This window comes from Rhinatrema bivittatum, chromosome 10, assembly GCF_901001135.1.
Source record: "Rhinatrema bivittatum chromosome 10, aRhiBiv1.1, whole genome shotgun sequence".
Taxonomy (NCBI): domain Eukaryota; kingdom Metazoa; phylum Chordata; class Amphibia; order Gymnophiona; family Rhinatrematidae; genus Rhinatrema; species Rhinatrema bivittatum.
The window spans coordinates 80,712,236-80,784,324 of NC_042624.1; the positions used below are offsets into that span (position 1 = coordinate 80,712,236).

At 43.7% G+C, this 72,089-nt stretch overlaps 1 long non-coding RNA gene across 1 annotated transcript; it reads left to right on the forward strand.

Moving 5' to 3' along the window:
- The first annotated feature begins 10,640 nt into the window (after positions 1-10,640).
- LOC115099779 lies at positions 10,641-31,195 on the forward strand. Its single transcript, XR_003858883.1, has 3 exons — positions 10,641-11,127; positions 12,610-12,723; positions 30,953-31,195. It is a non-coding gene; the product is annotated as an uncharacterized LOC115099779 (long non-coding RNA).
- Positions 31,196-72,089: the final 40,894 nt, after the last annotated feature.

Sequence of the window (72,089 nt, forward strand, 5' to 3'; positions counted from 1 at the left end):
ATATCAATGATCCCTCCCTGTCCAGGGCATGGCCCAATAGGGTGATTCCCTTCTGAGCCCACATCCGAAAGCCAGCGGTTTGTGTAAATTGCAGATTACATTGCAGAGGCAGAAAGCATGCACAGATTGTGGGAATAGGTAAATATTTGCATATTCGTTTCCATGTTTGTCGCATGGGCTCCAAGAGTGGGTGCCTCCTCAGGGAATCAGGCAACTGTGAACTAGCACACTGAAGCACAAACCGTAGGTCTAAAGGCGCCACCAGGGTGTGATCCGCCGGGAGGTGAGTGTAGTGGGCGCTGTCCAACAGCCATTCCCGGATTGTACGCAAGTTACTCGCCAAATTATAATACATTAAATCTGGGATACCCATCCCTCCGCTTCCCCACTGCCCCTTCAGTGCTGTCAAAGCAATTCTGGGCTTCTTACCCTGCCAGTAAAATTTAGTCAGCATAGAGTCCAGAATTTTCACGTCTCGCCGCTTTAAAAGAATCGGTATGTTCTGAAGAATATATAGCCATTGGGGGAGAAGTACCATCTTACGATAAGGGTAAGTTACGCCAGTTAGTGAGTCTGTCCTTAGTGCATTGCAGAAGGCGGGGAATATTAAGAGAATATAGCTCACTGGGATCCATAGATAACCACACTCCCAAATAACGAAAGTGGCCTTCTGCCCAGCGCAGGGGAAAAGTCCCATCCCAACCCGAGTGAACCGTGTGTGGGTAGCCCAGAGCTTCAGACTTATCCCAGTTAATCTTGAGTCCAGAGATCTGGCCATACTGGGAAAAAAGTTGCAAAAGCGCCCTTAGGGAGTCGGCTGGTCGGGTCAGGAACAAAAGAATATCATCAGCGAAGGCGGCGTATTTAAACACCTGAGCTTGTAACTTAATCCCCCGTATTGCTGGGGTATCTTGTATAGCACGCAGCAGGGGTTCCAGTGTGAGGAGAAATAGTAAGGGGGAAAGAGGACAGCCTTGTCTAGTCCCCCTGGCCACAGTGAATGGCTGAGACTGACTATTACTGGCTATTATAGATGCAGTCGGGTCTTGATAGAGCAACTGTATGCTCTGCAGGAAAAACCCCGCAAAGCCCATGTATTGTAAAGTAGTAGCCAAGAAGGATCTTAATGGAAATGATCGTTCTCTGAAGCCCTTATTTGCTCCATGAAAAAGCCTCAGAAAGACAGTTCCCACATTCTACTTAGCAACAATTTCTATCAAACTGTAGGTTACAAGATACGCACTAGTCTTGTGGAAAATGAATAAGATGTTGGTGAATTCATCTAGGACCATAACAAGATTAAAAGCTTAGAGAGGACTGGAGCAAAACCACTACTACTAAGTATTAGAAAATAATGCAAAAATGTCATTAGAAAAGACCAAGACTTGCCAGAGTAGTAACTACAGGAAACAGATTGATAATAACCAGTATGCATAAGTTAAGAGACACAGGCAGTTTGGATGAAGACCTATTCGGTATCTGTGGCTTCTGTAAAATGTTTTACTAAGATAGGCTCCTGCTCCAAAGCTTAATTTAGTCTTTGAAATTTATTCTGCAGCATTCAATGCCCAAAGTATAGATCCATGGATTGTCTATTATGCTAAGTTTAATTGTTACTATCTGAGAAGTCAAGTTGAATATAAACAAATAAATTGGTTTTCATATTGAAAAGATAGAGGCAAAAGTTGTCATGCCTGTTTTACTCTGATTTATGCATGCTTTTATTGTACCCTACCATGACCTTTGGCACGGCAGGATATAAATCATGTCAATAAATAAATAATAAGTAAATATATTGGATGAGGGGTTACTTTGACTGATTAGTCAAAACTGCTTTCCTAAATCCATTCTGATAGAGAGAAAGGGTTTAATTTGAGCTGTGAGCTTGCAGCAGAAAGATAAATCAACTCTAGTTTTAAAAAAAAATCTCATTTTTGTATGTGTAATCTGTGAGACAAACTAGAGGGAGAACACCGCAGAAGCGAGTTTGTTACTTCTTAACAGGGTGAAATTCTGCAAGGACAAGCAGGGTAAGTGTTATTTTCCTCATGTAAGAATTGTATCTAAGTGCTTTTTTTTTTTTGTGTTTGAAATAGTGGTAGGATTTGCTCCAGGCTAGTGAATTGATTACTGAAGTTAAGCTTGATAGTTCAGAGAAAGAAAAAAGGTGTGTAAAAGGCTGAGCTGATTATAGGGCACTGGGCACTGGACAAAGGGATACATCAGAGTAGAATGACAGGGTTGTTACTGAAAAGTGAACTGTGGTAATACTATAACCTTCCTTTTCTTCTGCTATACTACAGAGATTGAACTTAGACATGGTTTGTCTTTAGACTTACAATTATTTTGGTAGCACAAATAAAAATGTATACTCAGAGTATCTCACGCTACATGTATTCTGTGCTTGGTTGCCACTTTTGTTAGTACGGAGCCAGAAAGAAGGTTGCATAAACACAGCCCCCAACAATGTTTGCGTTCTTAGCCATTGGTAACACTGAAATATACTGCACAGCTGTCAATAAAGTCCAAGACACCAGGCACACTTTGAGCCATTCCTGTTTCCTTAGCTCTCATTTTCTACTTTTTGGGAATTGTCCTGCAGTTTGTGATGGTAAAGTAGGAGAACATAATCCAGAATGGTATAGACAGGAGTTAAAAAAAAAATAAATCATTGAAGTGTTTTTGGTGGCTCAGGCAATAGCTGGCAGACCTGAAGAAACCAGATTCAGAAAAGAAAGGAAATTGATGGTTTTTCCTCTGGACATGCTAGCTTCAAAAATATTATTAATATTCATTTTACTTGAAATATTTCTTGCAGAAAAACACAACAAAATGATTTACATTATAAAAACATTCATAATCACTGAAATCATTAAAATGATAATACACAGCTTAATGAATAGACAAACAATAAAAACAAAACAAGATAATTCTTCATAACATAGTCTCATCCACTCCATCCTGAAAAGAGGCTTCAAGCACATATATGGGAGACCAACTTTACAGAGCATTAGATGTTGAAAGCCTAATTGAAAAGCCATGACTTTAGAGTCTTTTTTAAAACTTAAGATAGTTACACTCAGAATGGATGCCAATCAGTAGTGCATTCCAGAGATAGGGGGCTTGGTAGCTTAAATGTAGTTCCAGTTTGTTGCAATTGAATAACAGAAGAGTTGTGAAGAGTGTAAAGCTTTACTAGGAGTATGAGGAAAAAACAGATTTGACAGATAACTTGGAAGCCCCACTTCGCAAAACACAAAAAGGCAAGCAAAGAATCTTAGATGGCATGGAGGAGTAGCCTACTAGTTAGGGTAACAACAGGGTCCAAACTGGGGAAGCCAGGGTTAAAATCCCACTGATGCTCCTTGTGACCTTGGGCAAGTTCACTTTCCTCTCCATTGCCTTAGGTACAGACTTAAGGCTCTATTTACTAAGCATTTTACCCATAGACACAAAATGGGAGAAAACCCTTAGTAAATGACCACCTTAGATTGTAAGCCCTATGGGGACAGAAAAATATCTACAGTACCTGAATGCAATACACTTTGAAGGCAGAATATAAATTATATTCAGTTTTAATAAAAAAGTTTGATCCTCCATAAGATGGGAAGCCAATGCAATTTCTGAAGCACAGGCGAAAGATGGCCAAATTTCTTTAATCTGGAAACCAACTTTGCCATGGAATTCTGTAAATGTTGTAACTAAGCATTGGTACTGAGTAAGTAGAATGCCTTGATAAAGTGAGTTACTGCAGTCGAGCCGAGATGTAACAAGAGAGGGAACCAGAATGCTCAAATCTTCGCTTTCTAATGCTGCATAAATCTTAAAAAATGAAGGGGATTTGAACCAATGATGAAATTTGAGGAACTAATACACCCTTGGTTCAGATTTCTGAATAAGGCTTACTCAGAGTTTTCTCTGCTTGCCCAAAGTGCTTCCAATTTGGATGATTTCACCTTCAATTTATGATTGGTCAACCAGCGCGCAATGTGGTCCAGATATTGATTGAAGTTCAAAATGTCTTCAGGACATTCAAGGTTAAAGCAGGCAATGATCTGTATATCATCTCCATACAGAAGATAGCTGCAATGGGCATCTCGAATCATAATTCAAGATGCCTGAAGCTAAACCAAATCGAATAGCATAACCGAAGCTAAAACAAATCGAATAGCAGCAAGGCCAGAACTGATCCTTGGGGGACTCTCATAATGTAGTGGTTTTAGTTTTGAGCAATTCTTTCCACACTTTATCTGATACACTCTGTCTGTTCAATAAGATTTAAACTAGGGATGTGAATCGTTTTTTGACGATTTAAAATATCGTCCGATATATTTTAAATCGTCAAAAATCGTTAGGGCCACGATACAATACCAATTCCCCCGATTTATCGTCAAAAAATCGTAAATCGGGGGAAGGGGGAGGGCAGGAAAACCGGCACACTAAAACCCCCTAAAACCCACCCCCGACCCTTTAAATTAAATCCCCCACCCTCCCGAACCCCCCCAAATGCCTTAAATTACCTGGGGGTCCAGCGGCGGTCCGGAACGGCAGCGGTCCGGAACGGCCTCCTGCAATTGAATCGTGTTGTCTTCAGCCGGCGCCATTTTTCAAAATGGCGGCGCAAAATGGCGGCGGCCATAGACCAACACGATTCGACTGCAGGAGGTCGTTCCGGACCCCCGATGGACTTTTGGCAAGTCTTGTGGGGGTCAGGAGGCCCCCCCAAGCTGGCCAAAAGTCCCTGGGGGTCCAGCGGGGGTCCGGAAAACGATCTCCTGCCGCGAATCGTTTTCCGTACAGAAAATGGCGCCGGCAGATCGACTGCAGGAGGTCGTTCAGCGGGGGTTCCGGACCGCCGCTGAATGACCTCCTGCAGTCGATCTCCTGCCGGCGCCATTTTCCGTACGGAAAACGATTCGCGGCAGGAGATCGTTTTCCGGACCCCCGCTGGACCCCCAGGGACTTTTGGCCAGCTTGGGGGGGCCTCCTGACCCCCACAAGACTTGCCAAAAGTCCAGTGGGGGTCCGGAACGACCTCCTGCAGTCGAATCGTGTTGGTCTATGGCCGCCGCCATTTTGCGCCGCCATTTTGAAAAATGGCGCCAGCTGAAGACAACACGATTCAATTGCAGGAGGCCGTTCCGGACCGCTGCCGTTCCAGACCGCCGCTGGACCCCCAGGTAATTTAAGGCATTTGGGGGGGGGGGGTTCGGGAGGGTGGGGGATTTAATTTAAAGGGTCGGGGGTGGGTTTTAGGGGGTTTTAGTGTGCCGGCTCACGATTTTCACGATTTTCACGATACTTTAAACACCCAAACGGCAACAATACGATTCCCTCCCCCTCCCAGCCGAAATCGATCGATAAGACGACCGAGGACATGATTCACATCTCTAATTTAAACCAGTTTCACTAACTGGAGCATCAGTAACTTGTGACCAATGGTGTCAAAGGCCACGCTCATGTGAATGAAAACTATGAGTGCATCCTTCCCACCATATGCTCTGGTTCTGATCTCATTAATCAGTGCTAGTAAAGCTGACTCCATGCTGTGATCAACCCAGAAACCAGACTGACAGGGATGTAAAATATTAATTCTCTGAACAATCTTCCTTTATTAAATTGATTGACTCTGATAAGCTAAATTTGAGATGTCAGGAGGATTATTAATAAGAAGTATAGATAGCCTACAGTTCCCATCTAATTATAGCAGTTGAGGAGGAGGACCTAAGATCCATCTCCTTAAGGATGAGTGATTTAAAATAAATGACTGCCACTCCGCCTTCAATTTTGGACTTCCTGCATTTTGTAAGCAAAGGTGTAGCCTGACTCCTGAGCCAAACACATCATCTCACTTTTCTTAATCCATATTTCAGTGATAAAACATGACACAAAATCAAGTCCGTAATCAGGCATATTTAGAGATCATAGAAATTATAGATCTATCATTAAATATCACATTACTAAAAGGACTTTGAAAAGTTAGAATTAGAATGCATCATGTGGAGAGAAAGAGAAACGTTAACTAGTCAGTTTTGCCGGAATGGGGCCTGGCGCTAACTTATCATAGGCATCGTTTTGGGAATGCCCCCGGACACGCCCCCTCCCTCCCCTTTTCGAAAGCCCCGGGACTTACGCGCGTCCCGGGGCTTTACGTGCGCCGGCGGCCTATGCAAAATAGGTGCGCCGGCGCGGGCCTTTTAAAATCCGCCCCTTTGATTATTGCCCTAATGAAAAAAAGACCACCAGAGATTTACACCTGTGGGTAATTTTTCAGCATGTGAAACTTTTGTTCCATTCTCCACCCTCCCCGGAACACCTCTTCAGTCCGCGAGTAAAAATACCTGCGTTGTTGAAAAATAGGAGTATTTTTACCATCCTTCAGGGAGAGCTATAATCAATGAGCCCGTTTCTCTGCAATGTTTTATCCACATTGGGGTAAATGCCTTTGATTATTGCCCTCCATATTAGGAAATGGTCTCCCAGTCTTCACTGCTAAGTGGCCCAGACATAAATAGATCTTTTTAGGTACCATTATCAAACTCTCTGTTTGCATACCTCACACTTTAAAAAGAAGTGTCATTGAGCAAGACATTGCATGAATAAATGAACATCTTGTAGCTTTTTGAAGGATTATTTGCTTCAGAATAAGATCTTCCTCATTGCCGGCTCCCCACAGGTCTTGATTAAGAAGATAGGCTGAAAAGGGCTTAAGCAAACTAATTTTCCCTACATTCAGGCCAATTCATTAAAAAGTGCGGGAGAGCCGGCGCTCTGTGTTGAGCGCCCGCTCTCCCGACGTGCGCCCAGGCATCTGTCCTGGGTGCACAATTCTCTATTTAAATGAAGCTGCGCACTAATAAGGAGACACTAGGGATAATAGTGTGTCTCTAGGCCTCCTTATTAGTGTTAGGGATGGCAATCAGTGGATCTGACAACCAAAGCTCAACTTTACCGACGTCTGTTTTCGAACCCACTGACAGCCAAGGGTTCGGAAAATGGACGCCAGCAAAATTGAACATCCGTTTTCTAACCTGCCGACTGGCGGGCAGATTTTTTTTTAATTTTAATTTTTTAATTTTTGGTTCCTCTGACTTAATATCGCTAGGATATTAAATTGGAGGCTGTACAGGAAAGCAGAATTTTCTGCTTTTCTGTACAGCCTCCAATTTTCTGTACAGCCTCCAAAAGCAGAATTTTCTGCTTTTCTGTACACTTTTCAGGGTTGCTTAGAACTTAATGCCTGCCCTTGGGCAGGTGTTAATTTCTGAGAGTAAAACATGTGGCTTGGCCGCACATTTTACTTTCAATATTCTGGGCGACTAATAGGCTCATCAACATGCATTTGCATGCGATGAGCACTATTAGTTTCGGGAGGGGTTGGCTGCATGTTTTCTACATGCTATTAACCCTGGGCAATCTTGTAAAAGACCACCTCTGTATGTATTGGTTAGAGCAGTGGGCCATGAACCAGGAGACCAGGGTTCAAGTCCCACTGTCATTTCTCGTGACCTTGGACAAGTCACTTTACCCTCCATTGCCTCAGGTGCAAACTTACCACATCATTCATCAAAATGCATTATGGCATTAATGCACACGATAACATGTTAATGCGTGCAAAAAACACTGTAGTGCATGGTGTGAATGCAAATTTTTGAGGGGGCAGGAATTAGTTAAATTAGGGACAATATCACACAGTTTTAACTATACCTTTTTCCATATGGTGAGAGAGTGAGAGACTGATTATCTGTAAGGCCCTCATAGCAGTTAAGTATTTATATCTCTATAGGAGGGCCATCTAATAGGTTGAGTTCCGGTGTTAGTGGTGGGGTTTAGGTTTTAGGGGCCAGTTTCACATGTAGAGTGAGAAGTACGAACAGCACAGTACACCTTGGTGAAGATTTGACATCATTTGGAGTGAGGAAAGTCTCACAAAGATTACATTTTGTACTATGTTATCTCACCCTAGCTTGAGGGTAGTTACAAATGAAAACTCAAAGAACTGTAGCCCCTGATTGAATATGGTACGAAGGTATATAAAAACGTTAAATAAATAAATGTAGTTCTGAATGACCTGGAAACCCAGAGAAGCAGCAGGAAACTTGAGGATAATAATTAATATGGGCATATTAGGGCATTGTCCTGCTTATTGTTATCAGAATCATGATAGATGCTAAATATGATGTATAGCACTTATAGTGGAAATGATCCGTGGAAGGCATGAACATCATAATAAATACTCATCTTATATTCCAAAAACATAGCAAGTAATATTTATTAGGGACAATGAGAAAAGAGACTCAGGAATAAAACATAAAAAGGAAGCAGCAGAGCCAAGAAACAGGCAAGTTTGTATTTTGAGAACTCTACCTAGAACTCCTGCTTTAAAGTTATTACTTTGTTCTCTTCTGTTCGATTAACAGCATTTCTTTTGCTGGCCTAGGATGATTCTTTCCAGTGTTTGTATCTCCTCTACAAGTGTCAGATTCAGACGTGTTTGTCATGCAATTAATTTTAGGCAAAAGGAGATTCTGAATTCTTCCCACACCTGGCATGTATGCACATGCATAGACCTTAACAGTCCCCAGCAGTGATTCATTGAAGGACAGGGCTTACAAACTTAGCAACTCAAAGCAGCCCTGTTCTTATATTCAAGAATTTGTTTTGGAACAGAAACGGTCAAATATTACAAAAGAAGCTCCTTGCAGCTCTCCTGTTTGAGTTATCAGAATCCCAGACAATTGATGACATTACATCGGTCCTTCGGTTTAGATTCGACTAGCCCACAAAAATCAATAGGTTTCCATTATCAGGTCCGGCTGGGTCACTGGTCTGTCAATGAGCTGTTACAATTGCTGTACAAGGGTGAGCCTGACCAGTCAATTGCTGCTGACAAGAGGAAAACATGCTGACAGCCACTGGAACAAGTCAGAACACAGATTTGCACTTCGGTTTGCCATCCAAAGAGACTCTGAGCAAGGCCATTTTCAAGATGTAGGGCGCACACAGCAGGAGAGCAGCAATGGCCAGTCTTCCTCCGCCAGTGCTTGCATGCCTTATTCACTCAATTGCTTCTCAGACCAACCTCTCCCTCCCCCACACCGCTATTTCAGAGTACTTACTATATACAAACAAGAGATGGAGAAAAGAACCACTAGGATTAAGCACTAGCTTAAAAATGTGTTTTCCTGTTTTTTGGGGATTTTTTTTTGTTTAAAGAGAATATACATCACGAAAGAGTTATAATGTCTATTAGCTTTGACCAGTCATTGGAATATTGGCTTTTTTATGGGCTTGGTCCATCATTTCTTAGGCATACAATATAAACTGGATGCAGTTCAAATTTCAGGCTTCTCGGTTGAATAAAATAAATAAATAAATAAATAAATATCTGCCTGTTACAACAACCAATATCATGCCTTTTAATTGTCAGCCTTTTCATGTCTTCCATTATTTCTCTTCTATTAATTCTCCCCGTCTTCTCACAGATTCCTATGAAGTCAGGAACTTGTGATCTATTATCAAACAAAATTGGCAATCAATTACATTACGGGAAGCCAATTGAACGTTTCTTTAAAAAAATAAAATACACCACCTGAAAGGTGGCTCTCTTAAAAACAAAGTAAAGCAACTGTCTTTCAAGAGATAAAAGCAAATCCCTCCTCACGTATAATTAGATGCAGCCGTCTTATGACTCCAAGCACTTTTGGTAGCTCCAACTGCGTCAGTTTTCTTATTGCTTTAATTAAAAAGCATTTATTATTTTTTAATAAAATGCTTCTTATTTTAGCCTCGTTTATTGCTCCAGCACATGAGCTGAAGGGAGCTGGGGTTAATATGTTGACACACTTAACAATGCGGGGGTCAGGCTGCGGCGTCAGCGCGCGCCTCCCTGACAGGTCCTAATCAGGCGCTGCCCTAAAGGCAGAGGCAAGGCAGCGCTCTAATTACTGCGCTACCCACGAGCTTGCCAGCATTAAATTGAGACATAATTAGGACGCGGAACTCTAATAATTGTCCTGACTAATTGGGCACACAAGTACGTTGTGCAGCGTGGCGTGATTAGATAATTAGTATTTCCAAATGACAAAATTGTATTCTTGATTACAAATTATAAATGAAAAGGGGAGGGGGGAGCGTATCGTTACAAGTCTATTAAGAGTTTAGCAATGTTAGTAATTGAAAGTCCATTAGGAGACAGAGATCAGCCTCATGTCCTTGCTACGGAGCAAGGAGGCCTTCTGCTTCCCCACTCCCCCGAAGATGAGCACTGGCCCTTTTTTTTTTTGGTTGCTTCTTCCATCCTCTCTTGCCGTTTCCCTTTCTTCTTCCTCTTCTTGTGCCTCTCCCCTCTTTTCTCTAACAGGGAGGGAGGGCAGTAGGTGCTGCATGGAAGGAGTTTTTTTTTGGAAGTCTCTTGTCGAAGAGGGTGTTTTTAAGGCACTGATTTCTTTAGGGGTAAGGTTTTTGGGGGGAGAGTCCTGGGAGGGGGATTTGAAAGGCCCGGGGGGCCCCTGGGCACTTTAAAGCTGTTTGCTGGGTGCTTAAGAAGAGCGAGAGAGCGGCTCCCCCTCCTCGGCTCTCTGTGGCCCAGAGGAGGGGGAGCCGTGTTTATCTTCGCTCCCGGGTGGTGCCAACAAACCGTCTCCACGTTGGGGTCTGTTCCGTCCAAGTTCCCCGGCTGAAGGGCTGTTTAAAGTCAGCCAAATGCTAATCAGGCGCGGGGGTCCTGCCACGTGCCGGAGACTGGCGGTGCCAGGATTGCCTCCTAATTGCCCGCCTAAGGAGGCCCCAGGGAGAGCAAGCTGGGCGTGCACGGGAGCCGGTCAGCAAGCAGCTGGCTCTGAGCCAGGGGGCTCGACCCGGCCGGAGGGAGGCAGAGCCCGAAATCGTCCGCTGCAAACCATCAGGCCTGGGGGCTACTCGGCCTACCTGTAACCCAGCAGTATTTTTATACTGGCACAATACATAAAATTAGACGCCTCTTCGGGGTCTAACTTGGGCCTCGGGGGGAATAAATCACACCGTGTTTTATAAAAGTCGGTTTAGTGCTTCCCTAAATGGATAGACCGAGCAGAGCCAGTGATGATCCTTAAGTAAATAGATGGCAGATGCAAGTCTGCTAGCCAGGTAACTTTGCGGATGACTTTTATTCGCATAATCGGACGGCGCCTTTGTTTCTGAGCGAGCATCATGTGATAAACATGCAGACTGGGGTCTTAAAAAAAAAAAAAAAAGGGAGTCCGCCTTGTTTAGGGCTTAATCTAACCTCTGCGCCCGCAGGCTCCAGTTTGACGCTGCACTTTTGAGTCCCTCAGTGACCCTCCTGCAGATCTGTCAGAACCCGTCTATGGCTGATCGTGCCACGCCTCGGTGGCTCTGAGTGCAGATCCCACCCCCTCCGATAACCACCCTGCAACAGACAGTGTGACAATTTACTTCGCAGTGTGTTTCAGGCTGCTAATTGATCGTTTCAGTCCGGGGGACTGTATGGAATAAATTATAGCTATCCGCTCCTGTTTGAGGTGGGGGATAATTCTGCCTCGCCTCCGGCTCCTCCGCACTAACTCCCTCCCATGATGGGCGGCTTATTCGTGCCTCGCCGGTTTGTAGGCTCTCTTTCGGTTTTTTTTCTTTTTTTGAGAGATGCAAAGCTTGCACTGGTCGGCAGAGGCCACTGTCTTTGAATGCATCCAGCAGAAAGGGAGCAGAGCTCCGTCATGCCAGCGCCTGCCCTCAAAATGTGCTTTTAATTAAAGCCTCACAATTGTAGAGGGCCAGTTGGGGTTCCCCCGGAGTAAGCACTGAACTGAATATCCTTCATTGCTTTCCGGGATAGCAGGAAGGAAATTCGATTTGTGGTTTACTCGCTGCAGCTTTTGGAAACGATTAATGCAACATTTTTTTTTTTTTTTTTTTTTTTTGCCGTTTAGATTTCGATTTAGGGAGGATTAATATTCTTTCTTTGTTTTTTTTATGTGTCGTTCAAGTTAAGATCAGTGTCAAGATTATCTGAAAAAATGTTTTTTCTTTAGATTGATTTCATCCTTCCTATTCATTTGTTTATGTTCAATAGAAACTAAATACATTTCAGACATAATTCCCAAAGGACATATAGAGTCAAATCACAAATATTATAGTTAATAAATTCTTTGAACACATTACTTACTGTCTCTTTCGAAGTGGTTCTCTTTGTTTAGACGGCATTTGCTGTGGGAAAGTTGTTTGTTTTTTTTTTGTTTTTTTTCTCCCTAGTTTCCTGCGTGCGATTCTTAAACCTTCCAATAAGGTGTGAACCTGAAAACGGAACTATTATTTGAACTGCATTGGTGTTTGTATTTGAATGTGCTGGAGTTTAAAAGTCGCTTTCCATTTCATTCACTGAGTGTGTCACAAAGAAAGAAGAATGAATACAAACATTTCCCTAGAATATGATTGACTTTTTTTTCCCTAGTGACCACCACGCCGTGCAGAAAAGGTAAAAGTCTTATGAAAGGATTTCATAGTTCTGTAACACTGCAGAGAGAGGTGCTGTGTTTTATTTCATTCACCTGAAGCTTACTACTGTTTATAGCATTAGGGCCTTGTTCTCTGTGCTGTCTGTAATTTCAGTGGTTCCACTAAGAAAGAGAATTGAGGGCATCAGATGGCCTCAGTTGATGGTGCAAGTGAAGTAACACCCATGCTGGATGAAGGATTCACGTGGCGACCACGTTAGAAAAATAGGTATATTTTTCTTTACAATTCTCTTATCAGCATCATGATTACATTCGGACTATATTGAAATATATAGATAACGTTTTTGTTTTTTTTACGTGTGCAGACATTTGTTCTATTGTATTTTGAGCGTGTGGAGTGTATGTAAATGTGTTTACAAATTCAGAAAAGGATCTTTGAGACAAACAGGATTGGAAAGCAGAGACTTCAGCTGTTTTTATGCATTGTGCAATGTGGAGGGCTTGGGGGCCTGATTTATTCAGATCAGTGAGCTTCAGTGGAAAGGTTTTAGAATAAGTCTATCATGTTTTATTTAAAATTAATCTAATAAAATTGTTTATGGATTTTGGGGGGGGGGGGGGTGTTGAAAGAAGCATTTGGGCTTTGCCCCATGCTTGAGGGCACTCCTAAGTATCATGTCTATATATCATGTAACCAATCACATTTTGGGTTATTCCTTATGCATAAAGCAAGTTTGCTTACCATAGACAGCAAACACATGGGTGATGCCATCAGATAGTGTTGAATGGACCCATCTCTCTCTGAGCTCATTAAAGCTTTTGCTCTACTGATTATGCATGGGAATTCCCATGCATGTGCTGTCTCATGAGCTCTTCAGTTGAGTATAGAACTTAGCTTTAGCAAGGTAGTTGACTTTCCAGAAAGGCAGGTGCTATAAACATAGCTAATTAATCCTGCTGTCTATGGAGAGTCTCATTTATGGTAAGCAAGCTTGCTTTTTCTATTGACAAGTAGGACTGAATTAGCCATGAGAAGAGGGGAACTCAAACACATCCTATAAACAGACTGCACAAAATTGCTTTCCCAAAGTTACTGTCACTTCTGGAGAGATTGTCTAGGCAATAATGGGACATGAAGAATCAACTTTGCAGATGTTTTTGATTGTCATGGCTCTTAGGTGAGCCACTGAAGTAGCCATGGTTCTTTCTTGATGATCCTTGACAGACTGTGATCTGGAGGTCAGACAGGGCATAGAAATGAGTGATATAGTCTGCCAGCCATTTGAACAATATGTACTTGGTAACAGCTATTTCCAGTCTGTTAGGACTGTAAGAGATGAAGAGAGGACTCATGATATATTTGAGTTCTCTTTAGACAACACCAAGGCTCTTTTGCAGTTCAGTGAATAGAGAGAGCTTTTCCCCTTTATGTGCCTGTGGTCTTGATTCAGATGAAAGGCCCAAACTACTTTTGGCAGAAAGTTGGGGTGAGTGCAGAACACTATTCTGTCATGGAAAAACTACAAGCATGGAGACTAATAAACCAATGTTAGTAGTTCGCTGACTCTTGTAGCTAAAGTGATGGTGACTAGAAACACCACTTTCCAGGTCATAAATTTTAAGGACGCTCTCCCTAACAGTTCATGGGGCAACAGCATCCATTGTGCCAAGAAGACATTGAGATCCCATAGCACTAGTGGCTTGGCAGCTGGAAGTCTTGTATACCTCAAGCCTCTCATGAACTCTGAAACCAGAGGATGTATGAAGATGCAGCAATGGCACTGAGATGCAGCGTGCCCATTGACATACTAAGGCCTGATGAGGAGAGAGAAAATAATTACTGGATTATATCTTTTGGAGTGCAGGCAAAATGTTCAGGGAGCCTGCCTGTCACCAAGATGAAAACCACTTCCATTTAAAACTGTATGCTGTCCTGGTAGATGACTTCCATCCCCAAATCACATTATCCTCCTTGGATGGTGATGAGACTAAGTGCTCAGCATCCATGCTATTAAGCTGAGAAAGAGGAGGTTCAGATAACATAGATAACTCTCCTCTTGAGTCAGTAGAGTTGGATCAAATCCCAGAGGTATCTGTGGATAGACTGACAATCTGATAAGGTAAGAGAACCACACTTGCCTGGGCCATGCTGGAGCAATGAGGATAAAGCATGCCCAGTCTTTGAGTATCTTCTGCACCTTTCTCACTACCAGCAGAAGTAGAGGAAAGGCATACACCATGTCTGATTCCCTCTTGAACAGAAAAGTGACAGAGTGGATCTAAACATGCCTTGAAGAATGGAGCAACATTTTTTTACTTTCCTGTTGACCTCTCTGACACAAGTCAATTATGAGTGATCTCAGAGGTCAAATAACCTGCTGCTACCCTTTGGTCTAGAGACTACATGTGAGGGTGAAAACTTCTGCTGAGGTGATTCGCCAGTGTGTTGTGCGATCTGGTAAGTAGGTTGTTTGTAGAAAGGCTCTGTGGCTGTGAGCCCATTCCCAAATTCTTAGAGAACCTTAGCAGATGGTCCTTGATCCTGTGCCTCCTTGTTGGTTCACATTAAACCATCGCTAGTTGAATGTTGGTTTGAATCAGAATTCTCTTTCCCCGAAGGAGATGCAAAAAAATTCTCAACAAATGTTTGATGGCTCATAGCTCCAGGAGATTGATCTGAAATGAACATTTCATCCCTGACCAGATCCCCTGGATTTGGAAAGAACCCATGCATGCACCCCACTCTCTGGTGGATGTGTCCATTCCTAGCATTGCCTGATGGAGGTAGAAGTCGAAGGAAAGCACCTGTCTCCAGGACTTTTGGATTTAGGGGTAACTATCACAGGAAGCAACAAGTTCTGAAGCAATTTATTCCACTAAGTGTGGAGGGCTCATTGGAGACTTCTCATTTTGAGGTGGGTCCACATATACTGCTGCTGCTATATGTATTTATTTATTTAACTGATTCTTAGTCTGCACAATCCAAAGTACTTCTCAGATTACAATAAGCATACATAATCACAGCAAAATATGCAAGAGCAAAATAGAAGCATATATAATAAAACTAATGAACTAAGATTCATCTGTTTTTAAATTTCTTTAAATTAATAAATTAAAAACAGCAAAAATAAAACCCAAAAAAGAGCATTGCAGTAATCAGTTGTACATCTAAAAGCTGATTATTGTCATGGGCCCTGTTAGCAAATGACTGTTGGGAAACAGGTAAAAGATTTTATTTCAAACAGCAGAATAACATTAAATCATATGAAGTCATTGGACAAACTGTTCCAAAGTGTAGGTCCTGCTACATAAAATGTCCTTTTCCTGATTTCATCTAGGCAAACAAGCTGGAAGGATGGGACATCTAGTAAATTGCATCCTGCTGATCTTAATGCCTGTTGAGGTTTATAAACTTTAAAGGAATGCACTGATGCACAATGGTATATCATTACTAAGGGCTTGATGGACTAATGAGATCTTAAACTGTATATCCATCTCTACTGAATAGGGAGCCAGTGAAGTGAACATAGAATAGGGGTGATATGGTCAGATAGTCTGGCATCTGTAGTGAGTCTGGTGGCTGAATTCTGGACTGTTTGTAAATATTTTAACATATATGTGCTTGCAATCCTTCATATAGTGAGTTGCAGTAATCCTAATCCTAGGACTTCTCAGGCCAGGACCTGATCCTGTTGTGATGAGTTCTGGATCAAGACTCAAAGACAGAATGTCCGATCGGTTGGGAGGAATGTTTTTTTCTACAAAGAATCTATCCATGACCTGATGAACATGATCCTTTGGGTAGGAACAATGTTGAACCTATCAAAGTTGATTATGAATCATAGTCACTGAAGGAGATGGACCATCTTTTGCAGGGATTCCAATACCTCTGCTTGAGAAGGTCCCATCACTAGCCAATCTTCCAGGAAAGAAAATACCCACATTCCCTGGAAATGAAGGTGTACCATTGCTAATGCTAGGTATTGTATGAAGACCCTTTGGGCTGCTGAAAGCTCAAAAGGTAATGAGAGGAATCCCCCACAAATCTTAGGTATTTCCAGTGAGATTGATGGATGAGTATATGAACATATGCATCTTTCAAATCCATGATGCACATCCAGTCTCCTATTTGAATGAAGAGCATGATAGTGTGGAGGGAATTCATTTTGAACTTATCCTGTAGCAGGCTTTTTGTAAAACCAGGATGAGTCTCAATCCCCTTGACTACTTGGGGACAAGAAAATAATGGGAGAATATAACCCTTTGCCAAATTATTTTGGGAAGGACAGGTTCTATCACCTGCTAACTGAGAAGCAACTCTACCTCAAAATGGAGCTGGGTCAAGTGAGATGGATCTAGATTGAAGGTTAAACATTGGTGCAGCACTGGAGGACAGGATAATTGCAAATGTTAACCAGATTCCACAATTTTGAGGATCCAACAGTCCTTGGTGTCCCTCTGTCACTCTTCTAGATATAGCTGAATCCTCCCACCTACCAGAGGGATCATTGCCTGATGGTTGAGTCTCATCAAAACTAGTCCCAGTTTAATGCTGGGTCTGTTGTGGTGTCTTTGGCTGATGTCTGTGTGCAAGAAGCTACTATTTTGGTAGCATGATACTGCTGAAATTGGCAGAAGGAGCATTTAAAAGCAGAGTAAGAATGCCTAGATGATGATGATTGCTTGGCTTCTGTCGATAGGGACTGAATGGCAGCAAGTTGCTCCTCAATCTGGGTGACTATTTCTGTGATCTTGGCCCTAAAGAGATTGATCCCCAACAAGAGAGAGGGCCATCTTCCAACTTGTTGTGAACATCTTCACGCAAATTACTGGCTGTCAACTAGGCCATCCAGTGTGCTCCAATGGCTGCTGCAGAAGATCCTGCTGAGGTATCAAATATTTCATATACTGATCAGAGAAGATGGCGTTTATGCTCTTCTGCATCCAGAAGAGCCTGTTGATAGCTTTCCTGCTCTTTATCAAGTGATTTCTACCAGAGGCTTCAGCTTGTCTATGCAGCTATGCAAGTATTTTAACAATTATAATTAGTGGGCTGCAAATCGAGTGAGCATTGAGCTCTGGAAGACCTTCTTTGCAAAGTTGTCCAACAATCAAGGATTCTTACTGCGAGGAGTCAGAGAAATTCTAGTCTTTTTAGTCTGTTTTATTATTGATTATATCACTACTAACTATACCCCAAGCTCCAGAGCCTATTACACTCTTTTTTTTGGATCCAATTTTCTGGCTGTTGGGGGAGAGAAGGCTGAAATCTCCTACATTCCTGTTTGCAAATCCTACAGAATTGAATTAATTGGGATCAATGCAGGCTTGGAAGGCATTTTCAGGATCCAAAGTAGCCCGAAGACTTTGATTTTGGGAATCTTTGTCTTTTATGGATGTTGACTCCTATCATCTTGCCCAACTTGTCCAGAAATTTCGAGTATGAGAAGTCTTTTGCTGGAGAAGAATGCTCTGGGGGATCAGGTAGAGGTCTGAGAATATGCCCTGTAGACCCTTCCTCAGAAATGAAAGGCAAAGAGGCAGTAACCCATGTCTCCAATAATGTTGAAGGCAAGCAGGCAGAATCCTCAATTGTCTAGGAGGGGAATATTCCCAGGGCATGTGGCAGATGATGGTATCCAATTCTCCCTCCGCAGGGAGACTGGCTAGATTCTACCACAGAGAGGGATGGTTGAGGGCTAATCCCACTACTCAGACCACTATTCCCACTACTCTGATGAGAGTTCTTAAGGCATAGAAGTGAGAGGGACTCCCCCTTGAGAAAAAATGCGATATTCTGGATGGGAGAGGTTGACGAGTGCCCTCCTTGTTACTTGGTGCCAGTGAGACAAAGAATGCCTTCACCAGTTCAGTTATCTTTGGGTTGTTGTCATCTGGCCCAGAGCTGAGGAAGTAACTTATTTATTTATTAAAAAATATTTGTAATTCACCTATTCACAAAACTAGGTGGATAAGACACCCCCCCCATACAACTTAAATAACATAAACCTATTCAAACATATAGACATTACAATTTAATTATTTTTAATTTTCAACATACAATAACAATTAACGTATAAAAGTAATAAAATAAAAGGCAAACAAATGATAAAATCATACAAAACCAATGAACTGCTAAGAAGCATATAAAACCAATGCACAGACATCCTCCTTTGCCAGTATGGGGTCATCCTTCTGCGAAGCTGCTACTGGACTCTAGAAGGGGGCACTCTCCTCAGTTAACTGTACACTGGTGATCATACAGAAACTAAAGGCACAATGGAGCATATTGGATCTGGAGTCTCCAATGAAGTCTGCGATTAAGGAAATGGAACAGAGATAAGGATGAAAATATGGACGAGGGCAAGTGCAGTGATTCATCTCTAGGGCCCGATGGGGCTAGGAACTTGTGTGCCAGATGAGGAGTGTCAACTGTGCCGAGACTGGTTGCGTTGATGAAGCAGATGGCTGAGTCAATGGAATGGAGGCCCAATGCACTGATAGCAACAAAGGAGCTGAGGCTTGATGCATCGATGGCATCAGAGTCTGGCATGTCTACAGTGCTAGGTGCATTGATGGGGCCGAGGCCTAGTGCATCAATGGGGCCAAAGCCCAGAGTGATGCAAGCTTCAGGGCTTAATTTAAGCTTCGACAGTGCTGACTCCACTACTACTTTGATGCATCACACTTCTTATGCGCTGAGCCTCAAAAGACATGACTTGTGGGGCTCACAGACCCTCTGCTCTTGATGCTGTCACATCTTGCTCAGCCTTTGCACTGTAGTGAATCTGAGAACTGGCACCAATAATGAAGAGGCTTTGCTAGAGGAGCACCTGCTTGACTCAGAGTGGAGGGGAAACCCAAAGAGACCCCACTCTGAAAGGAGGAACAACTCTGGCATTTCTGAAAGTTCTTCCAGGTCCTGTTCTTCTGGGGCTATGGTGACATCTGGTCACAGTCATACCAATTGGCTGAATCATGTTCTGGCCCCGGGCATTTGTAATAAGTATTATGGCCATTGGTAATTGACATCTTGAAGCCACTGGAGGTGGCCACCTTGGAGGCAGATGTTGTTTTTTTTTTTTTTTCCAGTAGCACTGGAAAGTGCTGTTAAGGGGCTGCCAAGGCAGCAAAGCAAGTTTGAAAGGAAAGAAGTTGAGAAGAATTTAAAAAAACAAAACAAACAAACAAAAAAAACAACCAACAACAAACTGAGAGTGTACACATCTGTGTGGAAACTCAAACAAAAAAAAGACTGAGGTGCTGACGAGGCAGCATGTAGGAGGGAACTCCAAGGCATGCTCAGTAGAGTAAAATCTCTGATTTCAGGGAGATGGATCCATTTGGTGCCATTGAATGGCATCACCCACCTATCATGGCTAATTCAGCCCCCCTTGTCAATGGAAAATGTATATTTATCCAAACACTTATAAATCGGACCAACTTTTAATGCTTTTATTTCATCTAGAAATAGACTGATAAAGAAGTTGAGTTAGCACAAGTTTGAAACTTGTGAGCAGTAACACCAATTATCAAGGCTTCTCTTATTTACAGCTAAAAACTAGTTCACCTTTGAATACTTCCTCTTACCCCTTCCACTACTCGCTGCCCCCCCCCCAAGCATTTTAAATGAAACTGGGTAAATGATGGTCTTCCCCCACCCACCCCTCCTGAAAATAAAATAAATATCAAAACCTCTGATGGCTAAACAAAATACTTTTATGTGGGAATTGACAAAGCATAACTGATTCTCGCTGCTAACCAATGACCTCATCATACACTCATGTCTTCATTTCCTCTCTCTGATAAGATGATCAGATCATTTAACTTATGATTAAACAATATACTGTCAGTTGCCTCCTGATGACTTGCTCTTTTCTCTCTCTTTGTCTCAGACAGAATTAAAGGGAGACATGAACTGAAGGGGGGAAGGGTGTGTGAGAAATAACATAAAACAGGATTAGCTGCTGTAGAGCCTCTGGTATTGTCATGAAGCTCAAAGCTGAAGGCTGATTTCCTTAGCACCCAATTTTATGACTGCATTCCCTGATGTGTGAAATTAATTGAGACAATGATGATTATAAATGTCTTAAGTTAAACAGTTATTTCTGAACAAAATAGTTTTATTCTCTTCATAGGTTATCCAAAATAAACTGAGTTGAACAAGTCTACTACTAGCAAATGCATTCAGCAAAGTTAAATGCAATTACTTCATGGCATGAACTGATATAAACAAAACATTACAGTGCATGAAAAACTCACTTTAATCCCTTTCCTGTGAAACACGATTTACCAAAGGCTATGTGTAGCCCAATTTTGCAGTAATACATGTATAGTACCAGCAGCATTAACAAACACCCTGCCCAGGATGCAGAAAGGGGAGGCTAGCTCCAAGGGTGGCTCCCTCTTATCTCCCAGCTAATCCTCCCCTCACACCAGAACAGCTAAATAGTTTCCCTTTGCCCAAGATCAGTTGGAAGGTCCTTGAGCAGGTGCAATATCCAATTCCTTCTGCACCAGTGGTGCCAAAATGGTGCTAATTGGCCCAAGATTCTTTGCCCCTTAAGTGAGGGGCAAAGGGAAGACTCAGGCCATTTTGGCATTGGCAGGGGTAGAGTTGATTGGGCTTTGCTTCTACCAGGGAGTTTCTGCAGCTGCCTTCAGGTAAGGAGGGACAGGGGAACATCGGGAGGCTCATGGGAGGGAGTATTTTGGGTGTTCTGGTAGGGGTGGGGTTAAAGATGGAGCTGGGGCTTCATATTGGAGGGAGGGAAATGCTTGTGGAGAGATTGTTGCCAGGGGTGGGTGGGTTTGGATTCTGCTGGTATCACCTGGGCTATCAACCACTGTTAGGTTTCTGCCAGGGATGAGGGGCCTGAAAGCATTCGTGGGAACCTAAGCAATCTGCATTAAACCTTTTTAACATGTATTTATTTATATTAATGAGCTTCTTCGCGTTTGCATATATTTACATAGGACACGGCTCATAATGTTTTGCTGTATGTTCTGCCAGTTTTTCTTTTTTTTTTTTGAGCATTATTGATACTGTTCACTTTAGTAAATAGGCCCCATAGGGAGCTACAGCCCTGCTCGAAGACAAAAAAAAAAAAAAAAGGCACCAAGAAATCTACTTCTTGATGTTTCAGTACCATTGATTTCTGATTCTTTTATTAAGTAGAAATTAATTTCTCTGTTCTTGTTTGCCAAACATATATCACACGTTCTTAGAGTATGACTCTCTTCTTTTTTTTTTCCTGTTGTATAAATAATTTTGAGACAAATAATTCTCAATGAAATTAAAGACAAGGATAGTGCAGTCTAAAAATAACTGAATGGTGAAAATATCTAAAATTAGTGTGAAAAAAAAGATGCAGTAAGAGTTACTGGTTCCCCCTCTCCCACCTCTCAGGCAATTGACTTTTGAAATAGGGATGCCTTGATCTTTGAGCTTGGTGAAGAGAATCACAGGCAGGATCAGGAATAGATTGGAGAGAGTGGCCCTTGGTTGATGCTGAAGTCTAAACACAGTTTAGAAGGAATTTGACACAAGGGGCTCTACAGGACAGGGTTTTGTGAAGTCCACTCATGTGGTCATTCAGATAGATGGAACTGAACATGTTCATAGCGCTTATTATTTTATTCTTTTTTTTTTTTTTTTTCATTTTCTAGCTGACCAGTAACATCTGTCTCTGTAACCCAGTGTCCTAGATCAGACAGTTCTCATCCTTACCTGATTACACATTGTAAAGTAGGGGCCCTCCAAATCCAGTCCTTGAGGGCTGCAACCCAGTCATGTTTTCAGGATTTCCATAGTAAGTTTGCAGGGGGGATATCTGCATACAATGGGGGCAGTGCAGACAAATACATCTCGTGCCTATTCAGTGTGGAAATCTTGAAAAATGCATAAACCAAACCTGTGTTTTTGTGCACGTAAATGGCTTTGAAAACTACTTACTAGACAGAGGGGAGGTAACTTTCAAATGGGCGCACGGGCACACATATGTATGTGGGCGGCGCATACCCAGAGACGTAGCAATTTTATAACAAAACACACGTTATAAAATAGCCTTGGTTCATCTATCTATGGGCCTAATTAAAAGCTTGTGCATGCCCAGCAGCGTAAGTCGGCTTACGGATGCTCAACTGCCTATATTTTATAACAGACATGAGTCCAGCCAAGAACCAGTTCATCAGTTCATCCACCAGTTTGTCCAATGATCTGCTAGGTCCTCCCAACCCCCCTGCTTCTTTAGAATGCACTCCTCCCAGTCAGGGCCGGTGCGTCCATTAGGCGTGTTCTTCAGCGCCACCTACGGCTCGGCATCCTGAGACGCACACAGTCAGCGCCAAAACAGGTAGGGGGGGCGTGACCGGGGGGGGAGGGGGCGGCAGTGCAAGGGTCGCCTAGGGTGCCCAACACCCTTGCACCGGCCCTGCTCCCAGTTACCTCCATGCCCTTCCAACACTTTGCAGGTGCTTATAAATAATTGTCTTTAAACTTACACCTCCTTCATAGCAGAAGTAAAGGTTTGCAGCGCTGGAGCTGGGCAGGCACATGGATACTTGCACACACATCTCTCATGGAACTCCCATGCCCTGGCCACACTACACCCCTTTTTTTTTCTCTGGTGCAAGAGATTCGCTCATCGATACTTGTGTGCACATCTGGTTGCCTTTATAAAATCAGGTAGTCATGCACAGGATCCAGATGCGTGTCCATCTGAATTTGGTGCTCATCCAGCTCACCTTTTTAGGTTTCAGTTTTCTTCCTATGTAGTTGAACAAATAAAGCAAAAAAAAAAGTTTACAAAAAATATTCTTTGTCACCTACCACATAGTTTGACTGAAAAAGAGACCTATTTTCAGTCATAAGTCATAGCTTAACACCACTTGTGACAAAACATCTCATGATCACACAACTGAAAATGGAATGAGCTAATACCCTGTAAGAAGGCATTAATTAATGTAGAAAACAGGCAGCATGATAATATTACCACACTTTGTTTCCCTGTGCTTTGAGGATGAACTTATGATCCCAAGATTGAGTGCTACCTTTTGGTTTATAATGGAAAAAACTCACCCATCTGTAGGAGAGCAAAGTGACCTGCAGAAACAGTTTTTCCCTTTGCTTTCTGTCTGTCATGCTGTCATGCTTGAAGTCCATATTTCTTTCTTTCTTTTTTTATAAACTCTATTAACACTTTCCAAGTATAAACAATTGGGAAATTTCCAAGTACAACAGATTTCTCTTTTTTTTTCCTCACCAAACACCCGTCACTTCCACCCCCATAGTCAATACAAAGCTAAAACGAGGAAGTTCAATATCTATGTTGCCAACTACAGGAAGAAAGAAAGAGAAACCCACTCTCATTAGGTGTTTCAACTAAAAGAATAAACTTCTTCAGCACGTCTTTTGGTAATGACTGGGCACATACCCCCGCCCATTCGTTAGACTTAACAAAGGGATACTGGCAAATTCCGCTAGAAAAGAGATATCTAGGGAATAAAACAGCCTTAATGATGCCTCCTGGATTACATCAATTTAAAGTGCTCCCATTTTGGCCTTCATGGGGCTCCTCCAGTGTTTCAAAGCCTTATGAACATCGTCCTGAAGCCCACCGGGATTTGCACGAGGCGGGAGGAGCACTTGAAACAGTTGACCTCTGTGTTCAACTCCCTAAGGCAAGCCGGGTTAACAACCAATCTAAAGAAATGCACATTAGGCCAGCAAAAAAGTCCCAATGCTTGGGTTATGTGATGGGAAAATAGGGTTGTGAAGCCACTTATCCAAAAGGTAGAAGCTGTCCCAGAATGCCCTATACCAAGAACGAAAAAACAGGTCTGGACTAGCAGGCTTATTACCGCAAGTTCATTCCCCGCTTTGTGGATTTAATTGCTCCCTTAACTGATTTGCAACAGAAGGGATGGCCAAACCAGGTACAGTGGGAACCTCTGTGTGAAACCGCATTTAACCGCCTCCAGGAAACATTGTCAAGCAGCACCTGTATTGTATAGTATAGATGTAAAAAAAAAACCAACAAAAAAAAACCCCATTTCCTACCGCAAACAAATGCCTCAGAAATAGGACTAAGGGCAGTCTTGTCTCAGGTGGTGGAATACCAAGTGCTACATCTGTTGTAAACTTTTTAAAAATGAACGGGCATAGAGAGAGAATGTCTAGTTTATTAAACGGGCCTTTAAATCCTGAGGTATTATCTGCAAGGGAAGTCATTCACACTAGTTACAGACCATGACCCACTGAAGTGGTTAAATAGTATGAAGGATACAAATGCAAGGCAGATCTGATGGTATTTGGTCCTACAAATTTGACTTTAAAATGCAGCATATGGCTGGTAAGGACCATAAAAATGCTGATTACTTACCCAGGTGCTAAATGGGGCAGAAACATTTGAGTCAAAGACTCTTGTAAAAAAAAGAAAAAAAACAGGGGGGGGGGGGGGGAAGTATGTGATGGGCATTATATTCCCCTGGTGAATACAAGAAGGCAGGCTTTAAGGTAAACCTGGGAAGGAGATCCAGTATGTAAAATAAATCAGAATAGGAGGTGGACTCCAACTCCCAGAAGGCACAGGGGTTCTGGAAGGGGAGGAACTTCCCATGCTTTGCCCGAGAGAGCCCGGGTATGGTGGGAGAAGGTTGAGAGCTTGTTTGAAGGTGGGGCAGGAACAGGAAGGAGCTCTAGTAGAACCAGATGAACAGACAGAGGAGATGGAGGTGGACAAGCCAGGGCCAATGGACTTGGGAGGCAAGCGATGGAGACCCCCTGCAGAAGAGGACACATTCATGGAGACTGCAGATCAGTGAACACTGCCATGGGGTAGATGTAGTTGCAGCCATAGTGAAAGGGGAAGCACAAACTCCAACTGCAGACTACGGTGGGAGGTGACAATGGGCCCTAGTTTCCTAAGAACCAGGCCCACAGAGTGCAGCTAAGCTTAGCCTGTGCAGGAAGCAACTGTGAGCAGCATGGAGGAGGATTAAGGCAAGAGTTGCTTTCTTATCATATGAGTTTGAGACTGATGTGGTTTGATAAAGTAAAGCTATAGGGACTTTAAACTACTGGGATAATCTGGGACTATGTGTGCTTAAGCTCAGCTCACCAACTGAGGTGAGAGTATTTGAACCCATAGCCATGCCACTCTGGAAGGAACAGAGTAAAGTAAAGCTATAGAGATTGAAGAACTTGGCTTTGGGAGTCTCTGAGGTTGGAAGAGGGGAAGCTTCAAGGAGGAGTTGAGCAGCAGGACTGTGGAAAAGCACTCCCCAGAGGCTTAACCAGTGGTTCAGTTTATGTAACCAGAGAATTCCAGCTGGATTGTGACTAGGAAAGTGGCCAGTGGCATGAACCCAGGACAGTATGTATGTGTGTGTGATTTTTGTATACACTGCAAGAGTCTGCTGTACTATTGTACTGTAGTGTACTACATCAGCATAGCCAGCCATAAAACAGTGTGTGCCATTGTCAAGCTTTGTAAGCAGTGCACTGCACTCTATTGACCCATGTGTGACTGACGCTCAGTATTACATTGGTACTGGTGAACACACTATAATACATTAATAATTATATTGTGACACTAAAGATTCATTCTTGTTTCTCCCTCAGCCTTCACTCTATAACTTGGGGTCTTGATGCACTTCTCTGCACTTATCATTTGTGACTTTAAACACAAGTACTGCTGCTCTGCTCCAAGCCTCTTTTGGTACCTTTAGGTGGTTCTGCCTCTACTCTGGCTGTCTTCAAGGGTTTTTTTTCAAATTCACTTATGATACTTGCCAACTCATCTTATCTTTTTTATCTTTTATTTAAATGTATTAATTGCCTAAAAAGCTTAGATGATGTACAGCATAAAATATATATAAAATAATAATTATATATTATGGGCTGGATTTTAATAACTACGTGTGGGCGTAGATTTGTGCGCGCAACCCGGTGCGCACAAATCTACGCCCGATTTTATAAAATGCGCTTGCAGCCGCGCGCATGTTATAAAATCTGGGGTCGGCGTGCGGAAGACGGTGCACCTTGCACGCACCGAGCCCTAGAAGAGCCCCGATGGCTTTCCCCGTTCCCTCTGAGGGAACTTTCCTTCGGCCCACCCCCAGCCCTACCTAAATCCCCCTCCTACCTTTATTTTTATAAGTTGCACCTGCCTCCGGGCAGGCATAGGTTGCCTGCCCGGCCCGGCCAGCCCGCGATCCCGGGCACAGCGGCAAATGGCTGCTGTGCCTGGAGGCTCCGATCCCGCCCCTTTTTTTCGAGCCCCAGGGCATACGTGCATCCCGGGGCTTTACTCACGCAGCTGGGACTTTTGAAAATAGGCCCGGCGCGTGTAACCCCCTCCTATGTGCATAGGCTTTGAAAATCTGCCCCTATATGCATGTCTTAGCAAATAAACTTGAACATGGACAGACAATGGCCAGATCAGAAGATGTTTGCAATAAGGCCATAGCTTAATAAAAAGCCTGCTTCAACGGCCATGGTTTTAATAGGGGTTTGAAAGTTTTTAAGCTGCTTGCTAGGTGCAGTTTCTCGGGGAAGGTGTTCCACAAAATAGGTGCTGCAACAGAAAAAGCACTGTCCCTGGTAGTACATAGCCTGGCAGGGCCTTACCATGGCAATCCCAGGCTTTACCCTGACCTTACCCAGTTAACCTTTAACACTTTCATGCCCTCTTGGACTTTTTCTTCAAACTCCTTTCCCTTGTGATTCTTACTGGGTCATTAGTGCTCTCAGCTGGCATTTATCCTTCAATGGGTTCTAACACAGCAAAGGGGAAGAACCAGTCCAAGTCTGAATGCCCAGCACCTTTACCAAATGATGCTATAGGGAAACTACATCAGGCCTCCTCCCTGCTCTAAGTTCCCCATCTTCCAGCCTTTAGATGAGAGAGTACGTTTTCCATCTTCTGGCTTCTAGAATGATTGATTTGGTTTTCTGCCCTATACATATACACGCAGGTCTGAGGTTCCACTTGCATATCAAGACCACTACAGACAAACTCTAGCAATGTCCTCCGGCTCCTCCCTGCTGTAAGTTTCCCATCTTCCAGTTTTTAGACGGTGTGGTATATTCAGGCCTGCTGCAGCCTCTGGGATTGTCCAGGAACACATTGAGACTCGACTAGTTCCAGTTCTGGTGCAAATATTTCTTTACAGTGCTTTCACCCTTGCAGAAACAAAATAATGGCTCACTTTGCATCGGGTACAATTGTCGGGTAAAGATAATCCATGCGAATATACCAGGAGGCCCTACCAGCTCGCTGGGGCCTCCTCAGACTTTCTAGGCCCAGGGTTCTTATGGAACCTCCCTTCACCCAGAATCCCTCGTTGTATTCTGCCTTAAGAAGGACTGGCTTAGAAACCTGAACCAGGCTCCTTAAGGTAGAATGAGGGAGTTGTTAGTGCACTCCATTACAGATGGTTTTATTAATATTTTGCCCTATATAGGTCTGATTTTCAGATCGACTGCTACAGGTCTTGACCAGAGATTTGCCACTCACTTGGAGCTTTGGGGTGTTCTTGCTACTGTGGGTGGCTGCATCGCACCTCTCCTGGTGGTTTTGGGTTTCATGGCATTGTTTTGTTGTTTTTTTTGTTTTGGTTTTTTTTTACCCTCTCTCGCTGCCTTGGGGTTTTTCTGCCACCTTTACTGCTTTGTTCCCCCTTCATGGTGTCTTGCATTATTCATGTCACTCTTGGTGTCACTTTGCCCCTCTCATTGGGGCTCTCTGTCCACTTTTGGGGCTTTGGGGTATTCTTGCCACTCTTGCTGTTGCTGCTGCTTTGCTTCTCTCACACTCCTGCCACTGCGGTTACCGTTTTGCCCTTTTACTGTGCCTTGGTCAGTTACTGCCACGTTTGTTGCCACTTTACACACTTGGTGGCCTGGTGTGCTCTTCCTCCTTCTGATGATGTCTACACCACATGTTTAATTAGAATTGATTAGAAAACCCAATTTTGGAGCCTAAAAGAGGCTACATTATTTCTTCGTTGCCCAAGTTAATGGGGAAAGGAAACAGAATGGAATTTTTTTTTGTTTGAAATGAATCAAATTTTGGTGACTACAAAAAAAAGTGACACTGCAATAAGTTACAAATGGGTTGCCTCAAACGTAAGATCAGGACTCTGTTGACTGAGCATAAAAGTTGTATTACCACAAGCAACATGCAAGCCTCTCTGGTGACACACTGTGTGGAACAAGAACATGTTTTTTGAAGACTTACACTAGGGTATTCTGGAACATATCTACGAGTCACCGAAAGAAGGTGATTGGGAGACATTTTATGTCCGTGAACAATTTTGGATCTATTTTTTAAAAACAGTGACACCAGACAGATTAAACCTAGAAATTGAGTGGTATACAATTATTTAATAAAAAATTGTGTACAGGGATCCGTCCATTCCCTGTATTATTTAAATGCCCCCATATTCAAGGCAATTTCCGGTTTAAAATTTTGGCACCAAAATGTCAGTAGACACTGGTAGAATGGGTGAGCAGCAGCATTACAGTTTGTGCATTTCTGCTAGAGGATCTTGATGTTTCTACTAGTTTCTTATTTTATAGAGCATTAAATCTCTGATGGAAAAATACCTATGCCCTGATGCAGAATAGTCTTCAAAACACAGACCGTGTTGGAGTGACAATTGAAGCTGAATCAGCAGAATGCATATTAAGATAAATTTATTATTTGTACAACAAAATCTCTTAAAAAATGTTAGGACACTGTTTGCCTGATGCCATGTGATTATTGAAAAAGCAATGAAGGTACAAATGCTGGTAGTGCCTAGTATGATGTCATTCAACTGTTTTCTCAATTATGAAGTGATTTTGCTTGATTACCTAAAAAATGGCACCATCTGCCTAAAGAATGGTGCTAAAATGGTGTAACGTTGGTGCCTTTCTCTGGTGCCTTATTTACCTCCCACAGATCTGATCTCCCCCTAATCTCTCCCTACTCCCTAGCATCTCCTCACTCTTAGCCTGCCCCCAACTCTGATTCTCTCACACCCCACAACATCTCTGAACTTATCAATCACTCAATTGCCTCCAACCCCTCACTCATTCTCCTTTCCCCAAACTCTCTGATCCCCTTATTCAGTCTTTTGCCTTCCTATTCTCTCACTATTTCTCCTCCCCCTCCCCCCCATACCCTTTCTGGTCCCCTTATCCATTCTCTTGCTCCCTACCCCCTTGTTTTCAGGTACAGACTGAGAGCATAGGATCTCATGTGACTACTAACTGGGCTTGGTACCTTCCAGTAACACTGACTGGCTTGGAAGTTGGTACTACTTTTCAGGAACTCTTGGAGCTCACTGTAATTCGCACCCACTATAGCAACGGTGACTCTAACACACACTCATACACTATTCGGTTTCAGGTGAATAATAATAATAAGATGATTATGAGTATATACTGATCAGATAAAATACATGGCAAAGAGACAAATAATCATGGATTGGTTGATTGCACATATAAGTAAGAAAAATAACACAATACAATAGGCAAGGTCAGTAACTTTCAAACTGGTACATTTGTGCACATGTTGGCCCGTGCCCAGGGACACAGCCATTTTATAACATATACACGCATATGTGCGCATGTTATACAATAGTCTGGCTGTGCACACTTGTGCCAAATGTTAAGTGGGCATGCAAATCCCGCTTCTTAAAAGTAGTGCATGCTGATGCCAATGCCAGTTTCACCAGTTCATCCCCAGTTTGCCCATTTAAGGGATAGGTCCGCCAACCCCCTCTAGTTTAATAGCCTTCACTCTCCCCAGTTATCCCTGACTCTTAAAACCCCGCAGATCTGCCTATTTTTCTTTATTTTATAACTTGCATCTTCTTCATAGCAGAAGTAAACTTAACCGGCAGGGGATCTGGGTGCGCGCTCAGGCACATAAGTATTTATGTGCCCATCTCTGGTTCACACCCGGAAATGTCCACCCTGCTGACACCCCGGCCCTTTTTGTAAACTTTTAAGATGTGCATGCTGTGGGAGATATGTGTGTATCCGGGCAGCTTTTATTTTATTTTATTTTTTACTCTTTATATCATTTCACAAAAATATTTGCAAGCAATACTGCTTGATAAGAAATAAGTCATTGCAGTACATAAATATTTCCAAGGAAATAAACAATAAAAAGAAAATACTTTAAAACAACAATCATATATTCAAAACCACAAAAGAGGGGTGGAGGACCTACTGGAATAACCTCAAAAAGGAAATACTATTACAAATAACATACTTTTTCAGGACTTAAAATGGACTATTATCAAGCGTATTTACCTTCCAACACGGGGGTGTTTGATATATGGACACATTTAAATAGACGGGAGCAATTTTGGATTTTCTTCTTGGTCTGTATCCCCTTTGGGTTTCAATGAACAATTGGATTTGTATTCTCTGATTTGATTTTTTTTTTTTTTAAAAAAAACCTTCTTTAAATTATTGTTTGTCACTCTCATTTTCCTAGTGATATCTAAAGTGAATTTGGAGGACAGCAACATCTGATTCAGACTGGACTTGGCGTGTGACACTTAGTAATGGCTTTGCAATAAACCCCCTGAGGCAGTCTTCGATGAAACACGGCACCGTGTCAGGGTCATCTGCAGTGTACAGATAAGTGCTCTTTCCATTATATGACCGAGATATATCCAACGTGGAAACCACCAGTTTTGGGTCCATTGTGATTCAAATGTTGTATCTTCATGACTAAGTTTGGACTATGTTTTTATTTTCTATTTAAAGTGCATTGAATTAAAAAAAAAACCATTAAAAAAATATAAAATATAGTAAAAAGGGCTTATTTCATTATAATCGGGCTGCTTTATAAACGAGGTCCTATATATTTATTTAACATTATCTTTTGGAACTTTTCCAGGGTAATTGTTTTTGTTTTGCTGTCTACAGCTGCCAGATTCTCATCGGACAGTTCTCAACGTTTCAGTACATAAGTGTTTACAGTACATCCATTTATCCTCAAAAGCAATATTAGCAATAAATAGTTGGGACAGCTGTACTCAACAGCATTTTCAGCCTACGTAAGAGACATCACCCTTCTCTGCGGCCTTCTTGTCTGTTTACCTATTACGGGGTCAGGTCAATGACCTTTGCATTATTCCAGTAAATAATAGCAGATATCACTGCAGTGTCATGCATCTGTATATTCTGTGGGCTGGATTTTAAAAGGGTTATGCGCATAACGTATGCATAAGGTACGCGCGTAACCCTTTTAAAACCCCCCTGCGCGCCGAGCCTATTTTGCATAGGCTCGGTGGTGCGCGCAAGCCCCGGGACGTCACAAGGGAGGCGTGTTGGGGGCGTGTCGGGTGAGCAGTGCAAATTTTGGGGCATGTTGGGGGTGTGGCGCCAGTCTGGGGGCATGGTTGGGGCCTCCGGACCAGCCCCCGGGTCAGGTGATGGCGCGCCAGCAGCCTGCTGGTGCGCGCAGAGTTACGTCTGCCTCTGGCAGGCGTAACTTTAATAACAAAGGTAGGGGGAAGGTTTAGATAGGGCCAGGGGGGATGGGTTAGGTAGGGGAAGGGAGGGAAAGGTGCGGGGGGGGGGGGGGGGTAGAAGGAAAGTTCCCTCTGAGGCCGCTCCAATTTCGGAGCAGCCTCGGAGGGAACGGGCAGCGCGCACAGGGCTCAGCGCGCGCAAGTTGCACAAATGTGCATCCCCTTGCGTGTGCCGACCCCGGATTTTATAAGATACACGCAGCTACGCGTATCTTATAAAATCTGGCGTACTTTTGTTCGCGTGCGCGTAGATTTATAAAATCTACCCGTGTGTGTGTATCTGAGTTCATTAATAATGAAATCCAGGCTAAATAATCCCATTACACCCCTCAGTCACTCTCTTTTCTTCAATCCCCTCTCACTCACTCTCTCGCCCTCCTGCACCCTCTCTGATCCCCCTTATTTACACGCATGCCTCCCATCTTTTGTAGAATCCCTACAATCTCCTTAATCATTCTCCCCCCAACCCCCATCCTGGTTTGGGGTGAGGAGGAGGACAGCGGAACTGAGGCAACTTCGAGCCTCATCCTCCCTCTCTTCTGCTTGGTGCCTGCTGTGGCATGTTGAACCTCGGAGAAACCCCATAGTGCTTTGCAGTTCAAAGCATGGCCCTCACGGCTGGCAGCAGATGGGGAGGACATAATTTTAAAGAACTGCACTGCTGCTGACCTCTGAATAAGAAGAGATTGTGACAGGGATGGGGGGGCTGCTGCCCTGGCGGTGGTCTCCTGAGGTGATTCCACAAGGAATGAGGCCAGATCTTGTGGCCCTTCCTGCAGCTCTGGGATCATGGAAGACCAGATGCCCTGCCTATTAATAACGGGGCCTTCTCTTGTATTCCTGCAAAGTTATGGAACTCCCTAGTCTGTTCCATTAAAGATGTTCAAGAACTATTGTATTTTCAGAAAGCTGACAAAAAAAAAATGCTCATGTTACCTTAGTTTTTGCTTGGACTTACCACTTTTAAATTGTAGATTAGGTTGTTATCTATGCTGCTTTATAGTGATAGAAGTTGGGTAGAACAACTGGTTTAGATTTAAGTGCTCAAAGTTTTAAGCATGAATATTTTAAATTGCAATTTTACAAACTCTTTTTTTTTTTTTCAGATAGCTGTTTAAATGGACTGTTGATATACTTTGAGCATTTGTATGTGATTTATTATGATGTTATTACTTGTATGTATTGTTGTCATGTGCAGTCTTCTGATAAAATGACTAATTAAATTGACCCAATAAATACAGCATGGTAATAACAAAGCATTTCTCACAAAACACTTGGAATTCCTGTTTATTCTGTAACAGGACTACAATATTTATTTTATTTATTTAGACATTTTATATACCATCATTCCAAATAAAAATCACAATGATTTACAAAAGTAACATTCATACCATAGGTCAGCACAACTGGGATTAATATAAATCTAGTGTGATTTTCTAATACATATTAACTAATGGTCTAGGACAGCAGGTTTGTAGTACAGAACTTCTATTGCAGACTAGCAGCAGGGTCTGTCTGGCATGTTGCAAGTTCTGTAGCTAGAAATCCTAATGGAAATGCAGGAGCTTATAAAAGCTAGGTCTATCTTTTGGGCAACAGCTATGCTGGTATGATGGCCTTTTAAAGGATTACAGAACCTTGTTAAGAATGAGAGAGGTGGGTGCTGGAGGGAACTAAGTTGCGATCTTGTATGCTCTTCTTCCTAAGACGCTAGTAGAAAGAACGATGCCAAAAAAGACTCTCCTGAGTAAGGAGAAATCATGAAGGTGGTCATACTCTGTGGCTGGCAGCTGGGACATATTCTTAGCAGTGTGGACAGGATAAGTGGGCAGACATTGTTTATTATAATACTATGCAAAATGCTTTGAAAATTGTCCTCTATATATTGGGGTAGATTTTAAGACCTGTGCGCATGTTATAAAAGCGGGGGTCAGCGTGCGCAAGGGGGGTGCACAATTGTGCACCTTGTGCGCGCCGAGCCGCGCTGCCTTCCCCCGTTCCCTTCCCCCTTAACTAACCTTCCCACCCCTTCCCCTAACCTTTCCCCCCAGGCCTACTCTAACCCTCCCCAATTTCTTATCTCATCTTTTGCACCTACCTGGAGGCAAGTGCATGTTGCACGTGCGGGCAGCCTGCTGGCACGCGATCCTCCGACACAGCCGCAAATGGATGCTGTGTCAGAGGCCTCTGGCCCCGCCCCTGGACCGCCCCCGGGACTTTATGCGCGTCGCCGAGCCTTTTTAAAATAGGCCTGTTATGCGTAGGGCTGTTAAAATCCGGCTCATTATCTTTAGCACCTCTCTCTCTTAATATTCAGTCTTGCTTACTCCTCAACAGTCAATTCAGGAAAAATAAGATTCCAATAGTGTGAGAGAGCCAACCACTGCTGTCTCCAGAAGAATCTGGCTTTTCATTTTCAGGTATTATTTATGATTTGTTCCTCCAAAGCAGGGAAGTCCCTGCTGTTGCTCTTATTACTGAAGGAGGGTGGGATTCTGAGCCTCCAAGAAACACAGTGATACCAGATTGACTCTTTAAAGGCATTCTGGCAGGGCTAGAAAATTGAAAACTTTGTTGTTCACATCTTATTCGTTGCCAACCATGATTGCTTTTAGCCTTATGATTAATTTTTTTTTTTTTTTGTTTAATCTTAACCATATTTATGATGATGAAAATGTTTTGGAAGCGCACTTCAGTGGTTGCCACTCTCCCACAAATGTGGTTTGGCAGCAAGGGTGTGCAGGCCGAAGCAATGGAGAATCAGCAGAAGTGCAACAGAAACTGACTTGGATCTTTTGCCCAAATTTTGCATATTTTTGCTGCAGCCTCACAATTGCAAACAAATGATGACATTTAAAAATTCTAATTTTATCAGCTCTGACAGCATCGCTCAAGTTGAAAAGAATAATTCAGTTGTATTTATTTATTTATTTGAAACTTTTGTATACCGACATTAGTGTGAAACATCATACCGGTTTACATTAGAACTGACAGTTAGAAAGTACAAAAAACAGGAGCAGGGGGGAATGAGAGTCATTGCAATGAAAAGCCAGATAGAGCAGAAAAATATAACGCAACTAACAGTTCTTATGCTGTAATGTAACAAGACAATTGGTAACAAATTTTATACAAGATAATACACAGGATTAAATACAGAGGCTCATACCAAGTTATAAGTAAGAGTAGATCAGAAGGTTGCCTAAGTGAGCGGAGGGCGGTGTCTAGTCAGGGTAGGCTTGTCTAAAGAGCCATGTCTTTAGTTTCTTTTTAAATTTATTGGTACAGGGTTCAAGTCGGAGAAATGCAGGGAGAGAGTTCCAGTGCTTGGGACCAGCAATGGAAATAGCATGATCTCTTGTGGAGGAGAGAGGAGCCTTTTTAAGAGAGGGTACTTGGAGGGTTGCTTTATTGGTGGCCCTGGTGGGCCGGTTAGAGCGTATGAGGTTACAAGAAACCAGTTCAAGAAACCAGAAATATGTAGGAAATGTTTTAAAAAAATAGATAGGGAAGTCTAAAAAGAAAATATATTTTATGGACCTTTGACAGGCAGCAAAATAGCCTAAAATGCTATGACATGTTCATCTCATATGACAGTGGTTCCAAAACCTGGCCTCATGACTCCACAGTCAGTCCAGCTTTCAGGATCTCTGCAACAAATGTGCATATACTAGGGATGTGAATCGTTTTTCAACGATTAAAATTATCGTCCGATAATGTTTATATCGTCTTAAATCGTTATAGAACACGATACAATAGAAATTCTAACGATTTATCGTTAAAAATCGTTAAATCGTGTTAGTGCGCACTAACTCGAGTTAGTGCGCACTAACTCCCCGTTAGTGCGCACTAACTCGATTTAGTGCGCACTAACTGAAAATGATACAAATAAACACTTTCCAGGTCACTGAAGGTCAGTTAGGAATGAATATGTGTTCCTATTGGCTGGCTGCCCTCTTATCTATTGATATTACCAAGGTTACCACTGAGGTGATGGTTGGGGGGATGGGAAATGGAACTGGAAACTAACGAACACCAACAGAAAATGAAACAAAGTGTTCACACTTCCCAGGTCAGTAAAGGTCACTTAGGAATGAATATGTATGTATGTATTCCTATTGGCTGGCTGTGCTCTTATCTATTGATGTTACCAATATGGTTGGGGGGATGTGAAATGGAAACAGTTGGAAGCTTGACAAAAAAAGTAATGTAATGATCAGCACTCACGTGACTAGAACTTGTTTGTTTATTATTTTTGTTAGCAGGCACCTGAAATGCTAGTGCATGTTGAATTTGCCAATCACTGTGCATTTTAGAAAGGTGGTCCTGGCTGGAACTGTACACAGTTCAAATATATGTAATTGATTGTTGGTAAGTGTATTTTTTAAGTAGCCACACTGGCACCAGTATGTTTACTTTTCCTCCTACTTAACTCACTAGCTCAGCTTTGTAAGAAGGGCTTCTCTGCTTGTGTGTTGTTTTTGTTTGGTGTGAGGAGAGCAGAAACATCAGATCTTTATTCAATCTACTACAGTCATCTCTTACAGTGCCCTATCCCTATTAATACCAGGAGTGTTGTGATCTTCCTGCACACAGTGCCCTAACCCTGATACCAGTCTGAGACAGCTCCCTCCCTGCATTACTAGTGAGAGGCTGGCTTCACAGACAGGGGGGAGCTGCCTGACCCTCACTCCTGACTTCCCCCATGTCCCAGCTAGTGAATGGTGTGTGGGTGAGGGGGGGGGGGGAGGATGGTGAAGTCTGAGACAGCTCCCTCCCTGCATTACTAGTGAGAGGCTGGCTTCACAGACAGGGGGGAGCTGCCTGACCCTCACTCCTGACTTCCCCCATGTCCCAGCTAGTGAATGGTGTGTGGGTGAGGGGGGGGGGGGGAGGATGGTGAAGTCTGAGACAGCTCCCTCCCTGCATTACTAGTGAGAGGCTGGCTTCGCAGACAGGGGGGAGCTGCCTGACCCTCACTCCTGACTTCCCCCATGTCCCAGCTAGTGAATGGTGTGTGGGTGAGGGGGGGGGGGGGGGAGGATGGTGAAGTCTGAGACAGCTCCCTCCCTGCAATTACTAGTGAGAGGCTGGCTTCACAGACAGGGGGGAGCTGCCTGACCCTCACTCCTGACTTCCCCCATGTCCCAGCTAGTGAATGGTGTGTGGGTGAGGGGGGGGGGGGAGGATGGTGAAGTCTGAGACAGCTCCCTCCCTGCATTACTAGTGAGAGGCTGGCTTCACAGACAGGGGGGAGCTGCCTGACCCTCACTCCTGACTTCCCCCATGTCCCAGCTAGTGAATGGTGTGTGGGTGAGGGGGGGGGGGGGGGAGGATGGTGAAGTCTGAGACAGCTCCCTCCCTGCATTACTAGTGAGAGGCTGGCTTCGCAGACAGGGGGGAGCTGCCTGACCCTCACTCCTGACTTCCCCCATGTCCCAGCTAGTGAATGGTGTGTGGGTGAGGGGGGGGGGGAGGATGGTGAAGTCTGAGACAGCTCCCTCCCTGCATTACTAGTGAGAGGCTGGCTTCACAGACAGGGGGGAGCTGCCTGACCCTCACTCCTGACTTCCCCCATGTCCCAGCTAGTGAATGGTGTGTGGGTGAGAGGGGGGGGAGGATGGTGAAGTCTGAGACAGCTCCCTCCCTGCATTACTAGTGAGAGGCTGGCTTCACAGACAGGGGGGAGCTGCCTGTCCCTCACTCCTGACTTCCCCCATGTCCCAGCTAGTGAATGGTGTGTGGGTGAAAGGGGGGGGGTGGATGGTGAAGTCTGAGACAGCTCCCTCCCTGCATTACTAGTGAGAGGCTGGCTTCACAGACAGGGGGGAGCTGCCTGACCCTCACTCCTGACTTCCCCCATGTCCGAGCTAGTGAATGGTGTGTGGGTGAGGGGGGGGGGGGGGGAGGATGGTGAAGTCTGAGACAGCTCCCTCCCTGCATTACTAGTGAGAGGCTGGCTTCACAGACAGGGGGGAGCTGCCTGACCCTCACTCCTGACTTCCCCCATGTCCCAGCTAGTGAATGGTGTGTGGGTGAGGGGGGGGGGGGGAGGATGGTGAAGTCTGAGACAGCTCCCTCCCTGCATTACTAGTGAGAGGCTGGCTTCGCAGACAGGGGGGAGCTGCCTGACCCTCACTCCTGACTTCCCCCATGTCCCAGCTAGTGAATGGTGTGTGGGTGAGGGGGGGGGGGGAGGATGGTGAAGTCTGAGACAGCTCCCTCCCTGCATTACTAGTGAGAGGCTGGCTTCACAGACAGGGGGGAGCTGCCTGACCCTCACTCCTGACTTCCCCCATGTCCCAGCTAGTGAATGGTGTGTGGGTGAGGGGGGGGGGAGGATGGTGAAGTCTGAGACAGCTCCCTCCCTGCATTACTAGTGAGAGGCTGGCTTCACAGACAGGGGGGAGCTGCCTGACCCTCACTCCTGACTTCCCCCATGTCCCAGCTAGTGAATGGTGTGTGGGTGAGGGGGGGGGGGGGAGGATGGTGAAGTCTGAGACAGCTCCCTCCCTGCATTACTAGTGAGAGGCTGGCTTCACAGACAGGGGGGAGCTGCCTGTCCCTCACTCCTGACTTCCCCCATGTCCCAGCTAGTGAATGGTGTGTGGGTGAGGGGGGGGGGGTGGATGGTGAAGTCTGAGACAGCTCCCTCCCTGCATTACTAGTGAGAGGCTGGCTTCACAGACAGGGGGGAGCTGCCTGACCCTCACTCCTGACTTCCCCCATGTCCCAGCTAGTGAATGGTGTGTGGGTGAGGGGGGGGGGGGGGAGGATGGTGAAGTCTGAGACAGCTCCCTCCCTGCATTACTAGTGAGAGGCTGGCTTCGCAGACAGGGGGGAGCTGCCTGACCCTCACTCCTGACTTCCCCCATGTCCCAGCTAGTGAATGGTGTGTGGGTGAGGGGGGGGGGAGGATGGTGAAGTCTGAGACAGCTCCCTCCCTGCATTACTAGTGAGAGGCTGGCTTCACAGACAGGGGGGAGCTGCCTGACCCTCACTCCTGACTTCCCCCATGTCCCAGCTAGTGAATGGTGTGTGGGTGAGGGGGGGGGGGAGGATGGTGAAGTCTGAGACAGCTCCCTCCCTGCATTACTAGTGAGAGGCTGGCTTCGCAGACAGGGGGGAGCTGCCTGACCCTCACTCCTGACTTCCCCCATGTCCCAGCTAGTGAATGGTGTGTGGGTGAGGGGGGGGGGGGGAGGATGGTGAAGTCTGAGACAGCTCCCTCCCTGCATTACTAGTGAGAGGCTGGCTTCACAGACAGGGGGGAGCTGCCTGACCCTCACTCCTGACTTCCCCCATGTCCCAGCTAGTGAATGGTGTGTGGGTGAGGGGGGGGGGGGGGAGGATGGTGAAGTCTGAGACAGCTCCCTCCCTGCATTACTAGTGAGAGGCTGGCTTCGCAGACAGGGGGGAGCTGCCTGACCCTCACTCCTGACTTCCCCCATGTCCCAGCTAGTGAATGGTGTGTGGGTGAGGGGGGGGGGGGGGAGGATGGTGAAGTCTGAGACAGCTCCCTCCCTGCATTACTAGTGAGAGGCTGGCTTCACAGACAGGGGGGAGCTGCCTGACCCTCACTCCTGACTTCCCCCATGTCCCAGCTAGTGAATGGTGTGTGGGTGAGGGGGGGGGGGAGGATGGTGAAGTCTGAGACAGCTCCCTCCCTGCATTACTAGTGAGAGGCTGGCTTCACAGACAGGGGGGAGCTGCCTGACCCTCACTCCTGACTTCCCCCATGTCCCAGCTAGTGAATGGTGTGTGGGTGAGGGGGGGGGGGGGGGAGGATGGTGAAGTCTGAGACAGCTCCCTCCCTGCATTACTAGTGAGAGGCTGGCTTCACAGACAGGGGGGAGCTGCCTGACCCTCACTCCTCCGGGGTATTGTGATCTTCCTGCACACAGTGCCCTATCCCTGATACCAGGGGTGTTGTGATCTTCCTGCATGCAGTGCCCTATCCCTATTAATACCAGGAGTGTTGTGATCTTCCTGCATGCAGTGCCCTATCCCTATTAATACCAGGAGTGTTGTGATCTTCCTGCATGCAGTGCCCTATCCCTGATATCGGGATGTGTGCAAGAAGATCACAACACCCCCGGTATCAGGAATAGGGCACTGTGTGCAGGAAGATCACAACACCCCCAGTATCAGGAATAGGGCACTGTGTGCAGGAAGATCACAACACCCCTGGTATTAGGGATAGGGCACTGTGTGCAGGAAGATCACAACACTCCTGGTATTAATAGGGATAGGGCACTGTGTGCAGGAAGATCACAATACCCCTGGTATCAGGGTTAGGGCACAAGTTCTAGTCACATTGACTGATCACATTACTTGTTTTGTCAAGCTACCAACTGTTTCCATTTCCCATCCCCCATATACTGTCAGTAGGAAACTTGGTAACATGAATAAATAAGAGGGCAGCCAATAGGAATACATATTCATTCCTAAACTGACCTTAACTGACCTGAAAAGTGTCAAATTGTATCATTTTCAGTTAGTGCGCACTAACTCCCAGTTAGTGCGCACTAACTCCCGTTAGTGCGCACTAACTCGAGTTAGTGCGCACTAATCGGAAAAAACGATTTTTAACGATTTTTTAACTAAAAAATCGTGCCTAAGACGATTTTCTTGCCCTGCCACACGATTTCTATCGTTAAGACGATATGGAAAACGATTCACATCCCTAGCATATACTGGGCATATTCATTGTGGAGATCCTGAAATTCTGACTGGCAGCATAATTCTCAGGACAAGTTTGGGAAGCACTGTTATTTATAAGCAACAAAAAAAAAATGGCTACTAATAGCAACTGCTTAATGCAAATATAACATAGTAATTAGGGCAGATAAAGACCAAATGATCCATCCTGTCTGCCCAGCAAGTTTCTTATGGTGGTAACTGGCACACCATGCGGGTTACCCCCATACATTCTATTGATGGTAGTAACTGGCGCACTGTGCAGGTTACCCCCATGCATTCTGTTGGTGGTAGTAACTGGCACACCGTGCGGGTTACCCCCATTCATTCTATTGATGGTAGTAACTGGCGCACTGTGCGGGTTACCCCCATGCATTCTTTTGGTGGTAGTAACTGGCACACCGTGCGGGTTACCCCCATTCATTCTATTGATGGTAGTAACTGGCGCACTGTGCGGGTTACCCCCATGCATTCTGTTGGTGGTAGTAACTGGCGCACCGTGCGGGTTACCCCCATGCATTCTGTTGGTGGTAGTAACTGGCACACTGTGCGGGTTACCCCCATGCATTCTATTGATGGTAGTAACTGGCACACCGTGCGGGTTACCCCCATGCATTCTGTTGGTGGTAGTAACTGGCGCATCGTGCGGGTTACCCCCATGCATTCTGTTGGTGGTAGTAACTGGCGCATCGTGCGGGTTACCCCCATGCATTCTGTTGGTGGTAGTAACTGGCGCACCGTGCGGGTTACCCCCATGCATTCTGTTGGTGGTAGTAACTGGCGCACCGTGCGGGTTACCCCCATGCATTCTGTTGGTGGTAGTAACTGGCGCACCGTGCGGGTTACCCCCATGCATTCTGTTGGTGGTAGTAACTGGCGCACCGTGCGGGTTACCCCCATGCATTCTATTGATGGTAGTAACTGGCGCACCGTGCGGGTTACCCCCATGCATTCTGTTGGTGGTAGTAACTGGCGCACCGTGCGGGTTACCCCCATTCATTCTGTTGGTGGTACTAACTGGCGCACTGTGCGGGTTACCCCCATGCATTCTGTTGGTGGTAGTAACTGGCGCACCGTGCGGGTTACCCCCGTGCATTCTGTTAACTTCCGCGCCAATGTCTTTTTGAAATTCAGGTAGATAATTTAGGAAGCAGCATTATTTATTTTAACATGTCATGGAATGTATAAAAGGAGGTACTATTAGGGGAGGTGCATTTAGTAAAAGTTAACGCTTTGCTTGTCAGTTTAAAAACATGTTTGCTTCAGTCGTAATCATTTCACAAACTTTGTTTTTTTTATTTGTGTGGGTTAGGGTGAAATCAGGCTCCTGTATCTGTGTACTTAATTGCAACCTGGCTTTACGCTCCTGCCAAAGATTGATGCAGGTGACAAGCAGAACTACAAAACAGCTGACAAAAACAGAGAAGAAATAACTGACAGATTAAAAGGCAACCTGTGTGAAGCAAACAGGCAAAATACAAAGTCACACATATCGTCTGAGAGAAGAAGTAGTTTGTTTTATTCTTGCTCTCCAGAGTCTTATCTACTGTCTGTGTGATGGAGGAGAAATAAACTAATGTGGTCTATTTAGGATACAAACATGCAGATTAGATCTGCCTCCTGACAGCAGATGTTACACTTAAATCTTAAAACAACAGCTAGAGAAATGAAAACCCCATACTTCTTACACATACCTCTTGTGCTCTCTCCCTGTCTTGTTTATTAGGTGAGCACAAATATTATTGCCTAAAAATAATTTTGAGCACATTTTAAATAAACTTCTAGACTGCATCAGCGAAAGCTTTTAATTTGCTTTGAAAACTTGAAACATTTCTCTGGGATTTGAAATAGTGATATGACAGCATTTCAGACTCGCTGTGAACAGTGGCACAGGAAGTAGCAGAAGCCGGCTTTTACAATGGCATCACCCTATTTACAGTTAAACCAAAACAGCCTACAAGAATCTCAAAATGGTAAGTAATGGTGCTTGAGGTAGAAGATGTTATCATGAGAGGACTGCAACTGCTGAAAGATGTCCTGCTGCAAAGGTGATATGGCAAGGACAGCTGAATGTGCCAAAGGCTGGAAGAGTGAAACCAACAAATACAAGACAGTCCACTCTTAGAGTTTTTAAGCAAAAGAGATCATTAATCTGCCCATCATCTCTATAGCTGCTCAAAGCACATAGATTCTGGGTCACGGCACTGGAAGTTATAACCAAAGGCTAGAGAGATGATTTCTCCCGTGGGCCTCTAATGTCCAGGGTAGGCAGTGCTAATGTTCCATTCTCTAATAAAACGAAGTACGACTCTTTTTTTTTTTTTTTTTTTTTTTTTAATTTTAATGCATGGTTGCTGCCTCTTGGTCCAATGGGCTTCCAGTCCATTTGGAACCTGTCCCAGTGAATCTTCACTGTTTGGCAACCTTGGAATTTTGCTTCCATTTTTTTTTTTAAACCCGTCTCCCTTAGCCCATCCATTGCAGTGAAAGTTCTCTTGCTGACAGCAAGCTAGACCGTGGGGTGTCTGCTGTGTGATGGTTATGACTTCCTTCCTCCCCGGGGCTATGAATGCTGCCCCACTGCATTGTCCTCAGCCTCTGCAAGCTCAAGGAGTAGGAGTGAAATCCAGGAATCAAAGTTTGATATCAGAAGAGAATGTGAATCCTGATGAATTCAAAACAGTATATATATATACTGCGAGGCTGCAAAAGATAATGCAAGATAATGTCAAGACAGACAGCAATCCAAAGCTAATGTGAAAATGACAACAGTATTCTGGATTGGGCTTTCAATGCTAGTTTCTTACATCAAGAAGAATAGAGTATAAAGGAATATAATGAGCACATTTCAATAGCTTAGTACTCATATGTTTGTTAGTAAGAAAGAAGTGTTTTTGTTCTAGAGACTTGGGAGTAGGCTGCATGGAGCGGCAGTTGGTGCTACCATTCCCCCCCCCCCCCCCCCAAAAAAAAAACCCAAAAACTTGGGCAGACTAAATGGACCATCTTTCACTATTGCTATGTTACTATGTGACATTTGAATAGTCAATATAATTTTATTTTACAGTAACACTAATCACAATCATTCAGGTTAACCACATTTTGGGCACAATGCTCATATCCTGCAGGTGATCAACTTTATACAGCTGACAGCTGGGAGATATCCTAAAGGTGGTGACCAGAGCTACAGCAGTGTAGGTGGTCAAGCTTGTATGGCTGACAAGTGAGAGAGATCCTTAGAATGATGTAGGTGAGAGTGGCCATTTGGAGTGCATGGGACGGGTCAATTGATCATTGTCTGCAGACATCTACCATGTTACCAATCTAGTCCTACGGGAGTGGTCATGTGTATAAAATGTGATTTTTACTACAGCAAACTGAGATCACTTGGGTGTGCATATATTTGTGTGTGTGTTTTAAAGTAGCAGCATGAGCTAGATTTCTCAGATCAGTTTCCCACTTTCCTGGCTCTTTTAAATCCTCTTATTATTATTTTAGGTTGTTTCTTTTTTTCCCCATTGTATACTTTCAATTTATATTTTTACAGGGTTTTGGAAGAAAAAACGGGAATTTTTTTTTTTTAATCATTATTATGGCCTGCATGCATTCACTTTTAAATATTTCCTTCCATGAGTGTGATACCTGCCTAGAGGTCTCATGAGAGGTGCATCAATATATTTGGGCTCCTAACGGTGGTACTGGTTAAGCACAGGGAGCAAGCAGTAGCTTAAGGACACTAATATCTCCTCATTTTTTTTGTGTGTTTCTTTATTTTAGATTTAGCTCATTCCATTTTTATAGGCATGAGCTATAAGCAGGTAGAGATGGTATTTCCCTGGGCCTGAGTTACTAAGGCTTTTCTTTCATTTTGGTCTGTGGGGAAAATGCTTAAGTAAACCAAGCCCTAAGTTTGTCCCTTTTCGTGAAAGAAAAAGTGGCATCGTGCTGATTTGGTTAACTTCAATGTCTTTATGGGAAATACATTGCTGGAACTGCTGCTTTAACTATTAGAGATACATTGAGAGAGAGAGCTTTATGTAGACTTGAGAAAAATAGCCCCTCATAGCTTTTCTTATTCTGTATCCAATTGTTCAAGCTGCAGATTTTCAACTTCAAGACAATTCAATTTTAACTCTATCAATATATCTAATCCTAATTCTGGTTTCAATTTTTTTTTGTCATGGTTTTCATATTACCTGAAACTTTTCAATTAAATGAATTAATTAGTGCACATTTAACTTTTGCCAGATTCTTTCATTATGGTCTTTGAATTTGCACCACCCTTTTAAGAGAAGTAATAACATTCACAGTTGGGGGCAAATCCTGTTAATGAACAAATTAAAGTTCAAACAGTTATTCAAGTTCACAGCCCTTATTAATGGTCCTTTCATAACAGTTATACATGTACTTTCCTCTCTAAATCCCTCTCCTTTTGTTGCTGCTTAAGCTGTTCAGAGACATTGCAGTTGCAGTTTTGCTACTTCTGACCTTTTAAAGACGTTCCCTGGTGCTGCAGAATTGCATTTTTCTCACATAGCCAGGAAAGAATGGGGGGATGTTGGTCCTGTATGGTAGGATTGTTCTGGTGTTGCTGCATTCAGTGGCTCTGTTTCTTGTGTACTTATGCAAGCATATTTCAATGTAAACCTTGAAAGCCAAAACTTGATTAAAAACCTACCATTATGAGTTCACTACATGTAGGGTAGAACAGCTGATATACTGTGTTAAGGATGGGTTTGAGATGCTCATTATTTCACGATCCTTACTGTCCTCTTCCTTTTCTCTGTCCGTCTTCTTAGCTAATGCTGCTGTTAAACGTAACAAGAAACCAGGCAATGACCAAGGTTATTTTTACTTTATTCATTTCCATGTCTATGTCTCAATCTTTATGATGCAATACCTGTGGATTTTGTTTTGTTCTTGTAACATCGTCATCTGCTTTGAACGCAAATGTGCCTCACATTTATAAAGTTTAATAAAATTCAATTCAAATTCATACTTCGTAGAGTGGTGAGAAAATCTGAGCTGCGACAATATTACTGATGTGCGTGTTGATGCTGCTGGTGGGAAGATTAAACCCAAATCCTGACAACTGTTTTGTCTACATTTTAATTTTAATTTTACTTTTTTTTTTTTTTAAACTCTTTGTAACATTTGAAAAAAAAAAAAATTACAAGCAACAAAGCTTGAAAGTAATTTAAATCATTGCAGCATAAACTATTCCACATAACAAAAATATCTACATAAGAAATAAGCATTGAAAACTGCAATCCCATAAACTAACCCAAGAAAGGTGTTGAAAGGAACAACCTCTCAAAGAAGGATAAAGACTGTAAATACTACTGTTTGTCTGCTACGCCTGCAAATCTAAAGTATAGGAGTAGACGTCTGGTGCCCAACTGTCCTACTATCTAATATTTTTAACTGGGTGCAAGAAAAGTTAGACGACAATCTAAATTTCTAACAGGAAAGCTGAAAGGGTAGCGAAGAAAAAATTCTCCCCCAAGGCCAATAGCATATTTTCTCTCAACTGGAGAAAAGCCTTCCTCCTGTTTTGAGTTTGTCTTGACACATCAGAGAACATCCAAATTTTATGACCCAAGAACAAGGCATTCCTTTACTTTTCTGTTGCTTTTCGTAAACATAATACATAGATCCCCTCAGTACATTGGTACTCAGTAAAGCATTAGTAAATTACACCAAATAACTTAGAAGCAAGAATGTAGTAATACTAGCAAATAACTAACACTAAAAGTCTGTACCCAAAGGATGATCTAAAAAAAATGTATTTAAAGCCTTTAATAGTCCACTACTTCCACATATCTGTCCAGTGCAGATTACAGAATAAGTCATAAAAATTGTACAAACATTGCAGCATAAAACAAAAATAATATCTTTTTAGAACTTAATACTGAGCTATAAAGAACACTATCTTACCCATGATTGTGACAATGGGTAACGGGTTCCTTAATCCACTTCAGAGAATCTTTTCAGAATTTGGGTGTTTTATTTGACACTTGCTTTCATTCAAACCTCAACTTAGATTCTTCACTCTGGATATTATAAATTGCAGTTATTATGACATTTAAAATAGGTGTTAGACAGAAATGACTTTCACACTATTGTTCATGCTTATGTGCTTACCACTGTCTATTAGATGAATAATAGGCAGATATTGGACAACTTTGTAACATGATATGACTAAATAATATAAAGGTTTGCTACTTAAATACAACCCCCTTTTTCTGACTAGTACTATTTCTATTTGTTAGTCTTGATTTGCTTTCCTTCATCACACTATCAGTTCCAAATAATTCAGTCCTCTGTACACATTTCCCAGTCATAAACATACAGTTGGATTAGGAGGCTTGCACAGGCCCTGTCTCTATCATCCTTGCCTCATCCCCTAGCAGCTATACCTCATCTCAGTTCTGCACGCTGCCATCTTATTTGTTAGGGATATGCAGCAACAAAAAGTTTGGTTTGGTTTATTTTTTCATTTCAGGGTTTTTTTGTTTCATTTTCTGGATCACTTAACGTTTTGTCTGGTTGTTTTTCAAATAAAAAAACCAAAAAAAATTATCTCCAGGACGCTCTTCAACCCCCCTCTTTCACCAAGAAACGCTTGGGCCTATGTGGACTCCGTAACCCCCCCCCCACCACTACTACCACCACCATCACTATCGGGCTGATACAGTAAGGAGCGGTAGGAAGAGCTGCGTTAGTGCCGGGCGCACCTGCATTTGCCGCACGCACAGTCCTGCTCACCTACCGCTCGATACTGTATTTAAAAAGCTTGCAAATGCAAGCCGCGTCCAAGAAGCGTCTGTGACGCGTTAGGCCTGCGCAACCCATTTTACTGTATAGGCGCTTAATACAGCCAGTCCATGTGCTTCATTGGCTTGAGCGCCCAAATTGACGGGCGCTCAAGCCAATGTAAGCACATGGACGGGCGGGCGTGACGTCACGGCGTGCGTCACGCATGCCCGTCCATGTGCTTTCATTGGCTTGAGCGCCCAAATTGACGGGCGCTCAAGCCAATGAAAGTACGCTTCGCTTCGCTCCGCTCGCACCGTGACTGGAGAGGGCCCAGAACAGTGGGCTCTTACGTGACTTCACAATCTTCAGATGAGGGCTGAGCCAGGAGAACCAGGACCTACACGGGGGGGACCGCTGCAAGCTGCTTTCGCCGCCGGCTGCCCCCTCCGGAGGATGGCAGAGAAGGGAAGGGGCTGAAAGCAACAAAAAGTAAGTTGGTAACATGTCAAGTCGCTTCGGGAGGAGGGGATTTTAGGTTTTTAGGTTTCCTTTTGGGGGAAAGTTTGCCGTCTACCCTTACCCCTGCCTCTAACTCAGGGGTAGGGGTAGGCGGTAAATTAGCAGGTTAATCGCGCGGCAAAACAGCAGGGTAAAAAAGCGATAGTCGGGGTGCGCGTTACTGTATGGGAGGGAATAGCTAATTCGATCGTTTACATGTAATATACATGCCGCGGGCGGAAAGGGTTACCCGGTGACTTAAAGAGGTGGTAAGAATGGGTTAAAGGGGATAGTGTATCGTGGGTTGGACTAACTCGGCCAAAAAGTGAGTAGAAAGCGGGTTAGGAGCAGGGTAACCGCGGCCGCACTTTACTGTATTGACCTGTATGGAAATATTTTCCAGGGCCTGGAACCTCATCCTTGGCTCCCACTTTCACTCTTCCATAGTGTCCTTAGGATGCAAAAGGAAGCAATGTCCTGCTGCACCAATTGTAGATTTAAAAATGGCACCAGCCAAATGTTGAAAGGCACTGACACTTATCTCTGGTGTGACCAGCACCATTTTTATATCTACAATTAGAGGGACAGGATCGGATCCCTCCTTCTCTTTGTATCCCAAAGAGTCCATGGAAGGAGGTAATTGTGGGCGATGGAGGAAGGCTCCAGCAAATGTCTCCATGCAGGGGGAGAGGTTCAGGTAGGCCTAGACCCTGGACTTGAGTTTTACAAGGCTGGAGAGGGAGTCAGAGGGGGACCAAAAAGGACCTGGCGGGCCTGACTCAGACCCGTCGAGTAGGCCCAAGCCCTGAGGCTTTCTTGGAGATGGGAGTAGAGTTGAAGGGCCTCTCGAAAGGTTAGTTTTGGGAATCTTTTGTTTGTTTTTCTTAAGAACTGAAAATACCCAAAATTTTTGGGTAATTTTGGAAAAAGCCAGTTTTGGTTGATCCATTTTGGAATAACACAAAAAATAGCTTAATTTATCCTGTTTTACCCATTCAGGTAAAAAGACTGCACCTCCCTATTGATTGCTCATGTTCTAGGCCATGTCCTCTTCCAGATTCATCTGCCAAGAGCCACAGTTCCTTTTCCCAGGCTTTTATATTCCCAAATCTATTCTTCTTGTTTACTCAACTGCATGGATTGGAGAAGAACCAAAGAGGAAGACAACAGAAACGAACTTGGATAAGGAGCAATATCTTTCAAGTAGTCAAACTTTTGTGGCTGGCAGTTGGAATATATCCTTGGCAACGTGAATCAGAATAAATGGGCAATTTTGATGGCCCAGTTGGACTAGTCTGCTGTCAACTATTTTGCTAAGGTTATTTTTTAAATGTATTTATTTGCAAATCTTATAATCCACGCTGCTGCTGATCTTGCATGCTATTTCTTCTAATCCCCATATCTCCTAGTCTTTTTTTTTTGTTCTTTTGCTCTTTCTGTGCTTTTGTTCTTCACCTATAATCTGGTCTGTTCCATATTCTTGCACATGCCTTTGCCTTTTTCACATTCAAGCCACTTTTTCTTGTTTCCCTTCTTCTGTCGCTGTTCCTTGGCCTCTTCCATGCATTCCTCAACCTTCAGTAGGCCATTGCTTTGCCCTACATTCACAGTGATTGACTCTATCACTCTAAGGGACATCTTTTTAAACTTTTATCATTTTATAGAGTTTTGGAGATTCAAGGTCAACAACTTATCTATATACATATATGATCCACAGTAGATGTTCACTTTCAGCTTTATGTGACTACTGGACTATTTGAGACTAATTATTTTTATGGACATAATTATCTACTGGAAAATGGGGCAGCTGATAAAAGCTTAACTTTTCTCATATATATTATTTAATGCTAGAAGAGCTTCCTCTGAAATCTGATTCCTGATGCTTTTTAAAAGAAATTATCTGGAAATGTCAGCCAAGTGCAATCAAAATCGGATTTTACATTTTTTATTGATCCAGAATTTCCTTTTTAAATCATTTCTCAGTTAAAATATGTGATCCTTGGGCATTTGCATATATGAATCTTAAATTTAGTTATAAATCCAGCCCAAATAAGGACCACAGGAGCCTCTGGCACTGCAAGTAATTTGCTGTTATAGCAATGAGAATTGAGTGTTAATGACTTGCACAGGCCAGACTGCAGAAGCTGATCGAGTTTCACAATTAAACCCTGTTTGCCTTCTAGTGCTCATCCACTCCTGTTTCCTTGCTGCAAAAGTTAAAGGCAGATTGCGTAAAGTGCTATATGTACAAATACAAAGATCACACTTCCCATTACCTACCTCCTGGCGAGTGTTTGATTTGTTACATCAAAAACTGATCAAGACAAGTCTACAAAAGGCACCTCATGTAGACAGGGCTATATACAACATACAAAAATTGTCAGATTTAGGTGATCAGACACTGAAAAGAGGTGCTTAGAATGTTATTGACTGCCAAATCAAATTAAATTATTCTTCATAATGGAACTGGTGGTCAAGACAGGGATGATTCGAGCTTTCTGACTGGTGGCATAAAGAAGCTGCTGACCTGCACCCGCAGGATAGTGTAAGAAGGCCGAGTACTCCATAAGCTTGGACAGAAGGGACGTAATTGCCATGCAGGGCGTTTTTATTTTTATTTTTATGAGGGTTGTAGTGAGGTCTTTCACGCATTCAGCACTGATTCCTTGCAACCAGCCAGAGAGTGGTTTGATATAATCACCATGACAACTGAAATCTATGAGAATACAAATAATAGAGATGAAATAGACAAAAGATTAGCATGCAGTGAAAAGTACAATAAGTTTCTTATTTAGCATTTAGATAACTGTCTTTCCTTAGGAGCAGGCTTCAAAGTTGAACCCAGTTTAGACCAAGAGGATTAATTCTTTCTCCCGCATGCTTGATTGAATCTCTCATTACCAAACTTTGTCTGTATTGATGTAAGATTTGATTGAAGATTAGAGCATTTAGCAAATCTTGCTTTTCTGCATGTATCGGGCCTTTTCAAGCGCAGACCGCAGTGCCCAGTGGTCAATACCCTTACTTTTATCCAGTGTCTGCTTCATTTAAACTTAATCAACTCCATCAATGAACTGGAACAGGGAAACGTCCCTGTGGTAGAATGCTGTACTTTTGTTAGATAATTCTTTGCTCTCTTTCCCAATCCATTGGCGGTAAGCCTAAAATTGCACTATGATGACTTTTTTTTTAATCAATATGATAATGACAATGGGGTTTGAATGTTTTGGTCTGTGTGACTTAAAACGGAAAGGTATGACTGCCATTCTCCAAACATGCCCTTGTCTTTATTGCTAGGCTCCTTTCTTTTGTGCAAGCTCTACCTTTTCCACTGACATTGAATATTGTTCAGGGTTGGAAAATGGTGCATCTTTGCAGGAGAGGCTCATATGTCATATCTAGAAAGTGATGCAGACCGATTGGATGTATGAATTATCTGGCTTGTTGCAGTGAATTATTTGCACTGTTTCCTTACCAGTCAACAAGTTTCTGAGGTATAGTACAGATCAATCAACAATGACAGAGCGCATGTGAAGCTTTTACTGTGTAAATCTGGACCTCTTGTCCTTGCCTTGTTGGCGCTGGCATCTGTATATCATTTTTATACTGCTACCAGTAGAGCAATTTCAAAAGTATTTGCAAGGAAAATGTATGTCCCCATCTGTTCCTAGAATCATAAATGTGCCACCTTCAGAGGGTTTCCACTGGTAATCATATCTTTAATGATCAACAAACTTGTGATATATAACTTTCCATAAAATGGGGTTTTCTTTACTTTATTGTGATTGGCTAGAATAAATGGCTTTTCCATATGTTGGGGAGATAAAATATTAGATTAGCGATGGCAGTTTGCTTTAATAGTAAACAAAAGAAACACTGTATTCAAAATGATCTTAACATAATAAAGCTATAATTTTTTTAGTTATTTTTAATATGGCACAAAGCTTCAAAAAGAAATTAGTTTTTTTTTTTAATATGCTGAATTAAATATTGCTTTGGAGTTCTATAAATGATTTTGTTCTTCTTCGCCCCCTGTGAATGTAGTTTTAATCCTAGCTACTCTATATTTTTTCTGCCTGTTTTATTGTCTTCTCTTTTTTTCAATTGTAATGTTAGATTGCAATAACCTTAGGCTACAATAAATTGTCATCTGCATTTAAGAATCATACCCATGTAATATTGGACCGTTTGTATGCTAGTTTTGTAAAGTGGTTTTCCAGGTTAGATCAGTTCCTAAAGGGAGATTAACATTTAATGACTGAAAGATCCTTTCACTTGTAATCATGCCCCTTGAATATCATGTGATGCATTTTCATATAATAATTACAGGTGCGATGGTTCACCCTTTACCCAGTATTTGTGCCTTTCACGAAAGTGCTGCTACGTAGGGATGTGAATCATTTTTATAATGAATTGAAATATCGTACGATATTTCTTAATTCGTTATATATCGGTTAAAACATGAAACGAACATTTTTCCCCCAAAATTTTTGTGAAAATCATTTTTCGGGTTAGCGTGCGCTAACTCCTGTTAGCGCGTGCTAACAAAAAACGTTTATTTTTATTTTTTGTTACTTTTTGTTATTTTTTGTTAGCGCGTACTAAGCCGAAAACCAATTTTTCACAAAAAAAAAAAAAATGCCATCCGCAGGAAAATGTGATTTTCCCGCACCCAGACGAACCCGAAAGCGCAAACGATCGGGCACCCAATTCACATCCCGAAGGGTTGCTCTATATACAATCAGCCTTTTCGAGATGGTAAACTCGGCTTTTGTGCACCTGTTTCCCCTCTTCATCTCCACCCTTCTAAAAAAAAAATAAAAAAAAATGTTAGGTCCCTAAAAAGAGGGATTAATGGATGCATTGCAAGGGAAGGGTCTAACCTTTAGCCAGTGAGTTCACCTATTCAGGGCTTTCCAGCTAGTTGTGACTGTAAGCCTGGCTGGAAAAATCACAGTCCTAAATTTACCCCTTGCAGTTATGCTTATAACTTCATCTCCTGCTGCATACTCGGAAAAAGTTATGTACCTAACTTTAGCGGCATGAATTGGCTGCTGGCTGGTTTACTGAAGACGCACATCGCAGTTTCTCTCTGGAGATGCCAATAGCAGACATCTCTCAGTCTATACAATAATATGGATGTAGGCAGCCAGAGTGTGTCTTGGTCAGCAGTCCTGCAACCCGCCGCGGAAAGAGCCGCGGTATTCTGACCCATGGAGGCAGCAAAATGCGTCTCTCTCTAAATCCAGGCGCGTGTCCACATCCCACCAGGCCCAACGCATTTGCAGACCTGTCTATCTGGAGCCGGACGCGCAGGCTCGGCGCCTCTCCTTAGCTGGAAAAGCTTCGGGCTGTGACTTTTAGAAGAAGAATTTGTCGCGGGATTGTTTCTGTAAAACTCACTATCCGTGGCATGTGCAGATAAACCTAATGAGTGCCGGTTACTTTTAACTCTCGGAAATGTGACTAAAAGGTGATCCACCAAGCTCTGAAAATTGATTTGTAGTAATTGCAAGGAAAGCAGCCATAACTGGTTTAAAATGAACGCCCTTGTATTGGATTCACGTTATAATCCTGCAATGTCCCTAAATGCGATTAGGAACTTCCAAGCTAGGTCAAGTCACCATGCAATTTGCAAATCTCTGAGAGAAGTTGGCCTTTCTTTAGATTACTTATTAGGAAATCATGGTTTATATATGTTCATATTTAAAAAAGAATGTAGGGAAAAGCTAAACAATTTGCATCTATACTAGCTGTCAAAAAAGCTAATATGCATTCCAAATGTAATCTGAAATATGTATGTATTTTTATGTGGGTAGGTTATTATGTATTATAAAAAGGCATATATTCTTTAAAGAGCTACATAAAAAAGAAGGGTGGAGAAGACTCAGAATTTTGCTCTTGTTGGCAAGCAGAATAAAAAGCGTACCCATTGCCTTATGTACTATTGTGCGATTTTATAACTTCCCATTTCTTCGGTGCAATAAACACCTGCGGCTCAAAAGTAAGAACAGATGCATGCTTTACTCTACGCAAATGTGTGATGAGCTGGGCCCCTTTTAAAGTTGTACCCATATTTTCACAAATCTCAATTCTATTTTTTTTTTTTTAAATCTAGAATATTAAAAAAAAAATCTGCCAAAGAACGGTGTGTATTACAAATGCACTGAAAGTGGTGCAAAAACAGCCTTAATACAAAAACTCTTCCAACCTCCGATTCAGCAAGCAGCCCCCATCTCCTAACCCATCTCATTATCGCTGCAGGACCGAGGCGTAAACTCAAACATGGTCGTTTTTTTCAAAGGAAACGGCAAAAAAAAAAAAAAAAAAAAAAAGTGTTGCGCAAGTAGGAAGCTTCGGTCTAAGTAGTTGAATAACATATGAAAGGGAGGCAAGGTGGAAATGCTGCTGAATGCAGTTTTAAAACTTTGGGCTTTCCCCTCCTCTCGTCTTCCACTATCGCCTCCTTTCCAGGGCCCGCGCTGCTGCGCCTCTGCTCTGGAGCAGTAATCTAAAACCAGAATATGATTTCTAAATTATAACAAACTGTAGTGGGGAGCGCCTCATCCGAAGGCTGGGACGGAAGTTTCCTTCTCACGTCTATAAAATATTTCACCAACTACCCTCCTCCCTAACGTAAAGGTGATGCCGCCGCCGCCGCGCTCTGAAGAGAGCGGCACAAAGCCTGGTTAGCATGCGCTGTAATAACGGGACAGGTTTTTATTAGATGTGCAGGTGATAAATAATCCCCCCTCTCTTGTCAATTATATTTATAGCGTTCACGGCCGAGAGACTGTCTGGCTTTTTTTTTTTTTTAAACAGATCAGTTCTATCAGGATAATTAAGTCCGCTCCAGTTACGAAAAGACAAATCGTGTTGGGGTTGCTTGGGAGCTGGAAGAACCCCGCGTGCTATTTTAAGCTCCAAAAGACGCGCTGGCTTCCAGCTCTTTTTCCAGCGCAGCAATGGGGCGTGCGAAGCCGCTGCCTAACGCGCGGTGACAGCAGGGGAGGGAGGTGCGCTGCGGTGTGCGTTGGCAGGGTCTCTGCCAACGCATGTCCTTCTCCCCCCATCTTTGGGATCTAGGGAAAAGCGATGTATCAAAGGATTTGTTTCCCCCTGGTGCGCTTATTCGGGCGCTCCCTGGGGGCATCAGGCCTTTGAGCCGGACCTGTGTGAGGCTGCAGTGGGGTCGAGGAGCAGCGCTGGGAGGGATCCATCCTGTCCTGAATGTGATCCTCGGACTGCGGGTCCCCCCTCTCTCCTCTGCTCCTCTTCAGCACACGGGCCTGTGCTTTGTATTTAAACAGTTACCCTTCGTGTGATGACTTTCCTGGCAGCAGTCAAGAACCCTTCATAATATGCATCTCAGCCAGTTTGTTTTTAACATTAGCGTTTCATTTGTTATTAATTATAGCTATTGAAAGTGTCACCTTCCAGCCCGGGAAGCGGATTATCCCCAGGCTTTGGGATGGAAACAGGGACCGGGGCATCGCGTCCCCTACGGCGCAGACCGGTCAAACCCTTCACCCAGCTACCCGAACCCGAAGGTAAATAAAGCATTGCCTGCGTGTAGCCCCTTGGTAATTACAGAGGATTTAAACCGCATCCTAAAAGGCAAATGCGGGCAGGACGGTGTCGGTTCTTTCCCACCGCGCCGTCTCATTTTGAGAATCGCGGGAGAAGCACCGTAAATGTGTTGCGGTTCCAGTTCCAGATGTGCATGTTTATTCAGGCAAGGAACTGTATCCGCTCCAGTCTAAGGCAGACCTCGTGTCTGACCGGAAACGGACTGCTCCAGTGTCCCCCCCTAAAGCTTCCGTCCGCAGTGGCCGGACAAGGAGGGAAAGGGAGCGGGGCGCTCGCACTCTCTCTCCACCTTTAGCGTCGCTCCCTGCGCGCTAAGAGCGGAAGAGGCTGCTTTGCTTTCTATTAAGTGCATCGCTTCATGACGTTTTCTCTCGATCTCGATCAGGGTAATCGATAGTCTTTAGTGATTACTGCAGCCCTTGACCTGTGGCCTGCTGGGGCTCACCTATTTGCAAGGGCCAAGCAAGAGCCTCCTTGTCACTTACCTCCTCCCCTCTCTAAATCTAGCACAAGCCTGTCAGAGAAATATTGGGTGGCTTTTTTTTTTTTCTTTTGTCACTTTCTCAAGATGCATCATCCTTGGGCCTCTCTCGCTCGCTCGTTTCATTACCAAAATCCCAGAGACACCACCCGGCAGGATCAATCAGACGCAGGCAGCCAGACAGTTTTCTTGTACTTTATTAAAGTGTAATCAAACATCGGTTAAGTGGAAAATAAATATCCAGATCTAATAAGCTGCTCAGTCAGATCGTGTAAATGCAAATTACAAGCTGGTTCCTATCTTCCCGCCAGGGGATTGAACAAGCCGCAGCAATTGCTTCATCCACTGCGATTGTAAATCAACGAAAATAATAGCTGGATAATGACCAGTTTGCGGTTTCAAGCAGATTGAATGATAACAAACTGCGTGTGTCGCACCAGCTTTTCATTTAGCATCTCATCATGGAGCGAGCAGCCCGACTAACAGCTTGGCTGCCTCATTAGCTTGTTGTCTGCAGCTTTGGAAATTCACAATACAGCCAGCAGATTACCTGACAAAAGTTCCTGATAGGGGGAAAAAAAAGAGAGAGAGAGAGAGAGAGAGAGACAATTCAATCCAACCCATCAATGCCTTCCTGAGCATGCAGCTGCATTGATCCGTTGCTCAGAACAGCAGAGAATTCAAATAATATAATGGATTCTAATGTAGCCCATACAGGGGATAGAAGGAGACATTAAACACACACACACACACGCAACATGCGTTATATATCGCTATATGCCAGGGAGCAGCAGACGTCTTAACTTTTTTTTTTTTTTTTAAATATTTTTTTGTTTTTGCTGATGTTGATTTAGCTGCTAATTGGTGACAGAAATTGTCAAATAGGTGGCAGATAGCGGCTGCGGCAGCTTCCGTCGTGGAAGGTGCGAAAATCCTTTCAAAAGCTGAACTGCCAGTGTTAAAAAAAAAAAAAAAAAAAAAGGATGGCTTTGCTATACATTTCCTGCAGATATATTTATTGCTCGCCTACGTTAAAAGCGAGCGAGAGCTGAAAATCAGAGGCCAGGAAGCGGCAGCGGCTGCAGCAGCAGTAACACAGTAGGCCGGCCCGAGAGCGGCCCGCGCGCTCCCTCATTCCCGGGCTCGGTTGGCTCGAGCCACTGGAGCCGATTGCAAGGCTTTCCCCCTTTGCAGGATCTCCTGGGGGAGGGCTCCAGAAACCCCTGCTTTGACTTCTCCTTTCCTCGGGAGCATAAAATGAACAGTAATTAGGCTTTGATACTCTAGCAAATGAACAGTAATTAGAAGCGCTGCTCGCTCGCCTCCTTAAAACTCCTGCGAGCTGCGGGAGCCTCGGCGGCCGCCTCCATCCGCGCCGGCCCGGGGGCCGGAGGAGCCGCTGGGCCCGCAGAGGGGATTTGCTGGTTATTAGAGCCCGCCTAGATCAGGGCCAATTATAAAGAAAACTGTCAGTCGGAGGGGGAAATGGCGAGACGATTAGTGAAAAAGGACAAAAAAAAAATCAGGTGAAAAGTGGGAATCATTCAGGCAGCTTTGATTTGCTTAATCAGGGGGACGGCAAAGGGGACAGGAAAGTCCCCAGCTGTAGCCCGGGTTTTCCTCTTTTCATTTTATCCTGACCTTCTTAGCAGTTACTGATATAATCTCTGCCAAAAAAAAAAAAAAAAGACAGAAAAGAAACAAGCAAGCAGCTCTTCTAATCAGAGAGAGAGAGAGAGCCTGGGCTCCCAGTGAGCCGGCGAGGTCAGACGGTGTAAATGAGACGGAGAGACCCCGGTAACAAAGCCCGGGTCTCGGCAGTCACAAGGGCAGGAGCTTCCTAATTATGTTAATAGTTTTTAATAGGCTAATTCCCACTGCAAAGCCTTTTTTTTTTTTGGTTAAATAAAGACGCTGCTTTCTCTGGAGAGCGGTGTTAAGAAACGGCAGGCGCGGTGTTTATTTTTGTAAACTGCGGAAGCTCATTTACAGTTTTTCCCAGTCTCTGCCTGACATTGAAGGGGTGTGGTGGAGGTCCCTTTTGTCAGATGGGAGCTGGGCCCGGGAGTTTTCCGTCGAGAGAAAACGACAGGTAGCGCCCGAGAAGTCCCTAATGAAGAGGGGCTGCTGACAGCTCTGGCAGCTGATGCCTGGGCTCCATGCTAATTCTGCGCCGAAGCATTGCTGGAGCCCCCAAATCTTGACCACACATCCCATTAGCCTCTTGTCTGCGACGGCGGAAGAAAAAAAAAAAAAGTATTAAAAACCAAGGGGGACTGCAAGGAAACGCCCCTCCCCCCCCGCCCCCGTGAAAAAGTCAAGAGTTCTGCAATGAAATCGAAAATATTTTCAAAAGGTTCCTGAGATGGTACTAACTTACCCCCCTCCCCCTGCTGGTCAGTTGTAGGAGATTTAACGTTTGGACTGGCTTCAGCTTCCAAAATCGGCTCAAAAAAATGAGCACTTTACATTAAGAGAAACCCAACCCTTCATCTTTTAATTCTACATGTTTCATATGTGTCTGGAACTGGGATTTGGTTGTAGGATAGTCCGTTTATTTAAATGCAATTTGCTTTTCCAGATTCAATGGCACCGCGCACGCACACACAGTGCCGACGCTGCAGACGAAAGTCGTCCAGCTACAGTTTCACATTTTCAGAAGAAAAAAAAAATGGGCGTGCTTCTGCTAGACACATGGCCTGCATCCACCCAGAAGGGTCGACTTAGCGGAAATCTCACGGAATCATGTTGACATTTTTTTTATTTATTTATTTTTTGGTCAGACTTGCAGTGGCTGGCATGGCTGCCGCTCCTACCGTCTCTTGGCGCAGAATGGCAAATTTTTGGACGACTTCAATGACATTTTAAGCCGGGACTACAAATGGCCTCCGCTAGCCAGGAGGCATCCAGGTGTCTAGCGCAAATTTGTTATCCTGTGTGGATCAGGCTAAAATTTTTGACACCTAGTCCCTAAAATATAAATGACCTACTCTCCGGACAAATAGGAAAACTCGTTGGAAGCAGCCACAGAACAGCCGAGACGGTGTCTCCAGTTCATGGTTGACAAATAGAGCTTGCATGAAGCTTGGAAGCTGAGAGGTTACCTTGACAGACACGAAGTACAATTATCACACCATGATGAAAGAGCTTCCATGAGTATGTATTGCACCGTTAATTACTGTCCTTTTCCTACAGGCTTCTAATGTGAGGAAAACACGCAATGACAAGTGTGGAAAAGAGCAAGCACTAAATTACTGTCAGAAAAATAAACGGAGTAGCACAGTGCTGCACGGTGATTTACGGGGGCAATTAGTCACCACCCCATGGAGCTGCTGAGGACAGCACTGCGGCAGAAGTGTCAGAAAGCGAGGAAGAGGAGCAGTTGCCTTTGTGGGCTGGTTTTTTGTTTTGGTTTTTTTTTTCCAGACAACTTTTCAAAAAAAAAAAAAAAAGAGGGATGGTTTTCGAGTAGATTAGGTAAACTGCCTTCCTGGTTTGTTGTGTGCCCGAGCCTTCAAAGGCTTTGGGGGACGTTTGCAGCCCTACTAACCTCCGTCCGCCCAAGGCCACCAGCACGGCCACTCTTGCTGCTGCCTATGGAGAAAGTCCGCGCTGCAGCTGCGTCCGGACGGATCAGAAGGGCCTCGTGCCACCAGGGTCCTGGTCCGTCTCGCATTCCCCCTCTTCCAGGAGCGCGGCTGTTGGGTCTGTGTCCTCCTGCCTGGAAGCAGTCTCTAGACCGGAGCCTGTTTCTTGCTGAAATAAGCTCCGACTTGCAGGTGCACCGGGTGATTAAAAGAGACCGAAAGAAAGGTTAAATGAAAAGTACAGAAAAAACCCCTGTTCGTTTTAGAGAATGAACTCCTAATTGGACTAGTTGTTGCAATATCCTGTCTAAACTATTGTTGTGCGGATCCATAAACCTTACAGCACAGAGGTATGGTGACCAGCAGCTGAAGCGGCATCTAAAAAAAAGGCCAAACCTAGGAGCATACAAGGAAATGTTTAAAGGGGCGCAATCCCCCTTTAAGTAAGTGGCTTAAGCAAACCACTAAAATCCAGAAGAAATTCCCATTAGTTCTGGCATCTGCAAGGGAGCCCTCAGTCCAGCTCGGACACTTCAAAAATTTGGAGGCTGGCTGGGAAGTGGATGGAGGAGATTGCCACCGCTGTTATTGAGTGACCACAAAACAGGAAGGAAAGAATATATATTTTTTAAATCAAATACATTTCATATTACAACATCTAAATCATTTTAAAATAAAGTTTTTCAGTGAAGAAAACTGGTATAAAGTGTGTGTTTTCTTCTTTAAAAATGCCTATTTGAAAGGAGATACGATCCCAATGTGGTATCATGGGTTACTTCATTGTGCCCCATGTTAAGATCAATATGCATTGCATACCATTCATCCTGCACATGTAGAAATAAAGAGTCAAGAAGCAAGTCTGAGCTGACTTCATAAGAAAATAAGAATTACTATGCTGGATCAGACCAAGATCCACAGAAACCAGTATCCTTTCTCCAACAGTGGCCAAGCCAGGCTGCAAGTACCTGGCAGATCCCATAAAGTAGATCTAATTATTGTTACTCCCAGGGATAGCAATAGCTTTCTTTAGTCTACCTGGCTATTAATGTGTTATGGACTGTTCCCCTAGGAACTTGTCCAAACTTCTTTTAAACCCTGCTGTGCTCGTCACCTTGACCATGTCCTTCTACGATCTGTTTTGAATCTGCTGGCTGCTAGTTTCATGGAGTGCCCCTTTGTTTTTAATATTTGAAAGGGTCCATCCACGGGTTAAAACCAGTATGCTTGGCCTGCTTGAGCATAAGATTTTAACATGTTGTCCACAAGGACTCCAAGGACCTTTTTCTGGGTAGTAACTCTCCGTACAGAACCCAGCATCATGTACCTGTCGTTGAGATTATTTTTCCCGATGTGCATTTCTTTGCACTTTTCCACATTAAATTTCATCTGCCATTCAGTTGCCCAGTCTTCTAGTCTCACAAAGTCCTTCTGCATTTCCTCACAATCTGCTGCTGTTTTAATAACCTTGAATAATTTTGTATGATTTGCCAATTTGATCACCTCTCTCATCGTTGCCTTTTCCAGATCATGTATGAATATGTTAAACAGCACAGGTCCCAGTACCAATCCCTGTTGTACTTCACTAATGACTTTTCTCCATTTGGAAAGCTGTCCATATAGTCCCACCTTCTGTTTCTGGCCTTTTTAACAGTTACTAATCTGTAAGAGAACACTGCCTCCTATCCCATGACTTTGTAATTTCCTGAGGCGTCTGTCCTGGGGGACTTTGTCAAATGCCTTCTGAAAATCCAAATCCACTGTATCAACTGAACACCTGCAAAAAAATTCTTAAAGATTGGTAAGGCAAAGACTTCTCATTGCTAAAACCATGCTAAATTTATTTATTTATCATATTTATATGCTGCCCCTCATACAGCTCGAGGCAGCTTACAACAAAAACATACAAAATTTCAAACATAAATCCCAGAAACAAAACAGCACAGCCAACCGAATCACAGTACAACTGAAAAAAAAACATCCATACATGTCTCCTTCTGGAAATGCCTGCAGAAACAGAAATGTCTTTAAACATTTTCTTAAACGTGATATCATGATATCATCCACAATGCCTTGGGCAAAGAGTTCCACAGGTTAGGACCTGCAACGGAAAATGTTCATTCACAAGATGCAGTGAGACAAATTGCTCACACTGACAGAATATTCAACAGTAGGGATGTGAATCGTGTCCTCGATCGTCTTAACGATCGATTTCGGCTGGGAGGGGGAGGGAATCGTATTGTTGCCGTTTGGGGGGGTAAAATATCGTGAAAAATCGTGAAAAATCGTGAAAAATTTAAAAATCTAAAAATCGCAAAACCGGCACATTAAAACCCCCTAAAACCCACCCCCGACCCTTTAAATTAAATCCCCCACCCTCCCGAACCCCCCCCAAATGAGTTAAATAACCTGCGGGTCCAGCGGCGGTCCGGAACGGCAGCGGTCCGGAACGGGCTCCTGCTCCTGAATCTTGTTGTCTTCAGCCGGCGCCATTTTCCAAAATGGCGCTGAAAAATGGCGGCGGCCATAGATGAACACGATTGGACGGCAGGAGGTCCTTCCGGACCCCCGCTGGACTTTTGGCAAGTCTCGTGGAGGTCAGGAGGCCCCCCACAAGCTGGCCAAAAGTTCCTGGAGGTCCAGCGGGGGTCAGGGAGCGATTTCCCGCCGCGAATCGTTTTCGTACGGAAAATGGCGCCGGCAGGAGATCGACTGCAGGAGGTCGTTCAGCGAGGGTTCCGGCGCCTCGCTGAACAACCTCCTGCAGTCGATCTCCTGCTGGCGCCATTTTCCGTACGAAAACGATTCGCGGCGGGAAATCGCTCCCTGACCCCCGCTGGACCTCCAGGAACTTTTGGCCAGCTTGTGGGGGGCCTCCTGACCCCCACGAGACTTGCCAAAAGTCCAGCGGGGGTCCGGAAGGACCTCCTGCCGTCCAATCATGTTCGTCTATGGCCGCCGCCATTTTTCGGCGCCATTTTGGAAAATGGCGCCGGCTGAAGACAACAAGATTCAGGAGCAGGAGCCCGTTCCGGACCGCTGCCGTTCCGGACCGCCGCTGGACCCGCAGGTTATTTAACTCATTTGGGGGGGGTTCAGGAGGGTGGGGGATTTAATTTAAAGGGTCGGGGGTGGGTTTTAGGGGGTTTTAGTGTGCCGGCTCACGATTCTAACGATTTATAACGATAAATCGTTAGAATCTCTATTGTATTGTGTTCCATAACGGTTTAAGACGATATTAAAATTATCGGACGATAATTTTAATCGTCCTAAAACGATTCACATCCCTATTCAACAGTCCCTTCTGGGATGAACGCAATGTACATGAAGGATTGTAAATTTGTAACACAGTGTTCACCCATGGCAAGAAGCCTACATTCAACAGTTTATGAATCTACAAGGCAATTCTAGAACTCAACTGGTAACCAGTGAATCTCTTTCAAAACTGGAATATGAGATCTTTTGCTGACACCAATAGCATAGGTATCCGAGACATTTGGCCCATATGTATTCTCTTCACTTCTCTTACCATCTAATAACCAAACTAAGACATCATTTTGGGTAAATAAGGCCACAGCTTTATTGTGTAACTCCTGACCATAACAATTCCCCCAAACCAGAAGCCTGGGCGTCTCCTGCCACATTCCAGCAGGGGACAACTTGCGACCCACCTGGGCTGCAGAATTCTTCTGGTGTACCACTGCCGTCAATAGAGGCCCTCCCTTACCATGACCCAGCAAGGGGGGGGGGGGCTCTCCTAAGAACTAGCCACCCTAGGCCATCCCCTAGCCATACTTCCAATGTGCAGCCCCCAGCATGCCAGCGGCTACCCCAACCTTACATCAACAGATTAACATCTACTTTGGCAATGCCCACTGCACCAACCAACAAATTGGCTTGGGTCTCCCACCCCTGCTGTGACATATCTGAGTGAATACATAGCGTACAAAGCATCACAAACCAAAAGGGAGGGAGGGTTGCCTTGTGCCTGCTGACCTGGCGACAACATTTCCACCACTGCTATCCCGCCTTTATAGCAGGAAAATTCAAACCTTTGGTCCCACCTCTCCCAAGCTTATTGCCAATCAACATCTGCCACCATTCTTACCCACAACCCTTCCTCATTGAGGCCTGCCCATCTCTTCCCTTCTTCCCATCCACAAATGTCCTACTCTGGGTTGTGAAGATAGTGATATGGCCCTATGTTAATTATGGCCACCAAGACTGGGCTTGGTAGCCTCTTAATTATCAAGCGGGCTGCCAAGCTCTGGAGAACTTGAAGTGCCTGCAGTGAGAACTGCGGTAAACCTGCTAATGACAAATTACAATAGTCCAAGGTGGGCTACCATAGTACCACACCTTCACCAAAGACAGACCAAAGACCTTTCACAGCAAGCTTATCAGATGTAAGTGTGTCCCCGTCTGGACTATATGGCAACTTAATGTACAGTATCTGCATTTCCTAACCTACCGCATCCCAATGCCTGCCTACTATGTCTAACTGTAAGTACTTTGTTACACTGCATTACTCCATGCTTTGAAATGTGATGTTGCTTTTCATCTGTTCAAATTGCATTAATCCGGTCAAATTCTTACCTTGTTAAACCACATTAATCTGTTCATCTGTACTCACAGTACATGCTCCTACATTGATCTGCTACCATTACTTTAATCTGTCAAACCGCACTACGGTGCCTGCACCTCACAACCTGTCACTCTCCCTAATACACCTCCACTAGTCCCCCGTACAATAATGCCCCCACACACTTACTGCTGTCCCCCCAATTACCCGCCCGGACACCCCCTTAAACTAACCTTCCCCCCCTACAACCATCATAACCCTCAAAAATGGCGGCTGACCTCTATTCCCATATCTCCCACCTCGCAAGCCCTCACCATTTCTCTCATTTCTCTGCTACTCATTAACGCCCAATCCCTAAAACAAAAAACACACCTTTTCCATGATATTCTAACTGACTCCAAACCAGAAATCTTTGCAGTAACTGAAACCTGGTTCAAACCCTGCGACACCCCCCTCATCAACCAACTACCCTCTGAAACCTACGACATTTTCTCCATCCCACGAAAAAAGAAAAGAGGAGGGGGCTTACTCCTCCTAGCAAAAAAAGAACTCAAGCTCACCTCACATACCTGCAATATTCCCAACCAATACGAAGTAGGCCTTTTCAAGTCGCAATCACTACAAATCTGCCTTATATATACCCCACCTGGTCTACTAGAAAAAGACCCCTCCCCCCTTATTGAATTCCTCACCATCTCCCTCTCTCCCGACATCCCCACGATTCTCCTTGGTGACTTTAACCTGCATGTCGACTCCACCCCACAATCCCCATCATGCGAAGCTTTCATTTCATCGTTAGACGCCATGGGCTTTACCCAACTCATCCACTCCCCTACCCACAAAGCAGGTCATACCCTTGACCTCATTTTCACCAACGCACTCATCAATGTCATCCGCTCCCCCACATGCCTCCCTGTCCCCTGGTCTGACCACTCCATCATTAACACTACCCTCTCTCTACAAACCTCACCGACCTCCTCTCCTTCCCAGCCTAAATCCTTCCAATACCGTAAAACCTGCTCGATAGATACCCTCACTACCGCCTGCTCCAACATCCCAAATCAACTTGACCTGGAGACAGCAGACCGGGCTATATCCTCCTGGACAGAAACAACACAGAAAATCGCCAACAATCTATGCCCAATCATTCACAAAACAATCACACAAACCAAATCATCCAAAAAACCTTGGTACACCCAGACACTCAAAACCCAAAAAATCCAGCTTAGAGCAGCAGAAAGACACTGGCGCAAATATCCCACTACCGCCACAAAAACCATCTATTACCAACTCATGCATGCTTATAGAAACGCCATTCAAACAACAAAAAAAGAATACTATGCCAAGAAAATTCACCACCTCCAATTCAACCCTAAAGCATTATTCACTCTAGTTTCAAATCTTACCAAACCCAACGTGTCCACAGCCCAAGTCCCCTCCACACAAACTCGATGCAACGAAATTGCCATGTTCTTTAAGGACAAAATTTCCAACATCACCGCTAAATTTACCCCTAACACCAAAAACTCCCTCCTCACCAGTTACATCACCCCCCCCCAACCCTCTCACACCCACACCCACCACCCTCTCCTCTTTTGAACCCTCCTCATCTCTAGAAATAGAAAACATTTTAAAGAAGATGAGACCCTCCTCCCACCCTTCAGAAACCATCCCCACTAAACTCCTCCTCACTATTCCCAAAACTATAGCCTCTTCACTCTCCAAAATCGTTAACTGCTCCCTGGAACACGGCCTAGTACCTATCTCCCTGAAACAACCGTGGTCAAACCCATCTTAAAAAAACCCTCCCTTGACCCCTCCAACCTTTCCAATCTCCGTCCCATCTCCAACCTCCCCTTCCTCTCCAAAATCATTGAAAAACTAGTAAACTCCCGTCTCTCCGACTACCTAGAACAATCCAACATACTCCCACCCACACAATATGGCTTCCGAAAGCTCCTCAGCACTGAATCCCTACTCCTCTCCCTTACCGACACCATCATCAAAGGATTGGATGCTGGCAACTCCTATCTCATCGCTATGCTAGATATATCCGCTGCCTTTGACACTGTAGATCACAACATCCTCATCAACACACTCATCGGTATAGGCATTTCAGATACTGCTCTCTCCTGGATAAAATCCTTCCTCCAAAACCGCACCTACACAGTCCTCACCGACAACTTCACCTCCCCCCCTATTAATCTCAACTGTGGCGTCCCCCAAGGATCCTCCCTCTCTTCCACCTTGTTCAACATATACATGCTCCCCCTTACAAACCTCCTCTCCAACCTTGGGATTACACACTTCATCTACGCAGATGATGTGCAGATCCTCATTCCTTTCACTAATTCTGCTCTCACTGCTCTCCAAAAATGGAACACTATTCTCGCCTCCATAAACCAACTCCTCACCGACATGCACCTAGCCCTCAACCCGCAAAAAACTGAGCTCCTCCTCATCTCCTCTAGACATGCCCCCACACCCTCCCCCTCCACCCTCCAACCCTCTAACTTTCTCTCCGATACAAGAAACCTAGGTGTCATACTTGACAACCAACTAACCTTCAAACCATATATCAAATCCATCCTTAGCAGCTGCTACTTTAAACTACAAACCCTCAAAAAACTCAAACCCCTCCTCTACTTCTCTGACTTCCGCACAGTACTCCAATCTATAATTTTCTCAAAAATTGATTACTGTAACGCACTCCTACTGGGACTCCCTGCTACCTACACCAAGCCCCTACAACTCCTTCAAAACGCTACTGCACGCATCCTCACCAATGCCAAAAAGAAAGACCACATCACTCCCACCCTCTTTAACCTCCACTGGCTTCCTATCCACTCACGAATTTTATACAAAACACTTACCCTCATCCACAAAAGTATAATTAACGAACACTACAACTGGCTAAACCCACCCCTCACCCTTCGTACCTCCTCAAGACCTACCCGCTCCTCTCTCCGTGGAACCCTTATCCCTCCCTCCACAAAATCCACCAGACTCATCTCCACCACCAACAGAGCCCTCTCCCTCGCAGGCCCTTCCCTCTGGAACTCCATGCCTCTTGACCTACACATTGAAACCTCCACACCCACCTTCAAAAAGAAACTCAAAACCTGGCTCTTCCTCCAAGCTTACCCCCAATCATCATCTTTACCTACTAACACCTTAACCCTACCACCTTCCCGTACTAACACCCCCTCCACTGGACCTACTCCCACACCCTATAAGGACTTACAAACCCCACACCTAACCTCTAGCACATAACATACGACACATAGCTCTACCGTACCCATCTTCTCACCTCAAATACTGATTTACTACATGCTTATACAATTTTGTATATAACCTATGTATTTGTCAATTATATAACCTATGTATATATCAATAATCCCTCGACCCTTGTACATATTACTCCTTTTGTACTTGTGCTCACCCTCCCCCGTCTCGACCACCCCTACCCCTCCCTCCACAAGTTTGCTAGTTACTTGCTCTGTTTCTGAGCGCTTGTTAGACACTGTTCCTTGTAAAGGCTTTGCCTATATATCCATTGTTGTAAGTTATCTGTAAACTGGCACGATGTGCAAACGGTTGCCGGTATATAAAATTAAATAAATAAATAAATAAATAAATAAAAGTCTCCCTGGTCCAATAGTGGCTTTAGTGGTCACAATAAATGCAGCATCTAGTATCCGGCAATAAGTATAGTCTTAATGTGATCTATCATTCCAAGTTTATTAATATAGCAGCCATAATTCTTTATATTTATTTAAAAATATGTATAGCTCACTCTAGCATCCTAGGCAAATTCCAATCTTACATGCATAAAAATAGATACAGACATACATTTGTAAATACAAACCCCACCAGATGACAAAGTTGACCACTTATACTGAGAACCATTGCATGCAATTGCTGTGCTGGTAGATACTGGAGGCCATCTCTTTCCTTTTCAAGTTTAGTATCTGTCACCGGGAGAAACCCTATTCCAAAAAGGAAGTGACTGCTTCCATAAACAAATGTGCCTTTACATTTTTTTTTGAAACATTTTATATTTGTTTCATCCCTTAACATAAGAAATTTTAATGCTGGAAAGAAAGATTCCATGTATAATAGCTCACATTAATTATCATTTTTTTTTTAATTAATTCTTCATGTTTAAAGCTCTTAATTCACATATTGACTCCATCTCCATTTCTGTAGCAAATGTCACCTCTTTGGCTGTCCCCTCTCTCTGACTGCACCTTTGCAATTCATTCAGAATTCATCACCAGAATCATGTTCTCTCTCATAGATATCTTCTTTCTCTCTTTCAATCTTGCCTCTATTATCTCCCCATTTTCTTCTCTGTCCCTTTTACATCTCAGCCTTCATGTCCTCTTACATGATGTCTTTCTGTACTTCCTCTCTTCTTTCAGCTCCCCTTTCTCTCCCTAGTTTAGTATCACTCCCAAGCTTTTTATATTGTTGCTCCTACTACACAAATTCACTTTCAAGTCCTGACTGATGATGCATTTCAAGAAGAAGTAGGGCAGTAGCCTTCACAAAGCCCACCACTACTACTCCATTCCTGCAATTGCTCCATCCTCATTTTTTCTGCAAATTCTAATTTTATTCCCATCATGATCATAAGCTTGTGGGGTAAAACTCCCTTGTTCATTATTGTATTGTTAAGATTTATAGAATTTTTTAAAAACTTTATATTTATTCAATTGTAAGAATTAATACAAGTAATCTACTTGTTATAGAAAGATGGCACAAAATAAGCAAATTAAAGATAAGTATCCCAAAAAATATAAACAAATCTCAAGCATTCTACAAATTCACAAGTAGGCAAGCACAGAGGAGGAAAACAGGACAACACAACAAATTCAAAGCAAAAAATAGTAAACAAAGGCATCATGGCAAATCATACTAGCAGTTAAATCCAACTTAAAAGACAAACTAATCTAGAAATCAGCCATCAGCAGATGGGCTAATCAAGATTCTACCACTAAGAAAAGCAGACAATTGAGAGGGAACAAAAAATATATCTAGCTCCTTGTAGTTTAATTAGGCATTTGCATGAAAAGAAAAAAAGAGAGCATCCAATTGCAAAATCCTCAGTTTCAAAAAGAGGAATAGATTCCTCTTCTGAATTTTCTTAGAAACATCTGGAAAGGAAGCTTAGTCTCCCCGCGTATGTTTGATCTCAACCACACCCTATGGTTGAGGAGGTGGATTACCTGTTGTAACTAGGGAATCGCTGAAGCTTGCCCCAGTTGAGTGTGAAATGATTCCTCACTTTCAGATCCTCTTGTTTACATCTGTTGTTAGTTATGGTATTTGGCTTAGTTTGTGGCCTGCCTTTTTATTGGATGCTTATTCCTTTGTGTTAACTGATTTTTTTTTTAATCCATGAACTTGGACTGCAAGAATTTGCTTATTCTTGGTGACCTCAACTTACACATTAGTGCTGTTCCTTTATCACCTGGTTGTGAGAACTTTTTAACCTTGATGATTGCCTTGGACTTGAGTCAGTTGATTTTCCAACATATAGACATTGACACACCTTGGACTTTGTCTTTTTTTGTGTTGGTTGATTTTCAAATAATTTTCCTTATCTAGATGTCAGGAGGTCAAATGGTCAGATCATTACTTGATTGTTTCAGATCAGGTCGTTTGCTTCGGTTTGACATCCTAATATTGATATCGACCAGTTACATGAGATATGGTTACCCCGATTAGGGGATGCCATTTGAATAATGACATGGAGGTGGTGACTGGTTGGAGAGAGACCTTGGGAGTCCCACTTGATCTTACCATTTCTTTTAGAATTATTACACATCACAGGATCAAATATGCTCATGGTATAATGAATCAATATTATTATATTATATTATCATATTAATTTATATAAGAATGGCTAAACAAGAACTTAGGACTGTGGTGGCATAAATCTAAGTCTGATATTGATTTAAATCTATATAGAGTTAGGATAACCTTGTATAACACTACTACTGTTATGGCTAAAAAGAATCACTTCTCTATTCTTATACAAATGGCCATCTCACGACTACAGGAGCTTTTTTTTTTTTTATATTATATGGTCATTGTAAAACTGAATGTAAATATTGTTGATGAAACCTTTCCTGAAAATATATCTTAATATTGCTAGACTAAGGCTAGTCAAGTCATTTCTAGATATATACTAAGTCTGTTCTAAGACAGCTGGCTGCTGAATCTTACATTGATGGATCGCTGTGAGAAAAATTGAGCCTACAACTTTATTGGAAGTAGTTGAGATCATTTCTAAAATGAAGGATAGTTTGTGTCCAATGAATCAATGTGCCATTGAAGATCATGAGTACTGACCTGAGTAACTATAGTGTCTCTTGTCGGTGCTTCACTCACTTGGGCCAACATCTACCTTCCCCTCAGTGTGCCCTGTTCTAAAGAAGGATACATTGGATCCCCTAGACTCTGCAAATTACCAGCCAGTCTGCTTTCAGCCTTTTCCGGCTAAGGTTGCTGAAAAGATAATACTTCAGCAACGTCAACAATTTCTGGATGATAACTATTTAGATGACTATCAGTTCTGGCTATGGGCTGCTGACAACAGAGACCTTGCTACTTTCTAGTTTGGATATGTTTCTCTGTGGTTTTGACTCTGGAAAGAAGTACTTTTTAGTACTAATAGGTTTGTTCTCTGCATTTGTTACAATAAATCACTCGATATTATTGGAACGGTTAAAAGCACTAGGCATCTCATCTGTGGTGCATTCATGGTTGAACTCTTTTCTAATAAACCAAGTGCAAAAAGTGAAGATGAGCCACTAATGCACAGTCCCTGTTATGATTCCTCAGAATTCTGCTTTCTCAGCAATCATTTTTAATATTTACCTCCTGCCTCTATATAAGGTTCTATCAAATTTAGAGGTGAGTTATAAGTTTATGCCAATGTCGTATAATTTTATTTCCTAATAATGATTCTGTCACTTTTGCTTTACACAAAATGTCTCATTGTCTAACAAAAGATTGACACCTGGCTGGCTCAGAATTCACTTGCATTATACCTAAATAAAACAGAGATTTGATTTTTCATATTTTCCTGTAAATTATACTCCTATAAGTATTGCCTTTGAATAGGTGTCAGATACCCCTTTCCAACTAGGGGCTAGATTTTCCTATGTTGCAGGGCTCCCTGAATCACACGCTAATGGGGGGCGGGCCTGCGAAAGCCGGCAGTGATCGCATCTCTACGGTGCGATCGCTGCCGGCTTTTGCACCCAATATCGCCATCATAAAAGATGGTGCTATTGGGCACGAAATAGGCAGCGAAAAGGGTTCTTACCTTTTCGCTGTCCGCGATGTCCTCACGACATTCGCCCCAGTGCTGCCCCGACTCCTCCTGTTCCGGTCTTGACGCCACCCCTATTTAGTGATCGCAAGCGAAAAGGGACTTTTCGCGTGTGATTGCTTTGGAAAATAGCCCTCTAGGTTTGCAATCTTGGGGTCCAGTTTGATGCATCACTTTGCTTTCACGCACAAAATAAGGGGTCGACGTAATAAGCTGTGCTAAAGCTGCCCATAGGTTTTTGTGTGTGTTTGCGCGTGCCTGTGCACATTTTTCCCATGCTAGTCTTTCGCATGTATGTAATATGTTCAGTGCATGAAAAAGTATATAAACCCACTTTAAAACCTGCAGCAAGTTTTGCGTCAGTGCATGCAAATAGCATGCAAAGGAGGCAATTAACTATTCACGGGTTATGCAGGGAGCCACTTATTGGTAAGTGTGAGTTTTTATATGTGAGTTTTTTAGCACCTGGGTCAGGGCAGGAGTTTAAGTTAAAGCACGTGTCTTTGGGCCTTGTTTACGCTATTGCTGGCATTAGTGTGGTTGTGTCTCTGTGCAG